The sequence below is a fragment of the Falco biarmicus genome, chromosome 7 (assembly GCF_023638135.1).
Source record: "Falco biarmicus isolate bFalBia1 chromosome 7, bFalBia1.pri, whole genome shotgun sequence".
Taxonomy (NCBI): domain Eukaryota; kingdom Metazoa; phylum Chordata; class Aves; order Falconiformes; family Falconidae; genus Falco; species Falco biarmicus.
Genome location: NC_079294.1, coordinates 49474429 through 49546517, shown reverse-complemented (window position 1 = coordinate 49546517; position 72089 = coordinate 49474429). Strand labels below are relative to the sequence as shown.

Here is a 72089-nt window from a genome sequence, read left to right as displayed (position 1 = left end):
AAAATGGGATCCTGATATATATTGACTATGCAATTAAGCCAAATACAACTGAAACGATACTTTCCTGGGTTTGTCTCAGGGGCTGCAACTGCTTTCCCTCTGCTGCTCCAGCACTGAAGTAGGCAACACTACTATAAATTAAAAGATAAATGTTCTCTGGTTCATGCTACTGCACGTTTGCCTTTGATACGCATTGATATCTTGTAAAGGTTTATGAGATAAATTACTTGTTACTATGGGATCTTCTAGGATTTGTGTTTTTCATTTCACCCATAAAATCATGAAAAATTAATAAGACTTCAGAAACCTAGCTATGTTAATTGAATGTGGCAACATAAAGCAAAGCAGCAAAGAGGTCTCAAAACCAGGGCTTTTTTTCCTGATGTCATAATAATGACTCCTAGCCAGCAAAGGCGGTTGAAACACATGAACCTGACATTGCACTTGAGACAAAGATGCTGTGACTCAGCATCAGCCCTAAGGCAGGAGAGTGTATTCAGGAATTTTTCCAGCATTTGCAACTTTTTAAAGTTCGTTGTGAAGTTTTGCATAGTTTAGTATTTTGCAGAGTACAAGTTTAAAGCATCCTGTCTCACACTCTTTTGGTGCTGATTCTGCTTCAAGTGTGAGGTCTTTCTTGTTATTTGTTTTCCTCAGTTTTTCATGAGGTGCTGTAGGCAGTTTTCCTGCATGTTAAGAATGAGCAGGGGTTTGGGTGTACACCTGACCAGAGAGCTTCCTTTATCTGGGCTGCAGCTATTAAACCATTTACTTCATTGGCTTCACCAGTTTTGGCTGCCCATGCTGGAGGCCATCCCTGGCCTGGTGCAGCTGCAACTGAGATCACACTGTTGTTCCACAGGCACATTTGTTGCCTGGTGCATAACACCAATTCACACGTTGAGTCGAGGTATTCCTTATTTCTTTATTCTAGTTTGTGAAAAGTAGGGAACTAGGTGGTAACCCACAAATGCCTAGCTCCCCAATTGTCAAAACTGTATTTAAACATTTCTATACATTTCAACAAACAAAAGCATCAGCCTTCATTGGTTACAAGATACACAACTCTTTCATTTTTTAGTATTCAGTTTCCTATTTGTTAAGTAATCCTCTTGCTTCCTATGTTAATTAGTGCTCATGCTCAATCTCCATTTCTTTTTGGGTTGCTGAGTTTCTTGAGTTGGTAGTTGTGATCTTCCCCTGCACAAAATCACCTTTCCTCTATTTTTGTTGAGCCCACTGCCTGTGACGAGCTTCCTGTCAGCTCATCTATCTTGTGGAAGTGCTTCCTCTGTGAAGTTCCTTTTCTAAACAAAAATATTTGCCCGTACTTAACAAAGGTTTGGCAGGACTTACAAAGTGTTTGTAGCCTGAATTAACCCTTAACAACTCATTCTAATTGTCTTAAAGTCAAACTGCTAATAATACATTCAGTTTTATCGATCATTCGATATCAACATTGTTGGGAAAGAGCTGTGTGAAAGGCAATGTCTTGCTGAGGCTCCCCCTCACGCAGTACCAGGCTCAGACTTTCACCCTGGCTCCTGGTCTTGGCTGCATCACAGCTTTGACCCTGCCTAGCTGTGTACTTTGTGGACATTGGCCTCAGTTTGCTTGGCCGTGGACTACCTTGTTCCTGTGGACCTGTCTGGCAACTAGGGCTGGGGCTGACCTCTCTCAACCTCCTTTGCTGGCCACATGCAGGTCCTTGGGGCTGTTGCGTACCATCCTGACACTACGCTCCATCCTGTCTGGAGCAGCCTCCCCTTGCTGACAAAAACAGTCAGGAAAAACCTGTGATTCGAGCCTAATGCTAATTAAATTAATTCCTACCATTTACTTCCTTTGTACAAAGCACTATGACCAATGGCATCTCTAATGTGTTATGAATAAATTTCCAGGGTTCTTCACAATGCATATCAGTATTTTACTTGTGAACATTTGATTTGTTAGGTGCAGGAATGCTTAGCACCAGTGCCCACTCAGGCCTGGGCACAGGCAGATCTGGTCCTTCTTCCCTTGCATGCAAATTTACTGTTTCTTTGAGCCCTGTCCTCAAACTTGGTAGCCTTCCACGTTTCGGTGGGAGCTCTGGGGAACACGGATATGTCAGTATTTGCTTTGCTGTGAGGTAGCTCGGCTTATAAATATTTTCAGTCCACTATGACTTATAAGGCTGTGCAACTCTGAGAAACAAGACATGGGGAAAACAATCCAAGGTGGGAAAATAGTGCGAGGTTGTGGCACAACATGGCCTGGTGCCATCTGTAACCTGTCTCCAGCATGGTCCAGCTTCCCCAGTAAGCAGAAGACCGGCAGGTTTTTGCTGAGACAGGTACCTCAGATATGCAGTGCATCTGTGTGCTGCAAGATCAAGCAGGCTCCAGTCTATGCAGATTTCATGCTCAGATCTTCCAAAAAATAGGCTCTGGAAAAAGAAGAGAAGCATTTGCATAGTTTTTGGGGAGTTTGCCTTTGCTCTGACAGGAGCTGACAGAAAATGAATGGGCCTGGCAACTCACTGAAGTAGAACGCTTTGGGCCTTCCAGTTTATGGCACTCTGCCTGTCCCATTCACCTAATCTTTGGCATGATTAATAACTGTCTTGAAGACCTGTGCTCAGCTTCCTTGTTCTGCTTTTATTCTACTTCAGTTGCCTCTTTTGAGGAGTATTTCCCCTTTTATGGTATGCCCTAGGTACTCAGCAGATGAATGACATGACAAACAGCTGCTGCTCGCCTATGCTGGCAGTAGGCAGTTCCCACTGTCCCTCTCTGCAGGCTCTTCAGGCGTCAGCCTGCCAGCTTTGACTGTAATTACACAGGGGTGGGCCACAGGGAACTGACCACAACTGGCTATTTCACATGGAAAAAATGTGGGGGTAAAGATGGAGAAATAAATTATATGGTTGAACTAGGGCCACGTGTTGGGGGGAGTAATTTACCCATAATGGCAGAAATTACCTGCCTGTGGGACATGGGCAAAATGCTAGACAGCTACGGTACCTTCTGACAGTAACACTGTGTAAATCTGGACTTTCTACATGTAATAGACATGTGTGCGGTATAGATCAATCATAAGTCCAGCGCCTTAGTACTGGCAAATCTAAAGCAAAAAAAAGGAAGTTCATATGCTGAGAGGTGCAAGGTAAAATCACTGCCAGTGCCTGCTACTTTCTCCCAGTTTTTAATGGGTATGTTTCTCCCTAAGAATACTTAATTTCCTCCCAAGTAATAATGTTCCTGAATTTGGTATTGGTTTGTTTACCTTATGTTGGTGTGTCTTTTCTTCTTGTGGAATGCTGACTTCTGTGTGAATACAGCATACCATATCCATGTTCATTTTCCACCACTCTTCAAGTGTAGTTATTGCTCCCTTAATTTCTGTCCTCCATTCCAGCACTTCTTGGTTTTCTCTTTATTTTTTCATGGAGTTGTTTCTACTGTCCATCTTCCCTTTGCATCATTCAGAAATTCTGGCCACATTTCTCTCATCTCTCTTCACATTGCAGGTGCCAATAAACAGGAAATGTAAAATAAAGTTAGAAACCCACTGTTGCCGTGTTCTTTTTCTTGTTGACTTCATCAGAGAGGAACTGGAATGCCACTGTGGAGTTTCATGTTGCCTAGTGACAGGTTTTTCACCAGTGTGGGTCTGTGATGCTGGGCTTACTAACGCAAGTGTGTTTAATGGAAAGGACCGAATAGCAAAACTGGGCCAGCCAGGCTTCCTCTAGCAGCATCCTGCAAGGTGGGGAGGGTGTCAGACAGCAAGGGGCTTATGTCTCTTCCACTGCAAATTTCCACTCAGAGAGGAAGGCTGTGGCAGCTTTCAGGAGCTCAGCCTCTGTAGGGACACTATCCTCCAGCATTCTGAGCAACATGTTGCCCTATTGGTAATGCTCAGTGTTTAAGGCTCTAAACACATGTTTATCTTGGGGATAGTAAACATAATCCCTGGAGGCAGAATAAGAGCTGTTTACACACAGTTTGAAAGAACACATTTTGAATGAAGAAGAGTTTTTCAGGACACCTGCACTGAGGGATGTGCATCACCACTCTGCTTGTATTGTTGGGAAAGGTCAGACTGTCAAAGAATAATTCAGGTGGGACTTCCAAAGCTGAACATGCCTCAGGCCTTAATTTGGCACCTTGGATGCAAGGGTATTGTGGGAGATGGTGTTCAAAGCCTTGTAAAGTAAATGTAATTGATATCCACAGCTCTCCTCTTGTTCATGAATCCAGTCATTTTATCCCAGAAATTCGTCAAGTGTGAGTTACCCTTGGTAAATCCCTGCTGGCTGTTGCCAGTCACATTCTCATTTATGTACCCAGAAATGTGCACTAGGAGGACTCCCTCCATGATTTTCCCAGGCACCAAAGGAGAACCAACTCACCTGTAGTTCCCCAGACCTTTGGCCTTTTTTGAAGATGGATGATATTTTCTTCTCCCCTGTCATAGAAGACCTCCCTGCTCTCCCCAGACTTTCAAAGATCACAGCATCCTGCAAAGATGCCAGCAGCTCCCTCAAACCCACAGATGCAATTCATTCAAAATGCTGCTGAGCACTGAGCAACACTTATATCCTCCTCATCTGTCACAGTCAATGGAATCACAGCAGATGTGCTTCCCTGAGGACTACCACTTCTGCTGGCCTTCACCAGGTTCCTTACAAAGCAAAAACAAAGTGTGTGGACTGGAGATGGCAAGAAGAGGCCTTTTGCAGTGGCAAATGTCAAACATCCTTATGCTTTTGAACACTCACTGTACTGCTGCACTTTTTTACTCTACCTTGTTCACTGTTTGCATTCTTAATGCAACAGACTTTCCTGTATGTTGTGGTTCAACGCCAGTCTTGCCATTTTATTCCTAAAAACTGGATATCCTGCTCATGTCCCTTGACCTTACCAAAACTGGCTTTCAGAAGGACTGTCTTCTACCTTTTCTCAGAACTTCTGCTGCTGTATTGCCCCACATGAATCTACATCATCAATGCATTGCAGGTGTTCCAGAGCTTCACCCTGTTCCAGTGCAGCCTAGATCAGTCCATGGCAAATGGTAGGGCTGTGTTTCCACCCCTGGGACAGTCGATTCCAGGTGTACTGGATGCCTCTCCAAATGAAAGTGCACTGTGGGCTGCACTCTGGTGCCAAAGGGATCAAGAAAAATGTGCTAATGATTTCAGTTGTGGCATACCACTCGGGTGTCTGACTCCATGTTGAAGTTCTAGCATGCCTGGTAAGGCTGCACTCAATGGCAGTGTGACTTTGTTCAGGCCATGATAACCTACTGTTAGTCTCCATTCGCTACTACTTTTGCACCGGCCATATGGGCCTATTAAAGGGTGAGCATGCCCTGCTGATCACTCCTTGGCTCTCCAGTCAATCAATCAGCTTACGGATGGGAATCGAGGAGGCTCGATTGATGCGGTACTGCTGCCGGTGAACCTTTGTAGTAGCAATTGGCACCTGTCATTCTTCAACCCTCAATAGCCCCACACTAGAAGGGTCATCCAAGAGACTGGGCAATGTAGACAGCTGTTTAATTTCCTCTGTTTCCAAGACAGCTGTACTGAAAGACCACCAGTACCCTTTCAGGTCCTTGAAATACCCTCTCCTGAGATAGTCTGTGCCAAGCATTCATGGAGCCTCTGACCTAATCACAATGGGGTGCTTTTGCCACTCATTCACAGTCAGGCTTATTTCAACCTCCCATGCAGCTAGCTGTTGGGATCCCCCTGTCACTCCAGAAATACAGATGGGTTCTGTTTCCTTATAGCTTGATGGCATTAGGGTACACTGTGCAACAGTATCTACTAGAGCCTTATTACTCCTGTGGGTCTGACATGGCAGGCCATCAGATCCACACAGTCCAGTAAAGCTGGTTGTCCCTCTCCTCCATCCAGCTGGAGGCAGGGCCCTTCTAGTACTGGTCATAGGATTCTCCACTTACTTCTTATAAAAATGGATTAGAATTCCTTTCCATACAATCAGACGTAAGATCTGCACTTCCACTCTGTCTGGGGAACTGCCCTTTGGAGACTGGAGCAGCAACATTCTTGGAAGACTCCCCATCTGTGATTGGTTTTCCTTGCAAATCACATACCTGTGCCTCCAGGGTGGAGGTAGATTTTCCATCCCACTTCCTTTTGTCCTATCTGTGGTCCTGCACATATAACCACAGAGTACCCTATGGTGTGTACCCTCTGTATCCTCTCTCGAGCAAAAGAACAGTTACTGTTAATAGCTGAGATACGGGTCTGTGCAGGTGTGTAGCAAGACCTATCCTCTTTTGTTGCTGGAACTCCTGGAACAGTTTTCCCCACTTTTCAGACAGTATTTCTACAGCCAAGATGCAAGTATGTAGGGAGGAAGAGAAATTTTCTTTGTATTGCCAGCATTGGTGAGCCACTTCATCCACCAGTGGTGCGACTTCATCTCTCCAGCTCATTACTGCCAATGAGTTGACATACAGCAATGGTGCACTCAATACACATTTCGGACATATAGATCATGTACATTGGACTTCACCTGGATCTGTGGGTGACTGCACATTCTTTGGGCCATAATAAATCATCTTTAGCATGGCTAATTCCCTCAACTACTGGATACCTCTGTCTATGGTGGTCCACTTGCCTGGGTGACATACAACATCTTCCTTGAAGGGATACCTTTCCTTCATGCCTGACAGAAGTTGCCTTTAGAGTCTGAAGGCTTTTGCCACTTTTCCAATCACATTGTCAATGCCCCCTTCTCTAGAAAGTGATCCCAGCTGCTTGGCTTCCCTGGCTTCTAATTCCAGGCTATTATCCCCATTATCCCCATTTTCCCAGCATCAGAGCAGCCAGGTGATGATGTGCTTACTTGGATGATGGCTGAAATATTTTTGCATATCCCACAGCTCACTCAGGGATAGGAATTGAGTGGTTACCTCTTGTTCTATCTCTTCCTCCTTGTGACGTCCCTATTTCATCCTCCTTTACAAAATGAACTTTCTTTTGTGTGCATTTCTTCTTGTGTATAGAGGTGATTGATACTGGCATGGGCTGGTCCTCTGGTTCAGCTGCATCGCCCAGAGTCTGACTAGCTGCAGTGCCTGTTGCCAGGGTTTGAGTAGCCACAATGCCTTGTCACAGGGGTCAGAGTAGCCACAAATAGTTGCTTAATCCTAAACAAGACCATATTCACAGTTCCTAACAACAGGATCATGCTGTTTTCAACATCCAAAGGATATTAAAAAAAGATTAAATTCTCAAATGCTGCTGTAATTAGTCTGGAGGAGAAAGGGAAGATATGGTAAGATGTCTACTCCATAGGTTGGCTCTCAGATAAGGAAAGGTTAAAGGTGTAATTACCAACAGTTTCCAGTAGATGGCTCCCCAAGTACAGTGAAGACAGTGCCTCATGCACAGACCGGATCCGTTTCAACCAGCAATTCCATCATATCATAACCCAGTGTTGCAAAGTACAAAAAAATGATAACCATAGCTCAGCCCCCAGAGATGATTAACACCACAACAGGGAACATACAGAGAGTAAGGTGTGACATGATGCAGCTGTGAGGAGGAGTGCAACAACTCTGAGAGCAAATAAACCAATACTGTGGCCAGCAACTATTAATGTAACAACTGCGTATAACAAATTTGTTTAAACATGTTCTTGTCAAATTTATCATTATCTCACCCCTTTGTGCCCCAATTGGGTGCCAAAAAGGACTGTTGTGTTTCAACCCCAGCATGCAATTAAGTACCACACAGCTGCTTGCTCACATCCACACTTTCTCTCCAGCAGGATGGGGAGGAGAATATGAAAAAAAGGTAAACCCCATGGGTTTAGATAATAACAGCTTAATAAGTGAAATTAATATAATGTAATGTAATGTAATATAATATAAAATAATATAAATTATTATTATTATTATGGTAATGGAAGGGAGACAACAAGGAAAGAGAAAGAAAATCCAAGAAAGAAGTGATGCACAATACCATTGTGTACCACCTGCTGACTGATGCCCAGCCTGTCCCCAAGCAGAGATCAGCAGCCCCCAGACAACTCCTCCCAGTTTATATACTGGACATGATGTTCTGTAGTATGGAATATCCCTTTGGCTAGTTCCCACAGCTGTCCCAGCTGTGCTCCCTCCCAGGTTCTTGTGCATCTCCTCACTGGCAAAGCATGAGAAACTGAAAAGTCCTTACCTTAGGGTAAGCACCACTTAGCAACAACTAAAACATCACTGTGTTACCAACATTCTTATACTAAATTCAAAACCACAGCATTGTACCAGCTACTGGGAAGAAAGTTAACGCCATCCCAGCCAAAACCAGGACACTGTAGGAGGTATTTTGTCTTCCTTGCTGTTCTTTACAAACCTGCTCAGTTTGTCTCTTTGATTAACAGGTTTGTATACACAATATCTGATTGACAAAAGAGAAGAAGGAGAGGGCATGGTACTAGAGAGATCTTGTTCTGCTCACTGTCATTTCCCTATGTAAAGAGTTGGTTTTGCTGCCATCCTGCCAGATAGAAAAAGAGTTCCATTCTGTCCTCACAGGAGAGTACAGTTTTCTTGGATCTGCAAGGCTTAGGGCTGGCACGGCTGTTTTCTACAAACACTCCTAGCTCAGCTATGAGCTAATAGAATTACCTCACTTACATATTTTTCCACACTTTATTTTGACAGGTTGTAAGATTCATGTCTGCTGATAACGGTATCCTCATAACACCCTCGTAATCTACAGATGTCCTCTGTCTCCATGTCAGAAAGAAAGACTGGCCCCAGGTTGCACCAAAAATTCAAAATCAGTGCTAGGAACTTAACTAGGAGTTTGCTCTTAGCTGCTACGAGTCACAGAATCACACAATGGTTGGGGTTGGAAGGGACCTTTCGAGACTGTTTAGTCCAAGACCCCTGCTCAAGCAGGTGTCAGCTAGAGCAGACTACCCAGCACTGTGTGCAGCCAGGTTTTGGATATCTCCAAGGATGGAGACTCTACCACCTGTCTGGGCAACCTGTTCCAGTGTTCAATTACTAAATATTTTTAAACGGAATTTTCTACACTTCAATTTGTGCTCCTTGCTCCTTGTCCTGTCACTGGGCAACATCTATAAAAGTCTGGCTTCATTTTGCTTGGTCCCTGTGATAGATATATAACACTCCCCCCTTAAGATATTTTTACAAATTGTTAAGTTCCTCCCTAAGTCTTCTTCAGGATGAACAGTCTGCTTCTGTCCTCAGGGACTCCAAGGTCCTTTGCACAGCTGCTTTTCAGCTGGTGTAGTGGTGCACAGGGTTATTCCTGCCCTGATGGAGGACTTCGCATTCCTTCTTGTTGAGCTTCATGAGGTTCCCCACTACCCATTTCTCTGGCCTATTCAAGTCCCTGTGAACAGCAGCACAACCCTCTAGTGTATCGGTCACCCCTCCTGGAAGACAGAACTTCTCCCCTTCCTTGTTGAAGGGAAATTTCTATTAACTATTATTGTAAGTCAGACCTTACATGGCGACAGAGGGACTTAGAAGTCTGGAGATGCAGTATGGACTCTGCTCTGCAGGATTATTTTACCTGTCACTCTAAGCCTCTGATACACTGGCTGAATAAGATCCAGCAAAAAATCACAAAGTACTGGTATTTCCAGTGATTTAAAACATACCATCCTTCACAATGAATCACAGTATTATCAGCAGAAATGAATTCCTCAAAGAATCTCATTTGCCCAGACTGAGAATCTGCCAAACCAAGAGTACTCATCATACCATGCAGTACCAAAACCGTGAAGAGTGGTCCCACTTTGTGACACTTTCCAGAACTAGTTTAAAACTACTCCCTTGGGCTGCTGACACCAGGGCTGTGCCAGGAATCAAAAGCAGAGCTCCCAATAGAGCTTGACCAGCTTTGTAATGAGCTGCTGGGTAAAGGCTGTTCCTCCCAGGACTCCGTGCCAGGCTGGCATGGAAACATGCATCACTGAACTCTGACAATCAGGCACCACAGACAGCATCTTCCTTTGGTGATCATGGATGGAAAAGGTTTCTCAACAGTATCAGGGCATTAAAACTTCACTCATTGAGTCTAACTCAAATGTAGAGGGGCCTTACAGAGAGATCTGGATAGACTAGAGAGCTGGGCAATCATCAACGGCATGAAATTTAACAAAAGCCAGTGCTGAATTAGTGACTTGGGATGGGGTAATCCTGGCTACATCTACAAACTGGGGGATGAGAGGCTGTAGAGCAGCCCTGCAGAAAGAGATCTGGGGGTCTGAGTTGATGGCAAGTTGAATATGAGTCAACAGGGTGCCCTGGCAGCCCAAAGGGCCAGCCGTGTCTTGGAATGCATCAAGCACAACATAACTAGCTGGTCCAGGGAGGTGATTTTCCCGCCCTACACTACACTGGTGTGCTGTTTTGGGTGCCTTAATATGAGAAGGTGATCAAAGTATTCAAGTGTGTCCACAGCAGGGTGACTAAGAAGGTGAAAGGTCTCGAGGTCAAGACTTACAAGGAGCATTCGTTCAATCTGGAGAGAAGGGGTGCCCTCATCATAGTCTACAGTTTCCTCAGGGTGGGCAGCAGAGCGGGTGGTGCTGATCTCCTGTGGTGGTCAGCAACAGGACAAGAGGAAATGGAATGAAGTTGCATCAGGGAAAGTTCAGATTGGACATTAGGAAAAGGTTCTTCACTAAGAGAGTGGTTGGTCACTGGAACAGGCTTCACAGGGAAGTGGTCAGGGCGCCAAACCTGTCAGAGTTCAAGGAGCACCTGGACAATGCTCTTAGTCATATGGGTTAATTTTAGGTAGTCCTGTGAAGAGCAGCGCGTTGGACTTGATGATCCTTATGGATCCCTTCTAACTCGAGATAATCTATGATTCTCTAAACCATCACAGGAAAGAAGGAAGGACTATAGAAGACCTACTGAATATGATTCTGTAAATTGCATTATAAATTTCTGAGTGAACTGTAATCCTTAGTTCTTCTAAGCCTAAGCAACTTTTGAGTGAAATTCACTTTCTTCACCAGTAAAAGCTATGAACTTGAAAAAAAGGTCAAATTGACAAGAACTTGTTCTGGCCCGTGGAAAAATGGTATTGTGATTTTTAGATTGGATTTTTGAGATTTTTGAAAGTTTTTGTTTTGGTACAAGTATCAGTTATTAATTGAGTTGGGGGTACAATACTCCTCAGATATAACGTTATCCAGCTTGAAAAATTTTGTTGAGAATTTCATGGACTGGTTTTGACTAGGATAGTTAATTCTCTTCATAGTAGCCAGTATGGAGGCTATGTTTGGATTTGTGCTGAAAACAAAGTGATCACACAGGGCTGTTCCAGTCGCTGCTGAGCGGGGCTTGCCCAGAGCCAAGGGCTTTGCTGCGCCTCAGCCCACCCCACCAGCGAGCAGGCTGGGGGGCACCAGGAGCTGGCAGGGGACACGGCCGGGACAGCTGACCCCAGCTGGCCCCAGGGACGGCCCCGACCATACGGCGTCACGCTCAGCATGTAAAGCTGGGGAAGCAGAAGGAAGGGGGGGCGCTGGCAGGGGTGGCGTTTGTCTGCCCAAGCCCCCGTCACCCTGATGGAGCCCGGCTGCCCTGGGGATGGCTGAGCACCTGCCTGCCCTGGGCAGCGGTGGGGGAACTCCTGGGTTTGCTTTGCTGCTGTGCGCGGCTTCTGCTTTGCCTCTTCAAGTGTCTTTGTCTCAGCCTGGGAGTTTTCTCACTTTGACCCTTCCAAATCTCCCCATCCTGTCATGGGGTGTGTGAGGGGGAAGCAAGTGGCTGTGTGGGGCTGAGCTGCCAGCTGGGGTTAAACCACAAATTCTCAGAGCTTCACTGAACATCATTCTCTTACCCTCTCTTTTGATATCATTATGCTTCATGAAAGAGCTTTTTGATTCCAGGCAGGGAACAAACATTTTACCTAATGTCCAGCTTCAGTCTTTGATGTGCCAGCCACTAAAGCCCAGTGGACAAATGCAAAGTATTCAGGAGAGTCACCTTACCTAAAAATGGCAAAAAATAGAAACAGTCATTGTCCCTCAGCATGTGACTATATGGAAAACACTAATCTGCTCTGAGGAAATAGGGCCACAGGCATTTGTTGTTTGTCATTCAAGTAATTACCAGCACATTGTACTTTCCTCCCCTACAAAGGCCTTTCAGTGCCTAGGAAACTGTTCAACATGCATCTTCTGGCTACAGACTTCTTTGTGTCTTTATGTGCACCAGCCATCAGACGTGTTTTTGGAAGTGGCTTGACAGAGATCAAGGTCTCCCACGATCATGATCCTTGTGGCTTGCTGGGCACTAAAGCCTCCATTAGAGAATAACCTACAGATTAGTATCACAGCAAAAATAGATAGAAGATAGACCAAAGTCACTGTAAGATTGGTAAATTTCCTAGTCTTCCTAATGCTGTCACCCTTGATTCTCGTTGCAGCCAAACGCCCCTCTCAGTTTCTCACCAGGTCCTGGCATTACGCACTCCAGAAGGCCTTTGGCGTTTCAGTCTCCTGGCCCACCATGGGAAATCATTTGACAGCTCTGTGTGCCTGGTCAGCTGGGTGCCCTCACACGCAGTACCATGTCTGAGCTTGGGAACCGCCAGTAATGTTTCTCTGTGTCTCTGTTCTGTGTTTGGAGGGACACTGGTACATATCCACTACACCTGCTCCCCAATGCAGTCCTCTCCTGGTTCCTTCAGAGAACTGTGGCTTTGCGTTCTCCCTTGTCATCCACATCCACAGCCTTCAGATGCTGTAGCGCCATTCCTCCCGCAATGCAACAAACCAGTTGGCCATCTAAAGCACCTGGACCTGCTAAAACCTGCTAAGGTGGCACTTTTGTGGTCTCTTTCTGAGCCTTGGGTCCTCATGTCTGACCAGAGTCCCTCTGGAGAGCAAGCAGCAATTCCCCAGTACCCTCCAGGAACAATGTGTGCTACTTGGATTTGTTTAGCTGTTCACCTTCAAAAATTATTTTTAATCCTGTGGTCCCTCTCCTCACTTCATAGCTATGGCTCTGTGGCTGCCTGCTTGTCTCCTTAACTCATCTCTTGAGCTGGAGAGGCCTTTGCTCAGTACAAGTTCAGGACAACACACCCCAAGAATAAAAGAAACAGGAGCAGATGCTTGGGGAGATAATGTAAAGTAATGTACATAAAAGTAATGTACAGGATTCAGCTGCCGCCTAGAATCCCAGCCTCTCAAATCTGGCAGCTGAAGGGTTTCCTGAAGTGAAAATTATGCCCAGATCACCACTCACAGCCCTAGAGGCTTATCCTCTATGTGTCTGCCTTATCTAACTCATATTAAATAAATTTTCAGTTCTGGCTTCTACCTTACCCTCTGGAAACATACTTTACAGTGTAATTATACCTATATGAAAATGTACATCCTTTGGCATGTTTTGAAGCTGCTTCCTGATTATCTTGATCTAATTTTTCTTCAGTGAGAACCACAGATCTTCAGGTCACTCATGATTTTACAGATTCCTCTGCATTAAGTCCATCTTTTCCTAATGCATCCCCAGGTTTTTTTGCATACTTACATGCATTTTCAGATGAAACAAGGCTGTGCACTTAAGTAGTTGTTACTGAAGTTTTAAAAAATTAAAAACCTATTTTCAGTGCTAGATATGCTAGTAGTGTAATGTAAATCTATGGCTATAAGCTGTATGTGTGTTCCTGCACGTGCATTCCCAAAATGCACTTGATCAATTCCACAGATGATGAATTGTTGTTGACCATGGGTAGTTTTGTGTTATATGGGAGCTTGCAAAGTCTCTGTACCACAGAGGCGTGCATTAGCATGTTATGCTGTACCTGGTGCTTTACCACCAAGTACTCCATCTGTTCACCATAACATCTAGCACTGGAGGTGTAAACTGATCCTTCAAATCCTTCCTGTGGTACTGATTTATGCTTTCAATGGGGGTGTGGCTCTACTGATTTATGGGGCATTAATAGCAATTTTGACAGCAAAATACACAGAAATACATAGTTCACCCCTTTATTGTCAGCTGTGGCAGAGCTATAGAACCATAGGAAGACCTGTATCAGAAACTCTAGGAAAGCAAGGACCACAATTACAGCTCAAATATGGTTAATGTGATACCACATTGATATCTGAACAACTTCCCTGCACATAACTCATTTCCTTCTGCCAAAACCAGACTGAGGAAAAGGCACTGCTCACTGTCTGGCAATGCAAGAAGCAGTGGTGTGTGTCACGTTTCATTACAGCAGGGTTACAGTGCAACACTACTAGGCAAAGGAGAAACTTGTGATAATGTATGGCTCACGATATGGATCATTTCACACATAGGAGTTTGCAAGTGGTCTTGCCCATTTCTACAAAAGTTCTTATGTACTGACAGCTTCGGGATAGCTGAGATTATTTTACATCATGTTACCACAAATATCCGTAGAAAGAGCTGGGCAGAATAAGAGCAGCAAAAGGCTGTAATCTTCCTGTCAAGGGTTAGTGAGGCATTAACACTTCAGCTATTGTAGAGTCACTGATTTCAGCCGGGATTATTCTGATGGTGTGCAAACTGGTATAGAGTTAAGAAGGATCGCTCTCTCATAGTGTAACAAATTTTGTTTTATATTTTCTTTTTCGTGCTAGGATCTCTTTTTCCAGTATATTTGCTTGAGGTTGGTCTTGAGGTGGTTATTGAAATATTTGTGTCTGTAAGGTTAGGACCAACTAATGAGATGGGACTAGTCATGTAAATAAATCAGGATGATTATTTCATAGAAACATATATGGGGGAGCTGCCCTCCTGTGTAACAGCCATGTGTAGCTATCCTGCCACTATACAATTGTTCAGATACTCATTAGTTTGTGCAAGACTAACAGCAAAGCGCTGTGGAGGACAGTGGCTATTGGTATACAATCAGGGTAAAGTTGTGAAGACAGCTCTGTGTTTCTCAGTGGTTTTGACAAGTTGTAGTTCTGATAGCTATTGTTAACTTAGACACAAGTACCATGGCTTGATGACACCAAGCTGGGTGGTGTAGCTGTGTTGTGGTTTAACCTCAGTGGTAATGAAGTGGTAAAGTACTATGCAGCTCACTCCTCACCCAGAGGGGTGGGGAGAAGAATCAGAAAGGAATGTAAAACTAGAAGGTTGAGATAAGAACATTTAATAATTAAAATAAAATAAAAACAAAATAACAATAGCAATGATAACAATAACAGTTATAATGAGAAAAGAGGAATGAAATGCAAAGGGAAGGGAGAAAAGAAAACTAGTGATGCACAGTACAACTGCTCACTACACACTGAGGGATGCCCAGCCAGCCCCCAGGCAACGATTGGCAGTCCCAGCCACCACCACCCCCTTCTCCACCCCCCAGCTTATAAACCGAGCATGACATGCCATGGTATGACATACCTCTTTGGTTAGTTAGACCTGGCTGTGTCCTCTCCCAATTTCCTGTGCCCCTCCAGCTCTCCTGCCAGCAATGCCTGAGAAACCAAAAAGTCCCTGACCACACAGTTCCCACACCAAATCCAAACACAACACTGTACTAGCCACCAAGAAGAAACCAAGCTGAACCAAGCTGAAACCAAGGCAGGCTGATACTCTAGAGGAGGGATCCTCAAACTACGGCCTGCAGGCAGGATATGGCCCCCCAGGGTCCTCAATCCAGCCCCCAGTATTTACAGAACCCCCCCGCCCCGCCCCCGCCGGGGGTTGGGGAGGAAAACCAAGCAGCCGCAGATGACTGCCTGCCACTTCATCCGCGCGCCGGCCCCCTGTTCAAAAAGTTTGAGGACCCCTGTTCTAGAGGGACTGGATGCTGTCCGGAGGGAACCTGACAGGCTAGAGATGGGGGGCTTGGGCAAACCTCATGGAGTTCAACAAGGCAAAGTATAATGTCCTGCCCTGCACCTGGGCTGGGGCAGTCCCAAACATGGATACAGGCTGAGTGATGAGTGGATTGCAAGCAGCCCTGCAGAGAAGAACTTGGGAGTATTGGTGGATGAAAAACTGAATATGAGTCAGCAATGTGGGCTAGCAGCCCGGAAAGCCAATTGCATCCTAGGCTGCATCAAAAGAAGTGTGGCCAGCAGGTCAGGGGAGGTTGTCCCCCCTCCACTTGGCTCTGGTGAGACCACAGCTGCAGTACTGCATCTAGCTCTCAAATTCCCAGTGTAAGAAGGACATGGACCTTCTTGGGAGGATCTAGAGGATGGCTGTGGAGATGATCAGAGGGCTGGTGCACCTTCCCTGTGAGGGCAGGCTGAAAGAGTTGGGGTTGTTTAGCCTGGAGAAGAGAAGGCTCCAGGGAGACCTTATAGTGGCCTGCCAGTACGTAATGAGAGCCCACATGAAAGACGGAGAGGGTTATTTTTTCAATGAGTATAGTGAGAGGATGGATGAGTTCAGTTTTAAACTGAAAGAGATTGGATATAAGGAAGGAATTCTTTATGATGAGAGTGGTGAGACACTGGAACGGATTGCTCAGAGAAGTTGTGGATGTCGTGGATGTTGTGGATGTCCTATCATTGATAGTGTTCAAGGTCAGGTTGGATGGGGCTATAAGCAACCTGGTCTGGTGGAAGGAGGACAGGGGTTGGAGCTAGATCATCTTTAAAGGTCTCTTCTAACCCTGATCATTCCATGATTCTATGATTCTATGTCACTGCTTTATTCACTTACAGGTCCAGGGCAGTGGGAGACCACAAGCATTTTTATAGGTTCAGTACAGATGCAAAGACTAGGAATCCCTCCAGGCATTTAAACACCTAGACCTTGCAGTGCAAGGGCAAGAGAAAAATAAGACTGGTTCTGGTGCTGCAAATGGGGAACATGGAGGTGACTTGTCCAAAATAATACTGGGTCTGTGGAGGAGACAGAAGAAGAACGTAAGCCTGATGCAACCCTGTCCTGTCCTTATGGACCAGACTGTCCCCTTCTCTTTTCTGCTGTGACAAGTGGACATTTGTTACCAGAGCATAGATTGATGTGCAAGTACTTCCCCACTGACAAGCATACCTGCAAAGAAAACAGGCTGCATGTGCCACTGCAGTGACTTCGGCATAAATACAGGATGGAGTGATGTGACTCCTGTAATGGAAAGGAGAGGTTAGCTATCCTGCTGGTGACCTCCTGAGCTTGTTCATCTCCTTTCTGCATCTTCGGCAACATATTCATAAACTATGCAAGGTAGTACAGTGGGTAGGACCATGTTTAGGAAACCTGTAACAGCAATTTCTGTGTCAAGCTGGCTGCAAATTCTGTGTCTCTGTGGAGCGACAGGGGTTTTTTTTTGGTGCAGGTGCACTTTCGATACATGCATTTTTTTCAGAACAGCCTCTGTCCTGGCAGCGGCAGTGCTCTCCTTTCCTCCGGTTCTGAAGGACATATATGGGGACCATGTACCAACCAGCTTCCGAGGAGCCGGGTGCCAGGCTGCCCTGCAGATGGCGATCCTGCACTGTCACAGCCTGGCGAGCCAGTGCTCCAGAGCTCTGCCTTCACGGCGTAAGGCACATTTGGCTTTTACCTTAGGTTTGCTGTGAAGCAGATTGTGTTGCAACATTTTATGGCTTCAGTAAAACATGCTCCAGAGAAGGAGATTCATAGCTGTTATTTACTTTTGTAAAACAAATGCGCAGATTTACTGCGCTGCAAGGTCCTTAGTTTCAAAGGTGTGTTGAGCACATCATGAACTATGCACTGCTACAGTTGCCCAGGGCACATTTCAGCCCCTGCTGACTAAAAGACTTTGTCTACTGGCTACTACACCCATGCTTTCACTTTAGTCCAGGTGTAAAGAGCAAGAAAATCAGTGTTATAAAAAACATCACAGCTTTCCCTCCAACATACTCATCAGAACATTTTCCAACAACTTCCCCTCAAAAAATACCATACTGGGGAGAAGCAGCTGGACTGAGAAGGGTGGAGGAAGAAAGGAAACTTCACGCCAGTCTGTCTGTCATACTACAAGCATGTATCCCTGTAACACGGCATTGCCGTTACTAATAACAGGGCATGAGCTCTGTACCAAGTTTGCCAGTCCTCAGCACCAAAGCTTATCACACCTGCTCTGTCCAAATTGGGGTGACCTGCCGGTAGCTCCCTCTTTCACTCAGCTGAGTTATGACAGCAGTTTTTCTAATTCACCAGGTATCTGTACCTAATTTGCTTTACTTTTGCTAATCGTTCTGTGGTACAAACATAGTTTTATATAGACCTGGAACCCTTGGTGGACATCAGCCACATCCTGGGCTGCTCTTGCAAGAGTACAGACAGCAGGTCCAGGGCAGTAAGCACTCCCTTCTGTTCAGTACTGCATCTGGTATGCTGTCTACAGTTTTGGGGCCCCCATTATAAGCAAGCTATCAAGAAACTGGAGAGACTGTAATAATGGGGTTCTAAGGTGTGGCTAAGCATATGACATATTGGGGGTGGGGGTGGGGGGTGGGCAGCTGGGCTTGATTCATTGTTGACAAGACTGCTAATGGAAAAACTAATAGCTGCCTAAAGGTACTTGCAAGGGAGATAAGATTCTGTGATCTAGATGGCCAGCCAACACAATATTGAAAAGATATAAACTCTCCTTTTTCTTGCCCCCGTGTTTACTTGTTTTCCTTTGTCTGTCTGTCTGTTCCATTTATCTTATTCTCATATTCAACGCCTATGCTGGTGTTTTTGAGCAGAGTCCTTTCTGGTCTGTACTTATGCAGCAAGTAGCAGAACAAGGCTACAGTTCATGCTTGAATTTCCTGGATATCACACTATTAGAGTTGGCACCAATAATAATAGACTGTTCTGCATATAGGTAACTGTGTATAAATAACCACAGAGATGTAAAGAGAATGGGAAGGATGGGAAATTTCATGTTACCTGGAGATAAGACATGAACAGCTGTCTCATGTATTCAGCTCATTAACTGCAGCTGTCTGAGAGGCAAAAATGTGCATGAATGAGCCATGATGTATAAGTTACGTTCTGACCAATGCTGGGCCTAGGAACTTCTGCAATGATTTCTTTTTCCATGTCAATTAACAGGACAATTTCTTTCACACAAATTTACAGAGACAGAAAATCACCTGAACTGATGTGCAAGTGCTCTATTCAACCTTGATAAGAGGTTTTCAGATTAAGCACACAAAAATGAATGAATCCTAGTTGAGTCTTTCATTCACTCTCTGAATACACCTGGTCCTGGGAACATGGGCACTACTCAACCCATTAATGCAGTCTGCCTGGAAACAGGATTCTTACATTTTCAAGGATCAAGTCACCAACAGGTTATGGGAAGGAGTTGCTACTAGAATGTCAGAATGGGGCCCAACCCTGTAATGAGTTTCTCTGACAAAAGAGCTTAAATGATGTAAAAAACGGCCCCTTTGCTTGCATTGATTAGGAGGAGAAAATGGTACTGTTATGTGTTTCTTTGCAATCTAGACACTACTGAACAGGTAGCCATGAAAAGCTTGGGCACTGACTCCAAATACCAGCAAATATTGTTAGAGCATAACAAAATGAAGGGAAGTGTTATTTTCTTTCCTTCTAATCAATTAAAGCAAAAAATTATCACCCTTTTCTGACAAATATGTTATTCCAGGTTCTAGAAAGAATCTTCAAACATGGTCTTAACATTTCAAGCCAGTTTGCATGTACTAACGTGAGTCGATCTGAAACGCCAGTTCCAAAAACAACCATGAGGAAGAGTAAAAGCACTTAACTGTAAATGCACTACCTTAACTGTAGAGGAATCCTCTAATAAATCCCATTGCTTTTTTTCTGAAAACTCTCCTGCACTTGAAAAAAAACAATTAGCAAGTTACAAAAAATATTAAAATATTCATCTACGATAGGTCTTGGGAGTCTGGGGAGGTCCCTGCTGTCTGGGAGTTAGCCACTGTTATTCCAATATACAAGAAGGGTGTGAAGGAAGACCACAGAAGCTGCAGGATTGTTAGTCTAGCCTCAGTTCCTAGAAAAAATACGGAGAAGATTATACTGAGTACTACTGAAAGGCATTTAAAAAATAATCCAAAATACACATCAAAAACCCCCACAGACATGGAGTCCTTTGAAATGCTTTGGACCCAAAAATACACATGGGCCTTCAGGGGCTTTATTAACAGGAGAACTGATGGCAAGAGAGGCTTTTCTCTGCCCAGTATCTCTTCTTCCATAAAAATTAGATTCCCTGCAGAAGTGGTATTCTCATAGCATTTTAGGCAGTTCACTTGTGAACTTTCACAGTGAAAGCTGAGATGATTAAAGTTCAGGCTAACTGAAACTGCTGGTCTATGAGCAGTGCTTTCCAGTGTAGCGCACAGACAAAAATAATGGTTTTCATTCTTTTATGCATCCTCTGATTCTAACAGGTTCAGCTGTCTCTCTTGAAAGAGAAAGGGAGGAAGAACATTTGGTTGGTGTACAGAGGAAGAAAATAGGGCAAAAGTAGAGCTAGAACTAGAAATTCATACTGGTGGCATCTTCCTCCTCCAGAAATCTGTTGGTGGCGCATGGCCTGTGCCAACTTTGATCATGGGCACTATTGCTACAAGGAGAGAAATAGAAGAAGAAATGTCAGGTATATGTAAAATATAGAGTCATATGGAGGAGATAATTAGGAAATATATATTCTCCCCATCTCCTAACAGAAAAATAAAGGACAGTTAATGAATAAAGTCAAGAGTTTGAAATTAATACAAGGAACTACATTATGCAATATAAGATTAGACTGAGGAAATTATTGCCTTAGGAAGTTCTTGAGGTCAAGATACTAACAGAATTCAAAATATGATTGGTTATTATAAAGAATATTTAAAGGTACGACCAAACATCAATAAGAATGTTGAAAAGTGTATTCTTTTTTCTGTCAGGCCATAACATTTTTCAGAGACAAAGATGAGTGAAAGCAGTTAACATAGCCCGTAAATGAATGACAGATGAGAATATTAGATTATTTTCTTTGTCCTCATATATTAGAGCACACAAAATTCTCAAGTAAGTACCTTGTAACAGAATTCCAGAAACCTTTTTCTGGTCTGAAGCATTTCAGACTTTGGGTTACTACAGTTTAAGCCACTGAAATCAGGAAAGGCTTCTGTTCTAGCAGTGTCTGAAGCCTTTGAAAATGGCAGGGAGTGAAGCAGGCTTGAGTATTTCCAGCTGATGAACCTGATTAATGAGCAAGTGACAATCCCAAACCTGCCAGTCAAACTGACTTGCATTGGGGGTGGGGTTTTGTAGAGGTTTCCTTCCTTTCCAGCTCCAAATGCACAGCATAGAGCTAAAGAAGAAAGAGGGATCTTCATGCCAGTCAGGACAATTACTCATGTCATTAGCACCTCATCACTCACTGCAGCCAGATGCTGAAAATCCCTACACTGCAGAAGGAAATACATTCCTTCTCTTCCTACCTTAATGTGTTTGGTTAATTGTACACTGAAAGAAAGTGGCCACCAGAGCATTATAGTTGTCCATCTGAAGTGAAAAATGTGAAATAAGGCTGCAGCCATTGACTTAATGTAGAGCTTTGAAACTGTTACACTTGTATCAAGGTAAGTGCTTCTGTGCTCTTCAAGGCCCAGACGCTGGTGAAAAAAGGGACTCAGATGCATGGAGTCCAAGACCGGTGTCTACCACTGCAAACACCTAACCAGGTAGTGGATGAAGGCTGATGCTTGCATTGTCTGAAGAAGCATTCAGGTCCAGCCATTATCAGAGATGTGGCACTGGGGAAGTAGACCACCAGGCTGTTTCTACTAGTTTGGGTTTTTTTGTTGTTGTTATCATGAAGAGCAGAATAGGGGGCCTTTTCCATTTCTGTGAGATGCTCTCCTGAAACACAGGGCTCTGAGTCTGACCCTCTGGGTGTGTTCAGGCATACTGGGAATGATCTAAGTCACTAGTGAATAAACAGAAACAGAAAACCTCACTGCTTTGCCATTAGCTCTACTCTGAGCAGTGATCAGCATCTGGGGAAGAGGAAATATGCTATTACATGATGTTCTGGAGTCAGTAGATGCTCCCAAAAACTGGCTGGAAAGCCTTCCACATGTGGGCAAAAAAAGCCATTCAGCTTCACACTAAACGGTTAGCTGCTTTGTGCTTAAATCTGACACTCAAATATCTGTACTATTTTGTTGTTAATGGATACTATTTTGTCTACAAGTGACATAAGTAAAAGAGAATTTAATAATTTATTGGTATCAAAAGAAATCATATTTTAATGAATAAGAGGTTTTCTTCTGCTAATTGTTCCCTTCTTATGAAGTTAGAAGGAAGAATCTTTCAAATACAGAAGAATGGGTACATAACCCATAGGCCTCGCTTCCTGGTTCTGCTTGTGCAAACAATCTCAGCAAGCAGGGGAGCTTAGCAAAAGGGCAGGTTAGGTTTCAGCATAGTTCAAGTGCTCATGACTATTCACAACGGTAGTGAATCATATAGTGGCATGATCCAGCTCTTATCTCCCGTTTGAACCTGATACAAGAATGTCCCCATGAACTGGGCACAATACCCAGCTAGCCTAGGGTCTATCTCATGTGAGCAAGCAGTAGATGCTCACAGAAGGAGCATGTGACCACATAGGTACCTACATTCACATGGACATACAGATGACCACAGCTGCCAGCCATGCAGTGGATGGGAGTTCCTGAACTAAAAGAAACATTTGCATCACTATATTTAATCTGTCTCGTTGGGCTTCTTTCTCTTCTTTGACTTTGTCTAATCTTTTCTTGAACACATACAATTGATAGGCACAGGTCCCTCTAGTGACGTCTACTGTTTAACTGTGGTCTGTGTGACACTGTGGTGTCAGTGCCCTAATAGCCCTAATCTGCCTCACCTGGAGCCTCCACACACACCCATGGACCCCAAAACTCTATTCCCACTCAGCTCTTGGCCTTAGTCTGTCTGAACTATGCTGGAGGCACTCTTCAGCTTAACTACTGCCATGTCTGTACCTAGCTTTAGAGCCCCTTTGGTCTGGATGTCAACTTGTGAGCTGACTTCTTGGCTTGACCTCAGCCCTGCCTTGCCCGTTCATCACTGGACCTGATCCTAACCCTGACCTGCACGTTTGCTTTCTAGCTTGACCTTGTCACCATGCTTGCTTTGTGCCCTGGACTCTTGGTTAGATCTATCCCGCTCCTTTGCTTGTGGATTGTGGAATTGTCCCTGGCTGACGAGGGTCCTGACCTGCTGGTTGTGGTATCCCTGGTGGCTCCAGGCTCACCATCCCTTAGGGAGCCATCCCACTGTTGCTGCACCTTAACTACAGCACAGATCTAGCTCGCATTCTCCATGATCTCTTCTTAATTGCTATAGATCATTTCAAAGGCTTTTGTTGTCTACTCAGATGACGGACTATTTCTTTTTTTTTCTTATATGCTTTGTTCTATATGAGCTTTTACTTATATTGCCATTTAGTACCATGAGGTTTTTCTACAACTTTCTGCAGTAATTTTTTTTTTCTTTTTACTACCCTGAATAGTTTTGGGTAACCAAAAAATCATGTCACTTTGCTCTCTTTTTCTATCCCACTTAATCATATTTGAATACCAAAATTTAAGATCCCTGCGGGCTTCTCTAGTTATTCCTTTTCATTTAAATCTGAGCGCTTACTCTGATTTTCAGTAAGGAATAAATAAAAATGCTTTGTTCGCAATGTGATGATTGTTGATGAGAGACTTGATTGTATTTTGAAGGGAAGAGTAAGTATCTTAAGTGATCAGCATACTTTTCTATCCTTATTCATACCTTCATTTATCTAATTAGTAGTTTCTGAGGAATGTCTCTAATCTATCGGGGCTAGGTTGATTTTCTCCAGTATATCATATTTATCTATATGCCATTCAAGTTCCGTTATTGATTGCTGTTTCTACAGGTTTGCCTGGTATAAATAGGAAACCTATGGACCTGTACTGCCTTGCATTCCTCCATTTTCATCTCCTTCTATTCCTTCCATACTGAGGTTGATTTGTGTAACCTATTACTCAACACTTCAGCAAATTCACAGTGGAGTTCTGTTAGTTTCTGGGTGGGTACAGCTGGTTCTTGTGATTTGTGATCTTGTGATATCTTGTGATACTATTCAACTTAGCTGTTTCAACACATTCTACTGATGCTTCTTTCTGAAGCAGTTCCTCCTCTTTCTCTGGGGAGAAATGCTCTGGTGTGGGAGCTACTACACAAGGAACACTAATGTAGAGAATTAATTTAATTTTTCTTCTACAGACTTACTTTCTGTGAGTGCTCGAGGAATGTGTTGAACATCTGTCAGTATTAAGACTTCCTGGTAAGTTTCTTACTCACACAGTGCTTGAAAGAGTATTTACTATTTGTAATTCTTTAGCAAAGATTACTGAGGAATAACTTTTTGACCTTATTAATTTTTTCCAGTTAACAGAGCTTGTGATCTTTTCTGTACTCCCTGCCCAGACAGACCTTCCACTTGTTCAGACATTTTATTCTCTTCATAGTCTCCTTTATTCCACTGTTAAATGACTTCACCTTTTTTGCTGCTGTAGTTTTACAGTAAGAAGGGGTTTTTTTTTTAATCTGTTTACTTTGGTCTGCTTATATTGTATTTTATAGCTACCTACACTCTACCTCCCAGTACTTTATCTTTTTAACGGCCCTTCTTAACAGACAGCTTCATCCCTATGTTCCCTGCTTTGAAGAACACGTATCTGTTGTGGATCTATGAAGGGTTTTGAAGTTGAACATATTGTGGTTGTTAATGGAGAATGTCAATTTGAAAATTGCATTTTAAACCAGAATATAGTGGTTTAAATCTCCTAGCATTGTCAAAGACACCTGAAAATTTGGAGTAAGACATTTACGGTTTTACCAGATTTTAACAGTTTTGTCTTTCTCTCTCAGCACTTACAATAGCAGACTTGGCTAAAATCCTGAGGAAGAGGCCCTACCCATGTTTTTGTATGTAATGTGTATTAGCATAAAATGATGAGAATGACTACCATTAAATCATAGTAAACAAGACCCTGAAATAACACACTGTAAACAAAGCAAGGTTTCAAGAACCTTGAGGGAGATTTCAGCAACACAGATGTGTTTAATTTTTGTACACCTTTCTTCACTTAGTATCACACCTAAGTGATGGGGGATTGGAAAAAAGGTAACTAATAGATTCTAAAGGCTAATGCAAACCAATCAATCTTTAGTAAATAAAAACTTCTATGATTATTTAATGCATTAAACCAACATATATGAAACCAAAAGCATGTTATAAAGGGTAACTGTTGAATCTGTTGAATTTCTAGCTGTGTTTCCCTTTCTCTCTCTTTTTTTTTTTTTTTTTAACATTGGGGGGGGGTTGACCCTGATCGTTGAAAGACACTGGATCTATCAGGCTTTACAGGACTGTCATGGTTTCACCCCAGTAGGCAGCTCAGCCCCACACAGCCACTTGCTCATTCCCGACACCTGGGCTGAGACAAAGACACTTGAAGAGGCAAAGCAGAAGCCGCGCACAGCAGCAAAGCAAACCCAGGAGTTCCCCCACCGCTGCCCAGGGCAGGCAGGTGCTCAGCCATCCCCAGGGCAGCCGGGCTCCATCAGGGTGACGGGGGCTTGGGCAGACAAACGCCATCCCTGCCAGCGCCCCCCCTTCCTTCTGCTTCCCCAGCTTTACATGCTGAGCGTGACGCCGTATGGTCGGGGCCGTCCCTGGGGCCAGCTGGGGTCAGCTGTCCCGGCCGTGTCCCCTGCCAGCTCCTGGTGCCCCCCAGCCTGCTCGCTGGTGGGGTGGGCTGAGGCGCAGCAAAGCCCTTGGCTCTGGGCAAGCCCCGCTCAGCAGCGACTGGAACAGCCCTGTGTGCTCAGCGCTGTTCCCAGCACAGACCCCAGCCAGCCCCACGCGGGCTGCTGGGATGAACAGTCACTCTGCCCCAGCCAAACCCAGTACAACGTTCTGGATAAATAACTAGATCAGAAATACTTTGTTAGAAGTGGAATTTCCCATGTAGGATGGAAAGCTGCACATAAAAGATGCAGTGTGACTCACATGAAGGACACAACCCCAGCATCCTGATTCTCTATCCAACCACTGTGTCACACGCTGAATGAACTCTGCTGTAGGTTGCTGTGGACTACATCCATTTTTAACCTGATATTAACCCTAGCAATAATTCCTGACCTCATTGAGCTCTCTTTGAATGCGTGTTTTAGCAATACTTAATGATTGCTAGCAAAGGATTCATTCAGTTGTTTAGAGAACTAAACATCGATCTCATTAACATTTATTTTCATAATATCTTGTCTCTTCAGTGTGTTACGCTGCTTGAGTCTAATACTACTTGTTATTTACTGTAGGCTTAATACCACACAGATTTGACAGAGCTTTGCCCTCTAGTGTATGTTCTTTTCTATCAGTTTTTACAGAATGCAAAAAGCTATTTCTCAAACAATTTACCAAAAAGTCTGGACCCAAAACAAGGACAAACACCAAAGTACACCAGTTTGGTCCTAGAGTGAGATAGTTTTCAGCTGTGTAGATCACCTCTGGGCAGGAACTCACAGTTGGTAAATGGAGAATAAGCATAGTCCTTGACTTCTTTTTGATGGACCTCTGCGAGCTGTTATAATGAAAACATGCCTTAATTCTGAATTCAAAAATAAACAAACAAAAAGCACAACAAAAAAAAACCCAGATCAAGCACAGAAGAGATTCTTTGCTTTGTTGATCACCCCGTCCTCTCAAGAATCAGCCTAGTATTTTGGTCGCTTCTCCTACTTAGCAGAAGTAATTTGCATATTCACCTTGGATGACAGACGTCATTCCACATTTTCAGTGCAAGTTCACAGATGAACCCCAACTATCTTTCTCTATGCATCATCAAATTGTTCATATGCTTATCTTTAACAACTAATGTCACAGTAAGTGGATGTAGCAGTCAAGCAATAATGTTTAAACACACACACAAAATAATGCACGGTTTAGTGGTAGTGCTTAAGCTGTTAACAGCATACTGCACAGCTATCCTGATCAGGCTGTTAGTAGCTGAAACAGAACAAATGGACCTTTAAATACGTCTAATCAGTAATGGAAATAGAAGGAAGGAAAGGTGACCTGTCAGATAGCTGTTGATGCAGAGCTGAAGAGATACTGATACCACACAGGGAACAAGGCACTGAAGAGAACCTGAGTAGCGCAGGAATGAGTGCAGCAAAAAGGAGAGGGATGCTGTCATAGGGCCAGCCTAGGAGCAGGTGAGCTAGCAGGCGATAACAGAGGATTAAATATTCTTCCTTCTGCCCCTGTAAGGAAGAAACCAGACAAGGAACTTCTTACAGATTCTTCATGAAACTTTCTCACTGAAACAGAATTTCATCACGTATGTGTCACACAGTATGTAGGGGTATGTGGCTACTCTTCTGGGATCCTTTTCACCTCTGACATCTGACCTGTTTGCCTCATCAAAACTCTTTGGGCTCAATTCAGGAGTAATCCAGTTTTACATTATTTTCATAAGTAGGACTGGAGAAGGCATGGTGAATTACAAGTTACGCTTTTTATGATGAGTTGGTTGGTTGTTTTGTTCAGATTTCTTTGAACCTCAGAATTAAAAGATATGCAGTTGTTTTCTGAACCTGACAAACACACTTCAAAATTAAGAAGGTTTTAATATTATTCTCTGATGAAACGATTAATTGTATCTGATAATACAATTAATAATAATATTAAAATGAGGGGAATAGGAAAAGGCATACTGTAAAGAAAACTGGATTTTGATGATAAGGACATGGTTTCTGTTTTCTAAGTGAATTAAAAGGTGGAAGAGAAAGGGAAAGACTGGGATAAGAAACCACTGGTGAGAGAAAAATCACTGTGGGAAAGATACCACAGTACAAGACATACAACAGCATGTTGTGTTAAGCTTTAAACAACAAAAGCTACAAGTTTAGAATATGTTACAGAAACTCTCTTGACGTTGGTTTTTTGAAGGCTCGCTAACTCACACCAGCTCCTCACAGCCAAAACTGCAGGGTTATTTTTCACCCTATGTCTCCAGTATTTGGCAACTATTCCAGTAGTTGAAGCAACTGCACTGGAATGCAGCTGCTTCCCCCTCCCCACAACAGCAGCTGAATGTTCATCCAACACATGACACTGCTGCAGTTCTTGGATCCTTGGATCCAAGCACTCCCCTGTATGATACTGAGGAGAAACAGCCACTGATTCAGTCTTTGAACTTGATCCTAATCTAAGCTTGGACCTTAAGCTCAGCAGTGCAAAGTCCTGTGTCTGAGATGCAACAACCCCACGCATGAAGGTAGGCTGGGGCTGGGGCTGGCTGCTGAGGTGGCAGCTTTGCAGGAAAGGATCTGGGGGTTGTGGTGGACAAGGCAAACAGGAGACATCACCATGCCTTGCATAAATAGCCAGATGTGCCTTGGGCTGTACCAGTGAGAGCACAGGCAGCCAGGTGAGGAGGTGATGCTTCCCTCTTCCTGGCACTGGCGAGGCTCTGTACGGACACTAGGTCCAGTTTGGGGTTTCCCAGTACAAGACAGACGCAGTTGCACTGGAGTGAGCCCTGTGGATGCCATTGAGCTGGCTGTGGGAGAAAAGAGGTTGATAAGGGGGTTGTGCCGTGGCGCTTTAATGTTACAGTGTCACATTCTCATCCCTGCCTTTGTTTTGTTCTCCTTTGTGAGACCGTAACATGTTGGGTAATTTCCCAGTCACGTGGCGGTAAGTGTTCAGTGCACTGTGGTGGTTCTTGAATGTTGGACCATACCTAAATTTAAGTTGAAGAGTGTGAATTAGTTCTTTCTGCTTAGTCCTCTTGTTTTATAATTAAGGTAGGACATTGCTACTTAGTCTTGAATTAAGGACCCTACTGACCAGATCAGTCAGCACAAGGACACAACAGCATACCAGACAAAGAAATAAACTGAAGAAGAAAATATATTATTGATTGCTTCAGTCAGCCAAAAGATGAAACAGCCTTTGCACTGAGCCTAGTTGTTTTTGTGTCTAAGTCAGATTTCCCATTGGTACCATATATAACTGTGCCTTTTGTTCACTGACAAGTACTAGAGTAATCCCAGACTTGCAGTTGTCTAAGAGAGATAGACAGGTATAGAGACAGACTGTAGAGAGATATACAGGTATTTTCTGGGTATTAACATGTCAAACTTCCTGAAAATAAACATACTGAAGATTTTATCTTTGAGATAGTAGAGCTGAGATGTCAGGAAACTGCAATGTCTTATTTCTGAATTTTATGTTTAAATGTTTTATCAACTTTGGTGTAAATGAACAGCAAAAATTCAAACTTGTGATCACAAAACAATTACCTATGAAAACTAATTGAGGAAATAGGAAAGTAGCTTTGCTTGGCTGAGGTGGTTTAGAAGTATTGTGATCATCTACACTGCAACCATATTAAGGAATGCTGGAAGAAAAGGCAAACCATGGGAAAAACACTACGCAATTGTACAGCAAAGTTCAGAAAAGAACGTCCCCATTAAATCTTTATCTCAAGGCAACATCACTTTCAAGAACTGGTTTTGCTTCAAAAGCCACTGTGAAAATGATTTTTTTTCCTCTTGTTGTATTGAGAAAAGCAATAACCAAAGAAAGGAAAATAAGCAGATCTGTAAGTTTTCTACTAGTGTGCAGTTCACCTAGTCTTGTTTGCTACAGTTGCAAGCCTCCTGTGCCAAGGCAAAAATCCTGGTCCCTGTCTAAAAGGTTATGGCTCCTTCAGTGACTCCTTGTTAGCACAGGGAAAGGAGCCGCAGTTACCTGCAGTGCTCTCAGGTATCCCTAGAGATCCAGCCCGAAGTAGAATGCATGGGCCAAGGAAGAGATTTAGACCAAGATGAAGAACTGCTTAATAGTTATGAAGCACACCAACAGGAAAAGCAAGGCCGTGTGCTGAACATTTAACTTGTTCTCAGGAGTCATCACAGTGCCTGCAGGCTCACTCCCACTGCCCAGGCAAACACCTCTGCGTCAACACAGCAGAGCCACAGAAACCTCAGCTGCCTGTAGTACTAAATTAAACATGACTGTCACTATTCGCAGCTGGGGTGGCTCAGAACTACCTCTTCCATGGTACTGAATTCACCCATCTCCAGGATGGCTGCTGCCAGTGAGGCTCCTGTTCCAGCGCTAACTCCTGAACCATGCCCAGGAATTATTTGGAATGCTGCTAAATCTCACAGCTGTGCAAAAAAGGGCTGTGGCACTATAAATGTGATAAAGGCTGTATAGATGACCGAGCTCCTGGGTATGCTCCCTAGCACTCTTTACTTGACTTATACAGATGAAGCCTTTGTGGTTTCACTCTAACCTACTGAAGTGGGTGCATAAGAACATAGTACCCTGGCTATTGCAGAGGAATAGGACCAGAAAACTGTACACCTTTACATCAACAGTATAACTTGCTAATACCAGGACAGACAGAAATGTTAAAATTTCGGTTTAGTGCTGCTTTGTCCCTTGCTTGTTCTGAGAATGTACTTCTTAAACATATCTATGAACAACACAGAGGTATTTTAAACTCCTGTTCCTGATAACATTTTTGCTGAGAAATACTTTACAGAGAAGCACTGCAACCTAATTCTACAATCTGAGCTGCAGAAGCAGCAGCCCAGTGATTATTCATACAAATGAATTACAGAATCACTGTCATTTATGTTTTATGCTTTATGTTTTAGTTGAAAGGATTCCCTAATAGAATAAGCAGCTTCTTTTGGAGAAATAAAATTTACAGTATAGCTCTCTCTGCGTGGGCACTTCAAATTTCCTTGAGTATAGTCTATGACTTTACAGACACAGGGTAATTGCTTTCATAATGATTAATATATTTTGCAATATAATCATTATCAAACCTTCATGAAAACTGATATTGAGAGCTCCATTTCAGATAATGGATTTTTATAATAGCTTAAAAAATGTAAGGTCTTGAGTTTTGTTTTAAAAAATGAATGCATCCCACTACTATTGTTGTGGAAAGTTACTGATCATTTTCTGGTAATCAAAATCTTTCAATTATCAAATGCATAGCTTCATTAAAGAAAAGTCAAACACATTAAGCAGGGATATTACAAGTTCTTGGTGACAGCCATTTAGTCATAAAACTGTTCTGAATTTATTTTAAAATTAGTTAGAAAATACAAGTTTTAGGTGACAACAAGGAGTTACAAAAAACCTAGGAAATATGTAACCAGAAAGATGAGCATGTACACTTTGTTTCATTGTTTCGTTATGAGATCACTTATAATTAAGCCCATACCAAATTTACAGGCTTGTCCTTTGAAACTTCAAGTCATTAAGCAGATTATTCATGTGGCATGTCTTTCTTGGTCATCTATTCATTGCATCCCTTCCAGTGCTGAAAATACTGTCATTGTACTGATACACTGCAAGTATGTCACACTAAAACCAGCTATACCAGCCCTATTTCTCTCACAGAAAATTACTTCTCACTGAATTTCTACAGCATCACTATATAATTTTCCAGAGTAGCAATTTTGACATGTTGCTTCATTGGCTACTTCAACATGTTCTTTGGAAGTTAGCTATGACAAGCGAGTCTTTTGTCCTCAAGTTAAATGCGCTATACAGAAGCTCACCCCTTCACTGTAAAGTGCATTGTGTTGATCCATAAATCTAAAATGATGACAGAGAACCCAAATGGGGCTCTTATCCTTCCTTTTCCTCAGTCTTCCGTGTGACATCCATGCTTGCTTTTTCAGGGTCTGTCCAAAGTATCTACAAATTGTACTCAGTTCTTTGCTCCGTTGACATTTCCAACAAGTGCTGTTTCTACTACAGGATTCTGACTAAGTGCCCACCTAGCAGCTCAAACATCACAGGCCTTTCTAAAATAGACCAATAATTTACAATTAAGCATGTCAGTTTAGGATTCAAAGTGGCTTCTTGCAGCTGCGTGAAAAGGCTGGAGCTTGAAGCATGCAAAACAATCAGTTTGTCCATCAGCTCAATAATCTAAAATTGCTTCAAATAACAGCAAAGAGTGTGGTTCTCTGTGAACAGAACAAATTATCTTTCCAAACACAAGGTCAACACATATATAGCTACCCATGTCACGTATTCATACTGCATGCTTTTCTTTGCAAATATATTTAAAATTATCTCAGGTCATTACAAATATATGTTTTAAGAAGACCTCTAATCACTAGTCAGTTCTGAACAGGAGAATAAAGAGTGGTGAGACTGGACTCTGATTTAAAATGATTTCAAGATCTTAAACAAATGTAGCTGAGAAAGTCTGTAAAAGTCAGGGAACTACAATTTGAAATTTTGATCTGGTAGTAATGCATTAAAACTATTATGGTCTAAAAGTTAATATGATCTGCTTCTCCAACACTTGCAAAATAACAGAATTAGAGCTTTAAATGTGTTTCTTGGCTATTCTGCTAGGCTCAAGGAGCAGGAAAGTGGATAAACTTTCTCACATGAATGCAGCTTCCTGCTAGTGCCAGGCAATGCTTACACCGCTTGGACTATGACAGTGATTAAAGTAGATATCCATGCCAGCCACATAAGTGAATACACTAATAGCTCATGGTAAGTGGTTTTGATTTCTACACGTTGAATATGAATGTTTGAAAAGGGTTTGCACTGATTGGTAACACCCTAGTCTCAGGCATGCTCCTTTTTTATGGTTTGTGGGAATGTAGAGGAAATAAAAGGAGGAAAGGGTTTGCATGATCGTTCCCTAATAAATTGCTTATTCACCATAGACTTTTCTCACTTTTCCTTATGATAAAACAGTTGTTAGGGCACATAAACTTAGCCAGTGTAATAATTCTTTATTATTCCTAAATGTCTTCAGTATCTTTGCTTCATCATGAATTTGTTGAGTGTACTCAAACTTCCAAACTTAAGCAATCTAAACCAGCAATGTTAGGAAAATGCTGTTATTATGCCTTGTCTGAAGGACATTCACAACATACATGGCTTTCAATGTACATGAATGCTGGTGATATAGGCCTAAAATTCCACACAAAAAAACCCCCACCCTGTAGATGACAAGTAGCAAGGAATTTGCTTCCTCCTTTTGGGACATCCTGCTGGGACAAGTAATGCTGACAGTGTGGGATACCAGTAAGGTTGACAAGCCAACAGAAGGTGGCCTATAATTCACTTAACCTAAAGTGGGCTTCCAAACAGCTGTGCCACACACAAATGGTGATACAGCAGGTAGAGAAACTCTAAAAAGGGACATATGCCAAAACTGTGATCCAGATACTGACTCCCATGTGTTTCAAGAATGTTTATGCCTTGTATCCAATTAGCAAACATTTAATGTCCTCTAGGAGGGTTTGTGATAAACACAGAGGAAATCAGTTAATAACTCTGGATTCTAGTTAGAAGTAAATCTGAGATTCTAGCATGGGTTATATTTTGTCCAGAAACATATCAGTGGTGTGCACCTTTATTGCTTGACAAACTGCTTGAGTAAAGGAAATCAGAATGATGGTACAGGTGTGGAGTCAAGCGTATGGCTAAGAAGATTAAGCAATTTTTGCTGGAGAAGCAGATCTTGAAGGAAATTTATTGGCAGCAGCATGCTTTTTTAGGCACTTCATGAAGATAACAAAACCCCAAATTCAGAGTTCAGCACTTAATCATACCCTATATGGTTTAGTATAGGGCCTGAAAACTGGCATGGGATGGGAGTCATCGACCAGAGTAAGACAGAAAGCAACGGTTATTCCTCCTTTTGTGATTCTTCATTGCCTCTTACGTTGGCAAAAGGAGAGTCAGAATGTCTGCAAATCACTTTTGAGCTGCCCACTGACGTGCTGTAAATTTGTTGATTGGTAACTTATATGCAGGAAATTGGTTTTATGAAAGGTGGCATTTAGACCTTTCAAGTGGAGGTCGGCATAAGCTTTCATAACATTTAGACAGATGTCATATCTCATCCAGAATCCTTTGGCTTTTTTGTACAATACTTTCAATTAATGAGCTCCTGGTACTACAACAAGAACTGTTCTTCTCCCTGTACAGGAGTATGAGTCTTACAAGTGTTGCATGCTCAGTGTGACATGGGAATATTTGCACAGCAATTGTCTAGTACCAATGGTGATGATCCTAAAACGTATGTTCTTCAGACTAATCTTCAATTCTGCAACAATTTGTGTCACTTTCTGAAAAATCATTTTTGACACTTTTGATTTTGATTCTCTTAAAGCAAAAGGCAGATAACGCTAATCACATTTTTAAACAGAAATGACAGCAAGAGGTGCTTGATGCCTGTAAAATCTACTAATTCAAAGCAAAAATGACCTCAGGAAGATCTTTAGTGTTTAGTCAACAATTATTCTAGCAAAATACTACCTGGAAGTTAATGGGAGATTCAGTCCGCATGTAATATGCATAACATATCAAATTTATATGCACTAGACACCAAAAGCTACAACAAAGATAGTAACACTAATGTATTTTGTATGATAAATATATCTTTTCTAACAGGCACGATAGAATTAAATTAATTAATTCAGAACCTAGATTAGGGGAAGGTTCCCCATGTAATGGATCTCGGTTTCTGCACTATTCTGGCTATAGCTTGTATTGGTCAAAGTGACTCAAAGTTATCCAGGGCTGATTTAATTCTGAGATAACTTTATTCAAAAATACTATGAATATAAATATTTTCAATGTTATTGATAAATGGAGAATTTTCCAAGTGAAAACATTTTGAGGTTATATGTTCTAATGCTTTGTAAACTTTTAGGGTCAAGTTTAGGCCTGGTATAAATGTCAAACCAGCACTGATTTAAAAAAGAAAATACTTTTTACTTCTACTTATGTATGAAAAAAATGAAGTTATGAATGGTAAAAAGTTTATTAATGGCTCTTGGGAATATGCTTTTATTTTATAGACACTGTGAATACAGCAGTTTTCTTCTTTACGGATACATGCAGAGATTTCCTACAATGCTTTTGGATTGAAATACTGCATAAAGATCATGACACCTTTTTATAGTGCAAGTGCATGGTTGCACTCAGTTCTGCAGAGACACTGTGGAAGGGCTAGTCTATGGGGGAAACAGGAGACATGATTTACACAACTCAGCCGTTTAAGGAGAGTGGAGGAACTGCATAAGGTAGCAAGTGGTTTGTCTCAGTCTATGTCTTTAAAGCCACAGTAACAATGATGAGTAGTTCACAGTAAATTTCTGCACTGCGCCTGTGAAACGAAAGATTCCAACAACCTTAGAAGACTCATTTCTGTATTCTGTTCACTGGGGAAATGGGAGAAAACTAGTAAGGAGTTGTACTCTAAATGTATTGCAAATACAAATTTACAATTGGCAGAAATGAACAGACATCTTCAAGGACAAGTTATTCAGGCCAATATAAATCTTTGTCGCTTGCCAGATAAAATACAAACCTGGAACCTACATGTGGCAGAAGCATGTGATGTGCTCCAGCATCTAACACAAGGGTTATTACATGCAGCAGGTCACAGTGATCTAGTGGGTCAAATGAGATATGATCTCTGTGCCACTGTGCCACAGAAGAAGTCTACCTGCCATACCAGGCATTGTGGAAGGGGAAGGTCCATTTAAGAATTCCAAGTGAGAACTCTTGCTGGACCCCACTGCAAAGCTCACTGTGAGAATACTGGAATTCCAAATCACACAGAGGATGAGTGTTTCCTGGGCTGTGTCAGCTCTTAAATGGATTTATGAGCCATAGTGGCCTGGCAGCTCAACACAACAGTGATTGTATGAAGATGCAAAGCTGCTCACTCTGCAACACTTGAGACAGCCCCAAAAGTTATTCTCTGTGCCTCCTTGCCGGCTTCATAACTGTCCTGGTTTCAGCTGGGATGGAGTTAATTTTGCTCTGAGCAGCTGGAGCAGCGCTGTGGTGTGGATGTGGTGTGAGAGCAATGCTGACAGCACACGGAGGGTTTGGTTGTTGCTGGTGATGTCTGTACTAAGTCAAGGGGGTTTGGTTTCTCAGGCCCTGATGGTGAAAGGGCTGGAGGGGCACGGGGTGTTGGGATGGGGCACAGCCGGGACAGGTGACCTGAACTAGCCAAAGAGGTTCTGTACCATATGTTGTCATGCTGAGTATATAAATGGAGGAAGGGGCAGGGATGGCGTTTGTCTTCCCAAGCCCCTGTCACACGTGATGGAGCCCAGCTCCCCTGAGGATGGCTGAGCACCTGCCTGCCCATGGGAAGTGGTGGATGAATTCCTTGCTTTGCTTTGCTTTCATGTGTGGCTTTTGCTTTACCTGTTAAATTGTTCTTATTTCAACCCCGAGTTTTACATTCCTTTCCAATTCTCCTCCCCCTCCCTTTGGATGAGGGGGAGTGAGTGAGTGGCTGCGTGGGGCTGGGTTGCTGGCCGGGGTTAAACCATGACAGTAACCAACATGTTCACAAACCAGCAGGGCCATGCCCAGGGGTGTGCAATCAGTCAGGAAGGGGACAGGGATAGCCCAGGTCCCTGCAGAGAGCACACCTGGAGGGAGGTCATCTCCTGGCTGCACTGCTGCTGTGTCACCCAGGCAGAGTGCAGTGTCACCACTGCAGATACGCTTACGTGTGCTGCTGCCCCACATTGACATGGTCTTGTGTCAGGACCTTCAGTGTCCATAAAGGTTGCTTTTACAGGGAGGGTCATACAATCAGCTAAAGTCTCACACTGCAGGAGCAGGCTGGAAATCAGGACCACGGGCGGCAATCAGTTAGCTGAGGGGAATGTGCTCGAGCTTGTAGGTCACGAACCCTGGGAGGACAAGGAATGTGAACAGACAACAATCAACAGGATGAGTCCTGCCGAGAGAGGACAGGGGAGTGGGGGAAGGATGGTGCCAAGGACGGTAGCAAGGAGAGGTAACACCTTGCTGTTAATTGATGACTGTAAACACTTATTAAAGTGTCCTTTGTTTTAGTTAACCACCAATCAAGGATTGCCTGGTATGTATTGCTTAGCTAAAGAACCAAGCTGTTTAAAGCGGGCAGCTTCTGAAAATATATATAAACTCGTGATTGTGTACAATAAATTGACATTTGCTTGCATCAAGCAGCGTCCCGTCTCTCCATCGCGGCATCACACCTCACTTGCATTAGAAGCATCATTTCCAGAAAGTACGCTCCATGAGTGCTCACTTCTCAGAGCTGTTTCTTGCTAGTAGAGTCTGTGGGGCAAACGGGACTGTTTTTTGTAGTAGTCTTCTACTGCTGCTGGCTTTACACAAAGCTGAGTTGGTGCAGTTTCTACCACAAAAACTTGTTATGAGTTGCAGAGAATTAATCCCTTCCTAGAGATAGACTTAATCTTGTTAGAATTAGGTAGGTAGAATATTTTATGTCGGTTACAGCTGGCCACATGCTTTCTGCATGCTTGGGGGACCTATGCGCACTGTTTAAAAAGTGGGTTTGGGGATTAAGACACAAGTAGCAAGACTGAAAAAAAACCTTGGTATATTAAGGAGACATTGTTTTGTTTTCTCAAAGGCATCAGCCTGTGAGGTTTTTGATACATCTAACATGCTAATGTGGATATGAAATGCTAGGGCTGACATTGCTTGCCTTGGAAAAATGGGACTGAAAATATAACTTTATCTGAAGCACCTCCACATTCTAACCACCAACATGTAGAACCTTATTATTATAGTTAGTTCAGAAATTCACTGCTCTGTTGTAGAGCAGAAAGGAATTCAAGACTTCTTGTCCTAGAAAAGAAGCATCAAGAGACTGTCAGTGTCTTTTTTTCACATTCAGGATGCTACCTGAGGCAGAGGAGCCCTGTCCAGACTCCTAAGGTTGTTTAGTAATTTACATGTTGTTACTGAAGTGTTGTTATAAATAATATAAATATATATGCTATAAATTATACAGGTGTATTACAATTAAACCATATATGTATATTTAAATTGCATATATAAAATCTGTTTTTAAACATATACTTTTAAGTTTTCTATTAATGTACATATGCTGTTTTGGGGAACAGGCTGGTGTCTGATTAACAAAGGATGAAAACTGAATTTATTGTGCCTCTTTCAGTATGTATTTTCTTTACATTTTTGAAATTAGTTTCTCCAGGAATATAAAAGGCATCTCAGGATCTGAGTAATAGGCAGTTTGGGATTTGAGGCTAGAGTAAAAAGAAGGATCTGATCCATGGTTTCTTTTCGAAGGATGGTTGCAGAAACCTGGTCTCTGCAGTGTGTCCAGACACACTTTGCAGAACCTGCCACTTGGAAAACGCTGAAGAAAGGATTCTGAACTTTGCAAAGAGTGACTGTAAGGGGACAGGTTCCCTCTCTGTGCTTGTGTTAATTATTCATAGGCCACTGGCAAAGACAAAACCAAACTTGTCAATACAGATAGGGGGTGGAGGCTGCTTTCAAAGACATAAAAACATTTTAAGTACTTGCTAAAACAAACAAAACGTCTTTCAGATGCTAAGTCTGAAGGGACCTCTCTGCCCACGTGGAGTTTTATACATCCTTCAGTTAACTTGTAGGTCTACACGTAAGATTCAACACCTAGGGACATGGCAGTGTTTATGAAGCCCTGAAGTATATGAAGTTCAGGTACTTATACAACTTGTAAGAGAAAGCAAAGGCTCTTAAAAATGGCTTCAGTAAAATTCATTCCCATTCACAAATTTATTCCTATTGTGGTAAAGACATAACCTTTTTTTAAAGTTAGTTTTTAAAATGTAGTCTTAGCACTAAGTAGCAGTACATTCTTCTAAAAAGTAGTTGTGCCTGCTTCCTAAGCGAAAGGCAGAACTGATGGTACAGATAACACTTTGGAAAGGAAATTCCTAGACTGAGCTTTTCTAGAGCTAATGAAGCCTATGTTTTGGAACAAAACCCACTTTACAATGGTCCTATATAAGAATCTGTAGAGCAATTTTAGTTTTTCCTGTAGCGGACTAGATCCTCACTGTCCCAAGTGGTGTCCAAACAGAAGAAAATAAGGTAAGTTTAGGTTTGTGAGGTGCACTACCCAAATGTAAAACAAGGGATGGACACAGGCAAATCAGTAGGAGATCAAAGAACCAGCAAAGCCATAGTCAATAGGAAATACAGCTGTTTCAGCAGAGCAGTTGAGCAATCTTTGTCCTGTTCTTTGTATGTGTTAGGGCAACAAGAGTTTGGAGCAACTTTGAGATAACTTTGCTGAAGAGTTGACCTGTACACCGTACAATAGAGGCAAGGACAGTATGGGTTCTTTTCTTAACAAGTCACACAGAGGTATAGTTGAATGCATATTATTTTTATCTGTGTTTGTTATTAGTTTTACACTGCAGGTGACCCATGATTCTTCAAAATCTTTAAAAACCACAAGTAATTTTGGGAAGACAGAGAAGGAATCAAAAATTAAGCTTGTTTTTCTTGTACTGTGCATAAGAATAACTACTTACTGCAGTGATATTTTTTTCTTTAAACCAATACAGCAAAGACCAAGAAACTAGGAGATTTCTCCTTGGAACTTACGAATATTATGAACATTTACTAATAACTTGGAAAAAAAAAAAGAAAAGAAAAAGACATGATTAAGACAGGATTATAAAAGCAGTCGATTATATTCTTTTATAGCAAAGTACACATTGCAAAAATGTGTAATAAATTAAACCAGATGGCATTAGACAAACAGGCAGAGCAGTACTATCTAAGAATTGTTAGCATAGCTGCAAAATTCTTATTTTTCACTCTAAGTGAAGGCAAATAAATTATTTGCTTATTTAGCATAAGCAATTAATCTGTTCCTTGTAGAACATTTCAAAATTAAGTTTGAAACTTTAAAGCTAGACAAGAGTTCCCAGTAGCATACCCCAGAATGATAGAATCAGGGAATGTCTCATATTGGAAGGGACCCATAAGAATCATGAAGTCCAACTCCCTGCTCCTCAAAGGATTACCAAAAACTAACCCATATGACTAAAAGCATCATCCAGATGCTCCTTGAACTCTGACAGGTTTGGTGCCCTGACCACTTCCCTGTGAAACCTGTTCCAGTGACCAACCACTCTCTTAGTGAAGAACCTTTTCCTAATGTCCAATCTGAACTTTCCCTGATGCAACTTCATTCCATTTCCTCTTGTCCTGTTGCTGGTCACCAGAGAAGATCAGCACCACCCCCTCTGCTGCCTACCCTACCAGTCAATCCACCTGCATTTGAATGAACTTTCTGAAAGCAGCTTCACACTCTCCAGATAAAGAGGTGCAGTGAAATGCCAAATAACCCATGAACTTGTCTCAGCCTCTGTGGGGTAAAATAGTCTAATGGAAGCAAACTTTGAGCAGCTAAATGCTGATGCACAGGGACATACTGTCATGAAACTTCTACACTGACAGTCTTAATTTACAGAGAAGAATTAACAGGGACTACATGAACTTGCAAATTGGCACATTCGAGGGAACATTTCAACAGTCTGATAGAACTTTGAGAAGATTTAAATAATGAAAAATGTTATTGCATCTTTCATGAAAGTAAATGCTTTTAACAAAAGGAAAATTTATTAGAACGGCCAAAGGCAACTTCTTACAAGATGAGCTCTTACAGGAGATGCAGCAATGGCAATGGGCATTTCAAGCAGACATTTTAGAGGTGAATCTAGCCCCACTTGCAGGGTCAGTATGTTGCTGTAGAGGCTAAGCAGAGGTGCAAGGGCTGGGAGGCAAATGGGCACAAGGACAAGCAACTGTCTGTGTTTATGATGCTAAACACTGTGTTTCTGAGCCAGCAGACTAATTCTCTCAACTTCTTCACCACATTACAAGTTGCACGATATTCCAGGGAACTTCAAAAATTCAGATGGGCACATGAAGACTCTGTGGAAGGAACAATTTAATTCTAAATATTTGTGATGTGTGCCTATCAGACTCATCATAATTGCTAGATTCTTCACACTGTTTTGTACATAGCCTCATACACACCAGAACCTGCAGATGAATGTGAAGATGTATTTCACCTATATCTGGAGTTTGACTTTCAACTACCATTCTGTGAAGACTTCTTTTTATTACACTTACATTATCTTTGCAAACTTTTAGTGTTTTTAAAGTGTCTTTGACTAATGCTGGGATTTTGGCATTCCTATATGTTTAAACACTGAGCTGCATTATTTTGGATCAGTTTTAATGGGCCAGAAGTGCGGTCTGGAATAACAGACTAGGTCTGTATGTAGAGTGAGATGGATCACAGCAAGAGACAGTGCAGCACAGATCCTCTCTGCCAAAAACCCAGTGCATGGGCCAGCTCTCTGGGTCTTTTAACTACAGACAGGTTGCCATGAACTGCTGTGACGGGGACAGGCAAGCACTGAATGACTCTTCAGTGGAAAAAGATGTGAGTAGAAGAATGACTCCGCAGCAGCAGCAAGCCAGATCATGAGCTAAGAGGAGTTAGTTTTTTGTGGCATGGGCAGTAAGCAGTTGCAGGCCTGCATGGCTATCAATGGCCACCATAACTAAGTTATGAGCCCTCATTATGACTGATTACCTTGACTGATGGACTCATAATGGTGCTGATGTATTTTATTTTTTGCGGGCTACTTTTTGCAACACTTTAGTCCTCACAGAAAAGCTGTTTATCAGTATATCAGCAAAATCTGCCAGAAGATCAAGTCTGGAGACTAACACATGATGGTGTAATCTTTGTGATCATGAGTGTGGGACTTCCCACCAAACCCAGAAATGTATATTTCACCTAATACTATTCTTTTTCATGGATTTTGACAAAATGAGCACTTCCCAGTAGAATCCTGATATGTGAAATATGCCATATGTTCTACCCATAAACTTAGCAGAGCTGTTGCATAATTCATGTGTATTATAACATTTAATGTGAACTATTTAAAAATAGAGAGAAGGATCTTTGCAATGTGTGCTTCTTTCTGAGGAGGGAGGTGCTATAGGAAAGAGCAACTGAATATTTAAAAATTCCTTCTTCATAGCAGTCAATCACCTGTGGCAGCGAGTGGTACTGAAAGCTAAGCTGGACAACAACTGGAAAGCCTGGCTTAAACAGAGGAAGAGGAGGAGAAGATGTAATAGTCTGCCTGAAGAAAGATGGATGGGAACAGTGAGTACCACAGACCCTGCAAACAAAACTTGATTGCATTTTGTTATATATACACAGAGGAACCATTCCTGGGACAAAGCAGCTCACAGACTTCACAGCTGCCCTCCCTCCTCCATGGATGCTAAAATAAGCAATTTACCCTTCTGAGCAGACTCTGCTTTGAGACGCCAGCACTCATATGCATGGCCATTTGCAGACACTAGGTTATGACAAACAGTGCTTGTTAGTTCAACCACATCACACCACAACTATGTGATTATTATGCTTTGGAACTCACCCATATGTGGATAGGTTACTGCTGGACAGAGAAGCCTCCCAAAACAATGTGCAAACTAACCCTGGGGGTAGGAGTTCAAACTGTTTCACCTAAGGGAGAGAGCAACAACTTTTTGTGGTTTGCGCGGTACCTGATGCACTCTTTGGAATGATCTGCAGTACCAGTCTTGTCCATGCCGAATGAAACAACTTGAGAGACAGCAACCGAACCATAGTGTTGTCTCTAAAATGCGAGTCTGTTCCCGGTGTGCAACAAGCTGATCTTACACATTGAGACAAGATACTGTTTTATTACAGAGCTGCGCAAGTCTGGATGCTAGCAAACAAATCTAGCCTATCGAGGTACAAAGTTACAAACATTATACACAAAATCTTACCCGGAGGGCAGGTCAGTATAGATCATTGGCTACACATTGGCATATCCATTACCTAACTTATCTTGCTACCATGCATGTTCTCTGAGGAAGGGTCTTTCAGTGGGCCTGGTCTTTCCCTTAGGGGGTGTCATTTTTAGTATTATAATGAGGGTGGTTCACTCCTAGGGCAAGGCTGAAGACCATAAGAGCTAACTTAATCAGAATCTAACATAAACAAGGTAGTTTAAGTGCGCATGGCTTACATCATGAAGATAAGATGTTCTTTGTTGTGTCTCTCCAAAATCTGACTCTCTTGATTAGAAGTCCCTTCATTTGTCATTCTTGACAACTGTAGAGGGTCAACTTGACCTAAATTCTGTGCACATATAGTTAAGCACTAAATCTGAGTTCAAGAATTTGGGAGTTTTAGACAACAACAGTGTATGAAACACACATTTTGTTGTTTGTGTATCATACATCTTTATTTCCACTAGTTTTTCTGTGATCCTTTATTGAAAATATGTATTAAAATACCAAGGTTTAAATATGTCCTAACATGTTAAATATGGAAACATTGCTCTAGGAAGAGGATTTCCTTGGATTATTATAAAGAATCCTCATTGGTTTCAAAGCAGGGGGGAGTGGAAGTTGGGGAAAAAAGTGATTGGAATTCCACAGTGTGATGCCATTGTAACAGTGACAGGAGAGGACAATGAAATGTCTTTTAAACGTCTGATGAAGTCATATTCCTACTGGACAAGTGATGAATTTTGCTCAGAATTTGAAACAGGTCACCTTCTGACCTACAGTTTTGATAGTATTGATGTTTTAAGGGGAGAAAGGCACTTTCCTTCTTTGTTTGGTTCCCCCCCTGGAAAAACAGCTTCTGTGTTGTTCCTGATGGCTGCATTGTCCCCCATACTGACTTTAAAGTTTAGAGAATTAATGTTGTCACTCATTTTAAAGCTCTGATAGCACTATCATTGTTAAGAGACTGCAAATGACCTTGCTGGTTTTACTTCTTTTTATTTTTCCCCCAGATAAATGAGTCTGGACCTCATTAAGGGAGAAATGCACTTCTCAAGTGACAGCCCAGTTGTGCAGACTGAAGGATGCGATGAATATGCACTAAGCAATGTACATGGAACAAAGCAATACACAGCTCTTGAACACTGGAACTTCTTTATATTAGTACTTGTGTAAGGGAATCAGTAGTAGAAAGGGTGGGGGGTGCTGAATAGTGAATTCTGTACCACTTATCTAAAGGATGACGCACCTATGTTTAGTTAAAGTTGGGAAATGTCCAGGGACCCTTCTTGCAACATGACGGATGCACAGACTGCTAGGTCCTTGGGTTGGTTATCTTTAAAAAGGGACATTTTGTCTTACATTCCTGTTGTACATGCAGCGTGGTGAAGATGGAGGCTTTAAACATGACCGCTAAGGAATAGAGTCTGCATAGAGACAACTCCTCAAGGACATTGTCCAGGCACAAGATATGTTAATGTTGTTAACTTGAAGATGTGCTGGGTCCTTGAATGGAATGTGCTGATTGTCCAGGTGTGAGATATGTTAATGAGTTCCCGGAAAGTTGATGAATAGACATGAGTGACTTGTATAAGGAGGGGGCTGAGGGGTTCCCTCGGTGTGCATGACTTTGGTGGAGCGATCCCCCATGCACCCAGTGCTGCCAATAAAGGATACTTAGTCACTCAGAAATTTTGACTTCGTTCTTTAAATCAATGCTCAGGTAAGATGGAATTGGGAGGAACAGGAACTGTTGCCACTTGTCTATAATGTAACTTGCTCAACCGGCAAGGAAAATGCAAGTGTTGGAGCACTGCAAGCTGTAAGAAACTGCACTGCAAGCCATAAGAAACTTTAGAGTGTCTTGAGCAGAGTAATAATATGCAAGACAGATCCTGATCTTGTCATTTTAATGTTTCAACATTGGCAAACGATCATTAAAAAAGTTGGAAAAAAAAATCTTTACAAAGGCAAATGACTTTTATGCAAGAGAAGACTTGTGTTGCCTTGTATTTATTCACAGTTTTTATTGCCAGGTGGAAGATTGTGATAATCAGTGTAATATATTAAGATTAATATTCCCCAGATTCATTCACATTCCCCAGGCACAGGCTTTTTTGCCTACCTCAAAAGATATCCCTAGTGTGTGACATGACTGTAGTAGAAGCAATATTTTAAAATAGTAACATTCTTTGCTGTGCAGTTTCTTGGAAAGTTCTCATAGAAGCATCTCTTTACTCAGAAGTAATATTCAGAAGAAATACTTCATGCAGAAACTGTATTGCTGTTCATGGAATAACAGGCAGCAAGTCTGCTCTGTCTTTGTGAGGATATTTGCCCTCAGCCAGTGCATGTGTACAGTCTGAGATGCGAAGCTTTACCGTGGCACAGGCCCATGTCAGCTCTACATTCTGAAGAACAGTTTGTTGAGAGTGGGGTGGCCAAGTGCAGAGGAAGGTCCATGCCTGAGAGCAAAAGCCTGAAGGAGCCTTGAACTGCCTGTAGCTGCCTGAGAAAGAAGAGGCAATGCAGCCAGGTGCTATCTTGGGGGTGACTAGCATGTCTCCAGAAACACAGCATGCTCTGTGCCCTTTGGGGAATGCTAGTAGTGTGCTCTGGGCTTGCTTGGCCACCCAAGGTACAGCTGCAGGTGACTCCAGGATTCCCTGGATGGTTGCAGTCAGGCCAAAGGATGAGTCACTGATGTTGCCTTCCAGTTTTGGCCTCTGCTTTAAGCAGCCATGCAACAAATAAGCATAATTTGCATGCACTATACCAGGACTGTGCAGCTTGGGTAGTTGTTCTCTGATAGTCTATAGGAGCTCACAGCAAAAGGTATATGACAAAGTCTATCCCTGGGATGCTGCACGCCATTTCAGCTACTCCAAACAAATACTGCTCTTGTTACCGAAATCTCGGAATGAAGAACTTATCGACACCAATGTGATGTAGATAAGCAGACACTTCTTTATTAACGGCCGGGTGCGTGAGCGAGTCCTCTCATGATCAACGCACACCAGGTCTCAAAATTAGACACCATATATAGAACTTATTCATGCATATTCATTAAGTATTCATGCATAACCATGATATTTCCTGTAAATCATTAACATATTCTCCTCCTATATCCGATTCTGCGCAGTAGAGCTTAGAAAGGTCTAGAAATGGGTCTGGGGTACGATTTGGGTAGGTGGTACGTGAGTCGGTGGTCGCGATCTCCCCCTGCCAGAATTACCTTTTACTAAAGTTCACAATTTCTTGGCAGGTAACTACAAGCTGTTCCAGTCAACTCTCCCCGGTTCCCATTAATCCTATATTCTGACATTTCAATACACCTTCTACATACAGAAGACTGGTCAAATACAAAGAAACCTTTCAAACCCTAAAGTTATTACCTAAGTCTTAACAATGGTTCTAGCCCATTCTTCTAGCCTTGATACAGGATGTACAGAAGATCTCATAGCAGCTTTTACTGTGCAACTATAAGTTTCATTAAAATATATTACTTATCCTTCTATTTTTCAATTTTATAAAATAATTTTATAAAATCAATAAATCAATCAAATAAAGTCAATCAGTCTTAACTTATTAACAAATCGATAACACTCTCCTGTCTACATTTTGGCAGTAAATGTATTTCATAGATCCCAAATCATTGCAAGTGCTGTAGGCTCACAGTCATCATTACTGAAAGCAATCTACTTCTTCCACCCTTCACCCTTCACTGCTCCTCACTCTGCTGCTATACAGAGCATTGTGTATGTCTGCCACAAGGCTCTGTCACCTGAAGTAAATCTGAGTGAAAATGCAAACTGTATTTTTGGAAGGTGTCAGATTAAGTATCTGCTAACTCATACTGAGTTCTCAGTTCATACTATGAACTCACAGTTTATACTGAGATACTTTTATGGTACATTAAATGTTAGAAATAAACTGTTACCTCATTTCTGTGTTTAAATTGGGAAAAACTTGTCTATGAAAGGGCAAATATTTTCCCCTGAAGGTCACTAGTCTCACTTAGAATTTTATTTGTACTGAATAAAAAACTGGTGATTCTATTTAGCCACATTGTACAGAGAAACTAAAAATGCATTATAAAACATTTTCAAAAGGTCAAAAGCTTTAGGAGAAAAATTTAACTTTGAAACAGTCAGTGAAACAGTTAAACAGGAAACCACAAAGAAGACAGAACCAGAAAGCTAAACCAGATAATGCTATTGAGAGAACCGAACTCTACAACTCAAGGAGTTACAAAGCAGGTGTGTTTATTGTGGAGCCGGGTGCAAGGGGGGTCGCTCCTCCTAACTTGCACACCGTTTCACTAGCAGACGGATATTTATTATACAAAGTCATGGATATTTATTATACAAAGTCATGCATACACATAAGGTTTCTGAACACTCAGAATATCCCTCTGGCACCTCTTCAAGATGTACTTTTCACCTTCTTGAGCAGTTACCTGAAGTTCTTGTTTATCTTTGCATACATTAGCCGTCTTTTTTATTTAGTTTCTGTTATCTTAAAACATCTGCTGGCTAACATGAGCCCTTCCTTACTGCCCACTCTAAACATGCCCAGGTGATACATGCCCACTGGGCTGGTTTTAATCTATATCAGGGTGATCCCAGGTGGGGGATCCACCCTCTTCCACCCTCTTCGGGGTGGGGACCATTGGAGTAGGAGGTCACTGATCTACTATCACAATTATTTCACCCTAGTTTGTTTTCTTTTAGCAGTTGGCACGTCTTTGTTAGAAGGCTCCTTATTTACATTCTTATTGAGCTCATCTATATCGGTACTAACTGTCCCTTCTCAATGTGCTGAGTGCTAAGCTCCGGCCCTTTGCTCTTTCTCCGGTGTTAATGTTTCTGTTATTTATGTAGTTTCTGTCTGCAGCAGAGTTTTAGGGTTTTTTTTCCGCTATATCACTATTTCATCTACTTTGTAGTATAATCCACCATGGTGAAGAAGTAAAAAGTCACTGATGTTGCCTTCCAACATACCTTCTGGCATGAATCCAGATAGAAGTAAATGATACGATATTGAGAAAAACAGAAATAAAATCTTGATATTTACACAGTTTGTAGCACAGAGCTATGACGTCTCATGGAAAATCCAGTTCTTGCTATGTTATGTGGAGTCATTGTCTTCCCTGGATTCAAACCAATGCAGGAAGGCTTGTTACCACTGCCTGCAGCACCAGCGCAACAGCTGTTAATCTGGAGGTTCTTTCCCTCTGGTAGCCTCTTGAATTGTAGTCTCCATTACCGAGGTCAAGCTAATGATCAAGCCATGACAGTCCTCTCTAAAGAAGAAATGAACCAAGATTTGTCTTATGTGCTGAGACCACAGTTTGGTTTCTGAAACCAGTTAATACTCTCACTCCCTAGACTCTGGACAAGGACTCCGGACTCAGGTCCATTCTCTCAAGTATACCTCTAGCTCTGTATTCTCTGAGAGTCTTTTTCCTTCAGAATTCGAACCTGTTCCCTCCTAACTACCACCTCTTCCCATTTTTTTAAGTTACCAAATTTATGGACAAAGTTTTCAGCTGTCACAAGAAAGTTTCAAGTCATCTTTTTGCACCTTCAAACAGTGACAGAGAAATAAAAGATAATGCAGCTATAAAGAGAGGTTATTTGCAAAGAAGAAATTGCTAAGAATTACAGAAATCAGATATGACTTGGGAAGAGTAGAGAATGGGAGTAATAAGCCATTATTATTATATGTCCAGAACTCAGTGGTTTCTCCAGCTCTTGCAGTTTTAGGAAGTTTGGGATGTCTCATCTAAAAGTTGCACTATTGATTAATGCAAAGTTATAGTTTTATGCAGGAATCAAAGATCTTTAGCCTGGGTTAACAGAAGCCTAACTACTTGGCAAGGGTTTCCTCAGGTTATAAAAATCTACAAATAAACAGCTCCTTTGGAGAAGGTTAATTACTAGTACGTATGTTTAAAGGCATTTTAACTTGCTGAGCTGTAGTTAATATATGATTTAGTTTCTTATTTGCCAGAATGTATGTTATATCAAAACATTTAATTTGAAAAAAAGTCAATAGGTACAGAAAAATCCACCCTTGTATCCATGGATGTCAGTAAGCCCCTTTCTGTTTTAGCTCTGCTACAGGCGCAAGAATTATTTCCTGAAATCAGCTTTGGCTTTTGGTATTCCTAAAGATCAGACTAAGACAGAGCCCTGCTCACTGTATCTCAGCTTAATCATAGAATCATGTAGACTGGAAAAGAACCTTCAGATCATTGAGTCCAACCATAAACCTAACACTGTCAAGTCCACCACTAAACCATGTCCCTGAGTAAATGTTACATCTACACATATTTTAAGTACCTCCAGGGATGGTGACTTAACCACTTCCCTGAGAAGCCTGTTCTAATGCCTGATAACCCTTTCAGTGAAGAATTTTTTGCTAATATCAAATGTAAACATTCCCTGGCACAACTTGAGGCTGTTTCCTCTCATTCTTTCACTTGTTACTTGGGAAAAGAGACTGACCCCCACCTGGCTACAACCTCCTCTCAGGCAGCTGTAGAGAGTGATAAGGTCCCCCCTGAGCCTCCTCCTCTCCAGGATAAACCCCCCCAGCTCCCTCAGCAGCTCCTCGTAGGACTTGTGCTCCAGACTCTTCCCCAGCTTCATTGCTCTTCTAAGTCAATCCCTAGTCTGTCCTTTTTGTGCTTCAGTCTTCATCCTTATGTCTTTATGTTGCTGATATTGTGCTAGACATTTGAATGAAATGGCTAACATTTTTCATGCAGAATAAACCCCCCTCCGCCCCCCCCCCCCCCCCCCAAAAAAAATAATTTATGGACTTTGCCAGAATAAAGCAGTTTTGCCACAGAATAATTATGAATCACTGTAAAGTACTAAGTAAATCAACAGACTCCCACCCCAAACAGCTTTGAAATCTGAGCTTTTAAAAATACATGGAGAATCACCCCAAGCTGGCAAAGTTCCCATTTTTATACAACAGTTTGAGAACATGTACAAGCAGGTGTCTCCTGAGACTGAGCTACTACAAAACTTGCCAAGGAACTTCCAGGTCATCTATGTCTTCTTCAGAAGTAAGTATCTATGTATGCCTTTTCAAGGGTTTGAGAACACGTTCTTGAATCACCTACTCCTGAACTTCTCTGGTCAGAACTTTTTCCTTGTATATATCTCCCAGAGATTCCAAAAGTCGCAAATTAACAGTATTTGCTTGTTTGATGATGAATGCAGAAAGAGAAAATGAGAGAAGATTACAATACTATGCAGATTTCCACAGGCAAAGAGGGAAAAAAAAGAAACATGCAGCTGAAGGACTCAGAAAGATTGACTTACCTCGGTACAAAAGCACAAGTGAATGTGAGTCTAGAAGCATCCCCGGGGCAATCTCTGCAAGCTACTTTAAGCAATTTAAGTTCTATGTAAAGTTTAAGTGCAAGAAAACATTTGTCACAGCTCCATAATAAAAAATGCATTAATGCAATCTGTAATCAAAAAGGCAATGCGAGAGCAGGGATAAAAATCAGAATTAAATTGGTTCAGCAGTGTTGGGGAATTCATACTGTTCCAGACTGTTCTGCATTATGGGAATGTAAGACACATCCATAGCATTAGCACTAACATAGCAATGGACATGTAAGATGAGGGAAGAAGTGCACTGAAGAAAGCACTTAAGCTAATTATTATTTAACACATTTATATTATGAAAATGTAATGGTGGTTTTGTTCATTACACTTCCTAAGGGCTTCTTTTATGGGCAGGGGGCACTTGGTCACTGTTGTTCCTGGCCCTGCATGACCTGTGACATCCCAGCAGTTTTTTTGGCTCCCTTGAGGCTCCCCTGGTTCAAGAAACCCCCTGTGCACCGCACTGGAGTGCTGTGCTGCCAATTGTGCCAGCACCAGGGCTGCTTGCCTCAGCGACATGTGATGCATAGAGTTGCTATGAAGACCTGGAGGCAAGTCAGAGATTACGTTTCAGTGTGTATATAGAGATAATACTTTTTATGATATGAATTATGCAGTGTTGTGACAGGCTGGGTATGAAGATTTAGAGAAGGCACTAATTAAACAGCTCAATGGCAATGCAAACTCAGCAGACACCCAGTTGTAGCTAAACCCTCAACTTTCTGCACTGCACACAGTGCCCTGGGTGTCAGTCTCTGGGTGTGCTGATTCTTCACAGTGAGCTATCATAACAAATCCAGAGGAGTCAACTTTTGATAAACGTTCACAAAAGGCAGCTTAGGTAAAGCAAGGAGTATTTTATGGAAAGGCACTAAAAAGTCTCCGAAGAGAAAACAACTCTTTGTGGGAAGGGTAGGTGCCACCATAGCAAAAACATGAGAACAGTAGATCATTACCACAGATTTACAGAATAATTCTGTGGGATGGGATCTTAGCGGGTAGGCATGCCTCTGCTCCAACCTCCTGCTGAAGTCAGCATTGGCTTCTAATCAGTTCATTCAGGGTTTTACTCTGCTGGCTCTTGAAAACCTCTAAGGATAGGTTTCCCAAACCTTGCTGGACCTCTCTACTCTGCTGTGTAGCCCATAAGTAGCAGCATCCCAGGACTATGCCAGATACCCATTAACACATCTGAAGGAGTAAGGTAGGAGTCTCCCTGACACTGTGGAAGCCAAACGCTTACTGCAATTTCTATTTTATATTACGGAATATATTGCTCCAGATACAATGGCAAATTTACTTTTGCAACTTGATGAGACTAATTTGTTCAGAAAAGTCTCATGGCACTGCATAATGCAACTTGAGTTTGCTATTCTCATTTTGATTATTGCAACTAAAGCAATAGCTAAATGTGGCTTAATCTCTTATTAATGTCATGTTTTAGAGAGCAATATTCACAAGCATAGGACACACACACATGCACACACAGAAGATAGAGAATTTGAGAATTATTAGATGTTAATTTATCTTAGTTTGAGTGGCCAGTGGATGGAAAAATAATGAATGTTGGACAGATTCTCCATCTTGTCCAATTCCTCTGCTCAAGCATGGTCACCTTGTAATTATATGTGAGTCTTATGTAAATAACTCTCTGTTATGAAAACTCTTACTAAACAAAATCCTGGTTGTAGCTGGAATCTGGAGTCTTAGAACTGCTTTTTATCTAGTTTAACAGGATCACTTCCCGGAGTTTATCATATAACAGCACTGTTTTCAATGATAATAAATTCTCAGCTAAAGATTAACACAGAGATATACTGTCAAGAAGCACAAAGAAATAGAACAGAACCCCAGAAAAACTTAAAACTGTGTAAATCATTCTTCGCCGTTTCACCAAGTACAAATCGAAGCATTAGTAAGTCCTTGAGGCTTAAAAGCAAAGCCACTTGTCACCACAGGCTCAGCCATCCTTTCTTACATGGCTGTTTTATCAGAAGATCCTTCACTGTCTCATCAACGTTACGGCACTCCAAGTACAGCAATATTGTCTGGGGTGACTTCACCTGAGTTCTCTGCCAAGCACTGGTGCTGGCGCCTGTGTTTCAAGTGTCTGTGCTACTGTGCTGTGCAGGGTCTGCTCCAAAAAGCAGCCCATGATTATTAACCACTAAGCAAAGCAGAGTAATCAGTAGAGAACATTCCCCCCATAATCCAAGGGGAAATGGCCAGTGACCAGCTACACCACTTAGACACACACACTTCTGTGGGAAGGGCAGACACCTTTGAAGGCCTGTGAGAAAGGGGACATACCTGCACATCGACATGCACAAGGTGGACCAGACAAAATGGGATGACCCTGGGTGTGACCACCAGAGCTGTCCAGACAAGGGCAGACAGTCTGGGTTCAGCAGGAATTTGAGATGCCATTTGCAGCACTCCTGCGATCACAGTGAGGCCGGTGCTGCTTCCAGCCTGGATCAGCCCAGGGGCTCATGTTGAGCTGGGGAAAGGTCTCATTAGCAGTGGGTTTCACAGGTCTCATTAGTTAGTCCAACCTCGCAATCACTACTGAGGGGTGGAGGCAGCAGGAATGCTGAATTATTTTACTTAGAAGGTGTCACACGCTGGTCCAAGACCAGAGTGAGGTTCTGCTTGTATTCTCAGGAACAGAATTAAGACTCAAAACAGAGTCAAGGAACTTTATATGCCTGACAACAGTTTTGCAAATGCAAAGGACAAAGCAAGAGATAAAGAGAGAAAGGAAGGAAAGAAAGAAGGAAAGAATGAAAGAGTTCACGGCAATAGCTACCACCCCAGAGCTGTGGCATCCAGACAATCCAATTTATTTCCAAGTCCGATGGGGGAACATTCGATCTGATGTTGGTTGATTCTGCTCTTTTATAGGGTTGTTATGAGCTGTTCTGCTTAACCACACCTTCCACTTGGCAGTGGTGTGCGCGCCCGATACCATCAGGTGATGCTCAGGGGTCTCCAAGCTCCTCAGTCCCCCTGACCCCAGGTCTGGGCACATGCACAGGGGTTTGGTTAAGTTTCTCAGCATTAGCTCCCCCCATTGCTTCACGGTGTCAGCCAGTGGGTTTCCTGCCTTGACTATGTTGAGATAAACCTCTACTGTGGCAGTGGTGTTGGCTTCCTGGCATAACAACATTGAGATAAAACTCTGCTACAGCAATGGTGTGAGTTTCCTGCCATAGCAATGTTGAGACCAGTATCTTCTGTGGTGATGGTGGGTCTCACCAATGCAGTCTTTTATAGAAGGTTGCCACATTCCTGCAGCACTGCTGCAACGTTTCTGCTGCAATGTGATGACTTCTCATTGCATGTCCACAGCACCCTCACTCCAGGTCAAGAAATTTGGGGCTGGTTTCTCCTCTATCTCCAGTCAGATATTCCAGATGTTAAATGTCTGGGTGACAGGCACAGTATGGTGACTGCTGGGCTAGGCCTGACTTGAGCAGGCAGGGAAAGGTGTCACCTGGCAGGAGTGGGAAGGGAAAAAGGAGATTCAGACTCAGCAGCTGGGGGAGAAAGGAAAGGACACCTGGGGAAAGGGAAAAAATGTGAGGAGGAAAGTAATTAATTCTCTCTGTGGTTACCCACTGTTTACTGTTTTGTACCATTTTTCTTTGTTGAAATACCAATTCTTATTTAAAGCCAAAATTAGGCAGCCCTTCCAGACAAGCTTGCAAACAAATAGTCCAGTGATGCTGAAAGGACACCAAAGTTGGACTAAACAAGGAGAGGGGAAAGAACCCCAAATACCCAGTCAAGATCCTCATAGCAATAAAAGCTGGGGAAGAAGGAAGAAGAGGGGCCTTTGCAGGGATGGCGTTTGTCTGCCCAAGCCCTGTCATGCGTGATGGAATTCGGCTGCCCTGGGGATGGCTGAGCACCTGCCTGCCCTGGGCAGCGGTGGGGGAACTCCTGGGTTTGCTTTGCTGCTGTGCACGGCTTCTGCTTTGCCTCTTCAAGTGTCTTTGTCTCAGCCTGGGAGTTTTCTAAATTTTACTCTTCCGATTCTCTCCCCCATCCCAGCGGGGGGTGGGGGGATGGGGGGTGGGGTGAGCAAGTGGCTGAGTGGGGTTTGCTTTGGGGCTTCGTTGCCGGCTGGGGTTAAACCACGTTAGAAAGGCTCTTATTGTCATTGTTATTTAGCATGGCATTCGAAGATCTTAACAGCATTACAAAGGAATTAACTCCTTTTAAACAGAAGACACTGAAACCTAATTAAGTTGTTCAGCTTTCCCAACCCTGACTGCTCAGAGCAGCCTGTAATAAATTGTGGCCGGTGGACCTCAGGATCAAGCTTTGTGCTGCTGTCAAAGCTAGGACTTGGATGCCTAGACAAGACGTATTCAGTTTGGAGAGCTGTATCTCTAAGAGTATGTTAAGTATTCTTTCTGTCAGTTGGTAAGATGGAAGAGGAGAAAATAATTACTGTAGCTGAGTGAGGGAAAAAGGGACATATAATACGAAGAGAAACTTTACTGCTTAATAATTTATTTTAGGAAGAGATTTGGATTATGCAGATTCAATTTAGTACACCTGAGCTATCATCAAATAATTTTTAATCAAATTCAATTGGTACTGCATAATTTCTAAGACTATAGAGTTCTTTTCCTCCAATAATTTTTGTTTGTACAGATGAATAATCAAGAAACTCTTGTATGAGACAGTACACTGAAGTACAAGATCGGTGTAATGGATGGACACACTACCTGTGGAGCAGTAAAAATATAACTTGTGGGGAAAACCCCCTATATTATGTACATAGATTTACTGTTTGTTCAGAATGGGGATTTTGTTTTGTACTGTAATAAGGATAGACTTTGTGATTAATAGAAGAAAAGAATGGTTTTAAACTTCTGGGCCAGGAACTGTTTTCTTATAGCATTATAATTCAGGACCCTCAGCTGCCTACTAGTCCCCTTCAAAGATCAGCATCCATTTAGAAATAATGACAGTTATGTGACTGTGACCACTTGACCACTGAGAACGTATGCCCTGCAGAGGTGAATAAAGATTTTTTTTCTTTTACAACTCTGTTCAGGTTTACACCACAGAGGTATAATGTGTACTCCTTTAAAGTAAAACTCTCTCACGATATTGTCATTCTTATTAAATTCTACAAGACTTTTCCATAAGAAACATATCTTTTTTTTCTTTCCTTTTTTCCCTGCACCCCACTTCCATGCAGATGCTGCCCAGTTTTTGATTTGTTTGGGTTTCTTTTTGGCAAAAGAATTTTGGTGAAGATTTAAACTTGAAAGCTACAATAGGTGTGGAGACAAAGATGGTAAGGAATGTCTTCTCTACACAGACAATTTTTCTTTTTATGAAATATGCAGCATAGCAATGATGAGGCAACTATTGTTTTTTTCCCCCAAGAGTTCACCTACAGTTTTTCAAAGGCAATTAAATTGGCTGGTTTTGTATCACTTTCTTGAGCAACACTGGAGAAAAGTGAGCAAACTCTTTATGCTCACAACACAGTAAAGGCTTGCATTTTATCTGTGAGGAAAGCGAGTCCTGACAGCAGGTCTTTCAGACCCTCTGAAACGTCCTTAGAGGCCATTCACAGAAAGCATCAGTCAGGGAAACAAGTACAGGCTGATTTACTGTTGCGGACAAACTATTCAGCATCCCTGAAGCTGTTCAACATTTCATTCAGTTACAGTAGTGCTAAGAAAGGGAGGAAAATCAGAGGTATGGAAAGATCATTCTACAGGGAGCCACAAGTGTTTTGGAATGTGGGGTCAGGTGCATGCTCCAAGCAGTCCACAGGAAGGGGTCTGTGCCCACCACAGCCTGGGCTAGGCAGCCAGTGGTGGAGGTGCAGTCTGCAGCTGAAAATGCATCTTTGAGATGGATGCTGTGCTGGTCTTGCCCAGCTGGGAATCCTCTTTGGTGTTGGTCTCAGGAGAACGAGCTCACCTTTGAGCCTCTGTGTATCAGCAGGAGGCACATTCACACTGACCAAGACGTTGTGCTTTTTTCACAGATTCGGAGCTCTTAATTAGCAATTAGCTTTTGACACCACCATCTAATTAGATAAGAAGTTATCTTCCCACATTCCAGGAGACTAATTCAGAGTATTTCTGTTGTGCCTGATTGCTTGTTTAAATGGGTTTTGCTTTAATCTATGGCTAGAGAATCCTGTCCCAGATTTCTGTGCTAGATTAGAAACCAGCGTCCTCTGCCAAGCAAGATTTTTGTACTAACTGACTTTGATGCCCATCTTCTATTTATTTTGTTTCAAATTAAACTAAGTTAACCGACCTTATCAAATTACCTAGGTCAAGGCATTTTCTGTAGATCTTAAATATTTATTTGTGACCTTTTTCATTTTTCTAATATCATTTTAATAAGTGTAGAGGTCAGATTTGAACCAAGTAATTTAATGTCAGTATTTTGAGGTCCTGAGATTTGTCATCCTACAATCTGGGTTTTGTTGGGGTTTTTTTTGTGTGGTGGGGTTTTTTTTTTTGTTTGTTTGTGTTTTTTTTATTGTGAAGAGAATGATGTGAAGAGATAAGGAGAAAACTAACTGTATAGCAGCTCAACATATGGCAGAGAAGCCAAGTTGCCTATGGAGCAGACCTCTACATCAAGTCAGAGCAGCCGCAGTGTGACTGAAAACAGTTGTGCCTCTTCGACACCCATCTGGGCTTTCACATGGTTGTGGGAGCCTGTCTTAGCTCTGGCAGTTTAGGAGTTAGGAAAATAGGGACCTTGCCAAAGCCCAGGTTCTCAGACACTGACTTGGCATAGTGTCAGGAATAACCAGAGCATCCAAAGTGCCTGGAGAGTTTGCACGACACCTATACGTTTCTGAAACTACAAGAAGTGTTCGAGTATGTACTTGTGTGACTTTGGAAAGTGGCTCCAGTAACAACCAGGGACTTCCCACATGTAGGGGTGCTGTGAACTCTCTGTCCTCTGCGGTACCAAAGAACTTCACTGTAACTCTAATTGTGGACCTGCTTTGTCTTTGAAATGCAGACCTTTTTTTAGGAAATAGCTGGAGTTGTTTTGTAAACTGTCAGAAATTACAATAATCTGAATAATATTGTGTTAGTGAGGCACAAGGTAATCCAGAAAAAAAATGATCAACTCAAACTTCCTGTTATATTTCATTATTACTGTGTCTTTTTGTTCCTCTGCTTCTTGAGTGCTAGGGATTCTGTGACCAACAGTTCATAGTAAGAAAGGAGAAGTTAAGTGCTGAACTAAATGTCAGAATCTTCAGTTCCCAGCAGCTAATGCTGAAGCTGGGATAGCAGGGACACCTGGACTGAGGAGAGGGGCCAAGCTTCCCACTCAGCTGAGTAAGCTCTGGCCCAGCATGAGGACATCCCCTCCTATCTGGTCCTCTCTTTGTGGCCTAGAGAATCAAAAGGCTAAGTGAACACAAGCTTGGGTTCCCACTAGTAACCTGGGATGCTGCTGGAGGCAGCCATTGCTTGGTGCTACTTTCAGAGAGCTCCAAAGAAACAGATCTGTTTTCATACCCACAACAGCATTAGTATGCTAATGTTGTGACAGTCATGCTAATACAGTGCTCCATTCCCATCCCAGCGCCTGCCTCAAGCCGTATCTGATGCTCCAGTTATCCCACAGACTTCCAAAGCCTCTGAGTGAAACAGCACGCAGGGGATCAGGGTGCTGATGCCACATCCCAGAGCTTCATACAAGTGCATGGAATCACCCACAGAAACTGCACACAGCATGACTTATCAAGGCATGGCATGGGGACCCTCCCTGCCCAGCACTGCAGTTTGTAGTACCTCAGTCTTTTTTGCCTTTATCCCAGTGTTCAGAGCCAGGTTAACCATGATGGCATGCTCAGGAGGGAGCTGCTAATGAAGTCAAGCCCTAAATTCTTCAGTCCCATCTGTGCAGTGTAAGGACATGGCTCCCAAGAGGAGTATCCTCTGCTTTCTGAGGGCCTGGTCTCAGGCCATGAGCTGACTGGGGTGCTGGCTTAACCCTTCTGGACTGGAGCGTCTTGTGTCCCAACACCTTTTTTCAAACCTCCTGAAGAAAAATGCCCAGGAGCCACCCCTACAGTCAGTACTCCTCTGCACCATGCCAGGCTGTCCACCCTATCATGGTATCAATTCTCTGCTGTTTACCTGGTGTGGACAGTGCTCCAAATCAAGTTTGTTGCTGGAATATGTAGCCAAAATAATGGGAAGACTACTGTACTGTCCTGCAAAGGGAGCCTGTGGAAAGCTGTCTTCTTGACCTTGTACAAAGACGTACAGTCCTCCCCCTCCTACAACTGAAAATATTTATCCACATTTGGTAGATACACATTGCATGGCAGTATGAGCCTCCTGTCTCATGATAGACATAATGAACTGAGCCTTATTGCTCTAATTTAACTGGGGAAGCGGTATAAGAATTTCCAGCTACCGTAATGCCTGGTGAACTCTGCTTGTCTTATGTCCTTGGATTTTATCCTTCCTGCAAATCTCCTTCACTTCTTTATCTTCACCTTTTGAGAGTGACTCATCCATTGTTTCATTTTAAGTCAGTTCAGTGTCTAAACAGTCTTCTTTTTGTTTGTTCAACATCTAGGTTTTGAAAGTCAAACAGCACAGGACAGGCTTGCAATCACTGACTGTCAGATTCATATTCTTACATAAAACAGCTGCCTGTTACTGCTACAAACCCACTAGAATGCTACAAAAATGAACACAGGACCAGGGAGAAATCAGGGAGGTGAAGAAGAAAAAAAGGGTTTGAACAATAAGCAAACAAGTCTTTTTCTTTTGTCTGCTACAGTACTTCCGCCATGCTCATGTAGTACTTCCATACAATCGGGAAAAAGTCTGAAATTTGTACAGTATCTCAACAGAAATAAAGAGAAATAGCACTCAGAAAAAAACTTCCGCTATATTGCAAAATGCTGCTAAGACCATAAATATTATTAACCATCTTTTTCCAGAAAGGTCCACAATAATCTAGATATCAGCCAAACAAAACAAAATTGTGGTGCTGCCGCTGAAGAGAGCATAGACTGAATACTGTGGAAAGGCAGTAGGGCCATATAACAGGCATGAAGTACATGAAGACATTAATGAAAAACTTGTATGTGGTGATTTTAAACAAGGCACGTATCAGCTAGACAGGCTAGATGCAGCAGCTTTGCTTTTTTGTGTCCGAGTACAGATACGTAGACTTTAAGGTGTAGTGTTTGTTAAGAGGTAGTGTTCCAGTGTGTGACACTTGGAGCTCCCCCTGACACACGTGCACACAGCAGAGACCTCCTCACAGGGGAAAAGATCTAGAGGTGGAGTTTGATGAGACAACAGGACAGGCAGTGCTGGTCAGATGCAGGGCAAGACCAGACAAGTGCACTGACCAGCAACATGTTTATAGGCCACTGGCTCCACTGGTCTCCTTATCCCCTGTTTTGCCATGCTTGTTCCTCTCCAGACTGCTTGGGTCCATCCCTTTCCCTGCTGTTTGTTCCTGCTCTAAATATCCTGCAAACAGTCCTTAGGAATGCTTTTCCTCTGCATCCCAAGATGTGTCCTGTATCCCAGGCAGGGAGCCCTTTCAGCCTGTGAGATGAATTGGAGACACTCTCCAGTTGTCCCACCATGAAAGAGGCCATCCCCAGCCACTGGGCTGAGGCTTCTCTGGGAAGGGCCAAGCAGGACTCCCTGCCTCTGCTGGGTTATTGGGGTCCCCCTGCCTGCCACTGTGCCCCTGTGATCCTTCACATGTGTGCAGACAAGCATTTTATTGCATAACCTAGTAGTAATAAAGAGTGAAAAAACCGAAGAGTATCTTTGGGTGTCAACTCTGCACTCCCCAGGCATGCTCAGGGCACTAGCAGTCATGCTGGGCTACCTGCCACCTTCAGTCCAGGCAAACACAAATGTCTTGCAGCAGGGGACACCAATCCCCCCTTGCTGGCACCCACCATCCCCTGTGCCACAGGTGGACATTTACACCACATAGGGCTCACCAAGACTTGCCCTGAGGAAGATGTGATGCAGAAAGGAACATCCTTGGATCCTCAGTGAATTTTAATGTGTCCTCTGCCACAATGTCACTTGGGTCAGCACCTGCTCTCTGAGTTAGAAAGGCAGAGCTCACCTGAGAGGAGTGGTGGGCAGCACGCTGCCTGCTGTGAGCATCCCCTCCACCTGCAGGGCTCATCCTCTGTGAGCCTTGGCTGCTAAGTGCAAGCTGTTAAAGGTAGGAAACAGGTGGAGACTAAATATTTGGTAACAGAGAGTGAACAAATCAGTCAATTTTGACACCATTTTCAATCCATTACCCACCTCTAAGAACAACGCCATGTGTCATGCCATTAGACCACAAATGATTACATTAGCTCTGCAACATAAAAGATGAAAATGAACTGAGGAACTGTTGACTTGGAGACAGAAAAAGTAAAAATAGAACTATGCTACATGATAACATTTCCTTCACTTGAGAAAAAAAAATAAAATAAAAGAAGACTAAAAGAAAAAAATAGCATTTCCGAAAGAAATGCAATTTAAAGAAGTCAGGAAACTTCATAAAATATAATCAAAAAAAGCCTCCAAAGTGTCAAGAAAACAGAGAGAAATTAGAAAATCTACTCTTTGATGAAAAAACACATTCTACTTGCTCTTTGCTCTCATAGTGCAATGGCAGTTTACAATCAGAAGCACAGAGGTACAACATCCTAAAACCCAGAAAAATAAATAAAAATTTAGTCAGAAAACTAGCATATACTTAAAATCTCATTTATTCACAGTGCTATACAGTGATACAAAACTAAGACTGAAGAAGATAAAAAGACTCAAAGATGGAATAAATTTTACAAGCAGAATTTGGTCCATTCCAGACAGATTTTATATTTAACCTTTAAAACTTAATTTAAACTGTGTTAAACATTATTCAAACTGTACTAAAGCATTGAAGAACCTTGTGGTAGAGACTGTAAGGTCTCCCTCAACAGTCTGTCCCGCTGCTTAATCTGTCACCTACCTTTCACAACTCTTTTTGAAACTTTGGAAATTTGCTCAGTATTTGAAGTGTTGGGGTTTGTTTCCTGGATAATAATAGCATTATCGAAGCATTGCTGTAGAAAGAATGTTTTTCCTTTCAGATGTTTCAACTTGTATGATTAACATGTATTAACATGAAGCGAGTTACACATATTAAAATACTCCGTTTATTCTTTGAAAATTGTGGCAAAGCCCTGCTGCATTGGGTCAGGCCTGACAGTCTGATGACAACTGCTCTGGCAGGCTGTGGCCATTCCACATTCCTTCTGCAGGTTTCCAGCATCAGCACATCTCTGCACAGGCTGGTGGTGCTCCCACAGGAATTCTGCATGGAAATACATTTTAGGATTATAGTATTAATCCTTTTCTGTCTTCCTGCAGCAGTTTTTCCCAACTCTGTGCAAGCTCCTAGGCTATATCTGCGTGAAGAGGTTGTAAGTTATGGAATGGCCCAAGGAGCATCTGGACGATGCTTTTGGTCATATGGTTTAGCTTTAGGTAGTCCTGTAAGGAGCAGGGAGTTGGACTCAGTGACCCTTATGGGTCTCCTTCAGCTTCAGATATTCTATGATTCTTTGACCCATGTTCTCCAAAGAGGAGCAATTTATTAAAAAGCAGGCTTAGATTCCTAAGCTTGAGCATGAAGATTCATTAACATTCTTAAGACAACCATGCTGTGCTGCATCGACAATGGAAATGAAGAAGAAAGCACAAATACTTTTCAGACTCAGTGAAAAGCACAGTTAGGTTATCATCTGAAAGCAATGGTTATTATTAAGATTGGATATCTACATTAAAATAACTACAGGATTTGTAGCTTTGAAAATAAATGAAAGGCAGATAGAAGGCACTTTTTTTTTAGCTCAAGATGGAAGGAACACGAGAGAACACACTTATCAACAATGAAAAGTCAGGTCTACATTTTTTTTGATGGGACAGTCACTCACTACATATGATGCACTACACTGATATTTTATGTAAAACCATATACAGTAGGTTTTCACTAAGTAGGTTGCTCTTTTGTACTATGTATCAAACCATAAATGCACCTCCTGCATAAATGCACCCTGGTTCAAGATGGTAAACTGCCAAAGGTTAGGTTTCAGGTTTATTAGCCTCTAAATTAGTCTGTCTGAGAAGCAAATAATTTCCCATTGGTCTCTATGCTGTGCAGGTTGTTGCCTCTCTGACCAATGCAGAATGCATCTCTCATATCTGTATTTTAGTTTCTTTCAGCTTCCAGAGCATGCTGATTGAACCTTGTCTCAAAACCAGGCTGAAATGCAATAGCCACATGGCAATGCAAAGCAGAGCAGGCGCTGGCGAGGCCAATGGTGGCTGACAGCCCAGCTGCCACAGAGGGGGCTCAGGGGCACGCTCAGCTAAGGGCAGCCTTGCCTGTCTGGAAGGATGCGTGGCCCTGAGGGGCTGAGGCTGGACCCCTGCAGGAGCGGGCTGGAAATTAGGACCATGGGTGGCGGCAATCAGTTAGCTGAGGGGAATGTGCTGGAGCTTGTAGGTCAGGAACCCTGGGAGAACAAGGAGTGTGAATAGACACAATTAACATGATGAGTCATGCTGAGAGAGCATAGGGGAGTGGGGGACGGATGGCGCCAAGGAAAGGTAACACCTTGCTGTTAATGGATGGTAGTTAACCACCAATCGGGGATGGCCTGGGATGCAATGTTTAGCTTCAAGAACCAATCTGTTTAAAACACGCAGCTTCTGAAAACATATATAAACTCGTGCTTCTGTACAATAAATTGACATTTGCTTGCATCAAGCTGCGTCCCGTCTCTCCATCGCAGCAGACCCCTGCTCGGGTACCTCAGCTGCCCAATGCTGCAGCTCCTGGCTCAGGTCCGAGGCAGCAGTGAGGCTGCCTGGGACACACTGAGGGACTCCAAGAGCAGCCAGGGCCATGCACTTCTTGCCATGTGCCCTGTGCAGGTTGCAGTCCAGGTAAGTTTGTATCACATCAGTGTAGCAAGAAGCAATGACTGGGGAGTGTGAGCAAGGCACGGCTGTTGCAGCATAGACGCAGGTCTGGCCATGACCAGTTCAGTCAGCTCTGGCCAGTGTCACAGCTGGCGAGGGCAGAAGGGTCAGCAAGGTCCCCACCAACTCCAGAGGCTCCGCACTGCATTAAACCTTAGATGCAAATACGGAAGCAGTCAGTGCAGTGGTGCTGCTGGAGAGGGGAGAAAGAGGAAGGGGCACCAGGGTCGTGCCGGGGCCTGGGGCAGCAGGTGAGAGGTGTGCACCCTTCATTGTCCATGGCTGCCCTGCCAGAAGGATGAGAGCAGTGGTCCACAGTGCCTCCTCTCAGCTTCATGGGAGCTCCGGGCAGAGAGCTGACAGCTCTGCTCTCCTTGTGCATGGCCCTGTCCTTGGTGGGCTGCAGATGAGGAGAGAGCAGCTGTCCTGTCACCTCCTGCCTGCTGTGCCCTGAGCTTGGCTCCTGCAGCGCTAAGAGCTGGGAGACCTCAGGCAGCACGCAACACACGGCATGTGCAGAGGCCAGCTCTCTTGAATACAGACTTTTTTTCTCCAGTCCATACCAAAACGTAGCTGTTGACATCCCACAGTGCTCATTTTGAATTTCAAAACCCAGTGGCTTGTCTGAATATTTCTCTAGCCAGAGAAGTATTTCAGGTTCTCACATAAACATGTTCCCTCAGTTTTTTATCCATGCTTCTGCCTAGCATCAGATTTCTAGTTTCTGTATTTATTTATTGTATTCATTATTACAGTAACCGTTGGCCATTTGCTTAAAAGTAAAATGTAATCTTGAACAAGACTTGAAAACAGAGTGGCGATAGATTTATAACTCTATAAACATGCCAGCACAATAATCTCACATTGCTGCAGCTCAGGAACAAAACCCGACTTCACCATGCCTCCTTCTAGAGTGCAAGAGCTTTCATCAGTACTGCAAATAAAATCACTGATAAATTCCATCATGTCTTGCAGCCACAGTGCAAATTCAGACAGTTTAGTGACATGAAATCGCACAAGGGAGAAGCAGCAGCAACTGAATGCAGAGTCACAGGACTCCTCCTAGTCACAGACTTCAAAGCAAATTTCTTGAGCACACTTGTGTTTAGGGGAGTCTGCAGTTACGCCTTAGCAAAATTATTTGGAGAAAACAGTAAAGGCTCAGAACTCAAAAGGGAACAAGGTATTCACAATAAACCACAACAATTTTCAAAAATAAAAAAATCAAACCAACCAACCAACCAAAAAACCCCACTGAAAACAAAACTCCCACAATCCAGAAGCCAACAAGAAAACATAAATCAGCCTTTATGCTGAACATCTGACCTAAATTCTGTCTGGTGTATATACTTCATCCTGGACAATCCTTTTATTTCAGCAAATACAGCAGTGAGATTCTTAAATGAATGAGAACAAACATTTCAATTTCTCATCTAAATGAATTTTGACTGTTACTGAAACTTTCACTCTCTGTTTTCTATAGTAATGAGTTGTTTGCATTTTTCCTTCTATCTTTTGAGTGGAAAGAAAGAATGACAACAAATACACTTTACATCTAACAAAAAAGAATCCTTCTGGGCTCTTGTTGAGAAACCTTCAAGTGTCTGAAAAATTTTAAATGCAACCAGCTTTCAGTGTGTCACAGTCCCCTGCTTTGTTCCCAAGAGAGATGACTTCTGTTTTACTGAGCCAGAGGTCCTTTACTGCATAAATCACCTTTCATTCTCACAGGAACCGCAGCCTGATAAGGAAGCATCTTATCTCTGTTTACATAGCTACTGCTGAATTGTAGCAGCAAAATTCTGGCACTGAGGCTTCAAAAGACCCAGTCCATCTGATGCCTTTAACAAAGGGTTTGCTATCACATTATTCTTTGCAGAATGTTGGAAAGGCACAGTCTTGTCCTTCACTTTAGAAATACGGTCTCACTTTTGAGCTATTATTACATACAAATTTCCTTACATCTAAAGTTGGGATCTTGTGGCAGTATTCTGACTCATGTCTTCATTAAAAAAACCAGAATATACTATGACAAACATGGTTGTTAGTTTTATAGTATTAATATCATAACAATAACAATAACACCACCAACTATTATTAGTAATAATATTATTAATATTATTATTATTTACTGGTATTATTAGTATTACTATTTAATCAGACCGGAAGCAGATTGTACAAGTTGGTTCATGCAAAAAATAGTCCTAGTGAGGTCAGTTAAGAAAACCATATTGAATCAGGGTGGCTACTTGAATAACTAATTACACAAACAAATTAACATTACAGTCATGAGTGCTTAATATAGAAAGACAATACGGAAAAGAGCACTTGACCTGCTAAGTTTCGAAGCATTACCTGACTCGGACTGATTTTCAACCTCTTTGCATATTTTAAATATTTATTTTGGGGTAAGTTTTAAAATAACCTGTTTGGTTCCTCAAACAAGAGAAAAAAATAATCTGTATTTGATAAAAACAGATCTTCACCTCAGTTTTATTAATTAGGAAAATTATGAACCATGATTTTTTTTTAATAATTTCTTCTGACATTGACAATATAGGGATTGACAAAAAGGGATATATTCAAGCATTATGGTTTTTTTTCTGTACCTTCAAGACTTCATGTCCATGTAGTAAGAGTCACTTGGATGTAAACCTTAGTCAGGGCATCTAAGCAACCAATTATATAAGGAACAATTTACAAAATTACATCCTTGGGAAGGATTGCCTGGCTCAAAAATCTTTACAGCTTTATTGACTGTGTGCAAGTACACTCCAGCTGATCTCCTAAGGGACTGGTGAAAGAAGTGTTTAACGGTTGTTCAAAAAACAGGAGAGGCAAATAAACTTGAAGTTTCAAACAGGTGTAAAAGAGCTTATTCTTACCTTGCTGCTCTTGACTAAAGTGCACAGAAACCTTGCCATGCAACTCTGAAGCCTCACAAAGAAGCTGCTTTTTGAAGCACAAAGGCAGCCAGAGCTTTAAGGGAGCAGGAAGCAGTGTTAAATAAGGACACACCCTGAAACTTTCAGTCTGAACTATTTACAGCCCATCCTTATGGCTTGATTTTATTTTTACTGTCTGCCTTGTTCTTCTGCATCCCGAAGAAGATGACAGAGCCCTACTTCGCTACTTGGATAGTGCAGCCAGACAGGGAAGGCAAAGCAGTGTTTGCTTCTGTGTGGTTGCTCAAAGGATGTGGGTGTCTGACACCCAGTCACGGGACCCCCACCCAGCACAGGCATACCCCAGCATAACCCCCTTGCTGCAAGTGGTCCTTGTCGCTGGTTAAGAGTGCCAGCCCAGCAAAGGACTGTCACTCCAGGAGTAGTTGTGATGTATCACTAGTTTGGAGAGGAGTCCTGCCTTAGGTTTTGGACGTGGGACTTCAGGGCTTGCATTGTTTTGCACAGAGGACTGTATTGTCCCATGAAGCTGTGGGTTTTCACCATAAAAAGAGAATGTGTGAATTCACCAAGCAGATGTGTTTTGTAGGAATGATTTTAGAAACAAATAATAGACAGGCCAGGCAATTTGGATGCAGTGTCTTTCCATATTTCTTTACCCAGCATCTTTCCACTGAATAAACCTGCTTATTTATTTGGTAAGCTCCCTGGTGACTTTGGGGCATAAAAATTCATAGCCACAAGAAACAAATGCATCAAAACAAATGTGAAGAATGATAAGAAACAAATACTACCTCCCTGCCCCCACACAGTGATCCCCCCACTCCAAACACATTTGTGACAGCAGCACATATTATGGTGGTCTGTAGCTGCTGAACCCATGGCCCATGGTGGCTGGTCTCAACCCCACTGTCCCAAAACATCAACAGCTCCCCAGGGGGGTTTGTTGTGCCCCCCCCAGCCATCTCCCAGCAGGTGCATAGAGGGGAGCAGCCCCTGGGTTCTCAGGGCAGAGGTTCTCAGGAGGCACAGGGAAGCCTGTTAGATCTCTGAGCCAAGAGAATTGGGTCTGGCTGTGGACTGCTGTGGGGGGACACTGTGTACATAGAATCATGCAGTCATTTAGGTTGGAAAATACCTTTGAGATCATCAAATAACATGACCCCCCCTTGATGTTTGTGCCACTCTGATGCCAACCAGACCACCCTGGGGAAGCTGCAGGCAGCACTTTCCGGCTTGTTGCTTGGGAGCTCTGGGGGTCCTGAGGAATAAACCTTGACAATTTTCCTAGTTAGGGGATTTCTCATCCACTTTATCTTCATCTGCTTTCTGGGCACTTACTTACCAGGCCTGTCACACAGCCTGTGGGGCACAGGAATACGTATCGAATAGCTCAGGGGACTTTGTGTCCCTGCTGCATGTTGGCTTTGTTGACTTTGAACACTGCACTCCTATTTCACTGCCTGTTTGACAGGAATGGAGGTTCCTGTTCCTTGGAAATAACTAGGGTTAGAACTGATGGCTACATGGGATTGTTTTTCTGACAAAGGCACCTTTTTGTTGCTAGGTTGTTCATATTACAGAATTTTTAAGTGTGCACATTCTTTTATCACATGAGTGTTTCAAAGTGTTAAATACATGAATCTCCAGGCAAAGGTAGATCTCTACGGCTGGGAAGTGTGTCCTACACTATAAGCTGAAAAAGTGAATACTAACTCTCCTGGTTTCAGCTGGGATAGAGTTAATTTTCTTCTTAGTAGCTGGAGCAGTGCTGTGTTTTGGATTTGGTGTGAGAACAATGGTGATAGGACACTGATGTTTTTAGTTGTTGCTGGGTGATGTTTATACTAAGTCAAGGACTTTTCGGTTCCTTGGGCCCAAAAGTCTAACTGGGGAAAACACTGGGGAGGAAAATATAAACAAGTGTGAGTGCAAGTAAGAAAGGATCAAACACCTAGAGAGCAGACTTCTCTGGAGCTCTATGATGGCCAGAGAGTAACAGTGGAAGTGCTTTGAACATACCTTTTTTCCAGACCCCACTGAATTCAGTAATACCACATAACTCTTTGTCATAGGACAAAATAATTGCTGTGGTAGAGCAACTTCATGTGGATTATTCTAATGTGGCAGAAATTAAAATGACTGTAAGAATTTAATATTGATCATCAGTGTTGTCCAGTTATATCTTTCACTGAATCACTGTCACATGTGGAGTCTTTAATTGTGCTATATAATTTCCCAATCACAAGTGACAAGAAAGAAAAACATATACTCCTTTATTACAAGATTTTTTGCAGTAAGGGTTAATTTGGTTTGCAGTTTCACCTTTTTTCAGTAGGAGGGCCCTTTATGCAGAATATTTCTTAAGCACCTTTGATTGCCAGCATGACCTACTTGTCAGCTGAAGAAGTGGCCTGCATTTCACAGACAGAACCACTTACCTTTATAAATTTTTATTGCTGTTTTGTGGTGGGGTTTCTGATGAATTTGTTTTGTTTTATTTTCATTTCTACATCTTTTCATTTTGCCCTTGCTCCTAAATCTCATTTATAAGCAGACTGCTTCCAGCTGAATTAATCATCAAACAGCCATGCTTTTCTTTTCGCAATAGAGAGCTGGGTCAGGCTCTGTCTAGCCCATATGGATATTAGAAAGAGAAGATGTCCAGCTCTTCCTTCCACCTTGAAACTCATTGGCAGAAGTCGCAAGCAAGTGTGGAAGGAGCTGAGAGCCATCAGTATAGAAAGTACACTCTTCCCCTTGCTTTGGGGATGGCTCTGCTCCTTGTTTTAGGGGCAATGCTGCCAGAACAAGATTTTCTTTCCTTTTGTGTTTTTGATGTCCTGGGCCTCAACAGGCTCCATTGTGTCCACTGTTTCACCTGGATCCTGTCCAATTGTGTCTGAAGCCACCAGATCCAGCAGTGTCCCACTGTTGAGGAGTGGCAGCTGAAAGGCTACAGCTCAGGATGTGCTGAAGATGCTGTTGGTGTAGCCGTGCTCAGTACAGCAAGTGCTGAGGATCTGATGCAAAAAGGTGATAGACATGTCTGACGTGGGACTTACTCATAGCTTCCTCCCGCCAAAATCAGAGTCTGGGAAGCCCTTACTCAGTTGCTAATAAAACCTGGGATCTTAAAACACACAGGTGGGTTTTTTTGGTCTTTTTGCAATATGACAGTCCTTGGGTACCTAAACCCTTATGGATGGTACAGCAGCATCATTGACAGCCCCAGGGCACATCTGCAGCAAAGGTGACTGAAATGCCTCTGTGGGTTTAAGCTGTGGTATTTCTCCCTGAAGTCTTCAATTGTCAGCTTTAGAGTAGCTGAGAAGCACATTTCTGCACATGTGGTACTGGGCAGCTCAAGAAGGAACTTTGTCAGTTCCCACTGCCTATAGCTACAGACGTTTTTTCACACTGTGAAAGCTCCCTTCTTTTTGCTAAACAAGTTAACAATGTGGTATTGCCATGCCAATTGCATGCTAATGATGTGTGTATTGCACAATTACAGGACTCCTTTTAACGTTGGAGGCATATTCATAAATAACTCCACAAGTACTTCAAAAATAAAAGCTTTTGTAGTTCTGGTACCAAATGAATCTGAAATAATTATTTTCAAGTTAAAAAATTACGCTATTTGAAAAATGGAGAGTACTACCTTTATGATGTCCTTCACATAATTTTCTAACATAAACTTTAGAAGTATTCCAGTTAGTAAAGCACCAACATAGAGAGCACGTTTTGTTGCAAAGTATACTTTTTTAAAAATCATATTTTTATACTAACCATTTCACTATACCTAAACTCATGCATATTCAATTTATGTGTAGCAGATCTCTTATCTGAAAACACATATACTAAGCTGGAAAGCTTCATAGAATGGCAACAAATGGGATTAAACATCTGTAATGGCTTCTGCATAAAAAACCCAAAGCAATAGGCTGAGAATCATCAGTCTGTAAGGGGATTTCTTAGGAAGGATATTGTTTCATGGATGGAGAAATTTATATGACTGAACTATTCACTGTCTTCTACAGTACAAAACTGAGAACTACCACAGAAAGCTAGCTGGTGTCAGTTCGAAGCAAGCAAAGACAGTTCTTTGCAGTGTGTTGTACAGATGGGCACTCCCCCGCCCCCGCCCAAGCAAGGATATTTACCTGGGAGCAAAAGCTAGACTGCACAAATAATTGAAGATATCCATTGGGGCTCATAGACTCCTCTGAGCCCCCTCAGGTGGTGAGAAAACACAAGTGGGAGGCTTTGCCTCTGCCTGCACGGTTCCTCCTTTACATGATGTGTCCACATACGACTGCAGCTGCTGCCAGAAACACCCTGCCAGGAGAAGCAGGAGCAGGGTTGGCCAATTCAAGGGTATGAGCCACAGGTGACCCTAGTGCAGGAGTCGCCACCATCCCAGGTGCAGTCACACACATTTCAAGCACAGCAGGCAGAGCTGGGCGCTGGTGGCAGGAGTGATAGCCCCAGATACAGCAAGAAGCAAACCAGGTCCAGGGTCCATCCAAGGAGCTCAACCAAGGAGCAAATGGAATCCAGACTGCAGATACAACTGCACTGTGGTTCCAGAGTCCACCCAGGATGCAGGGCCAGAGGCAGGACTGAATTCAGACACACAGAGCAGACCTCAGGCAGGGCCTGGGTTCCCATGTCTTGGCTGAAATGGGGCTCTCATCACAGGCAGTGACTGTGCGTGGAGTCACAGCTGAGGCTTGTCAGGGCAAACAAGGTCTGTTGGTGACCTTAGACCCCTGACAAGCAGATTCTTTAAAGGCTTCACATCAAGCCTTTCCTTGTAGGAAGTCACTGCAGAGTGCATCCCATCTAAATGAATTGCACTGTCTTTTAGCCTCACCTGGCTCCTGAGGTTAAAAGCTGCTTCAGAGGAGGGGTCTTTAATGGCAGAAGCACAAAGCTTATGCTGAAGTGCAGGCTCCACTACAAAGCGATCTATACTTTTTGCCTAGCTTTAGTCATTACTTGCAGAAATAATCAGGTAACCTATTTACTGTTAGTTTTGACTTTGGTAATAACCATCATACAAAGAACCATTTTGAAATGGTGTTTTCCATCTTCCTAAAAGCTCTGCATTGCAGCACAGAAGAGCTGAGCTGATAGGAGTTTCCAGCTATTCTATATCCCTGCTTTTGCCTGTCCGTAACACAAAGAACTGCACTATAAAATGCTTTTATCTTTCTAACTTTTTTACAATTTAAGACTAAGGTTGTGGAGGAGGGAGTGTTCTTGTTTGTTTGTTTCTTAATTTTTTTTTTTTTTGGTTGATGTGTTTGTTAGTGTCTATTTGTTTTCAGTGAAAACAGTTAAGAAAGTAAAAGAATGTGCTGGGAAATCCCTGGGAAGAGTGAGGAGCCCTGTAAACACTATCTCAGGTATAGCAGGTGGAGAAAGCAATGCCATCATCCCTTTCTGCTAGTCTCTTCACGATTTCTTTCTAACTAGAAAAATGAAAGTATAGTCACATGTTGGGGAAACTGGTCAGCACTTAATCTTGGCATGGATGTTAGTAAAACTCCCTGCTTCTTCAAGCATCTTAATGCAGATGGCTTGTGAACCTGTGCATGCACAACCAAGACGTGGGAAATGGTGTTCCTCTTGTCAAAACCCTACCCAAAGCCATTACTCTGAAATTCAAAGTTTAGGGACTTTCAGGCTTTTCTGGGTATCTTCAGATGAAATTGCAGTATTTCTAACTGTATTAGACAACTCCACTTTTCAGCTTCAATTAACCAGCCTACTAGATGTTAATGAGAGCTCACATTTTTCTGCTTCATATTGCTCCTAATCAATTTGAATACCAGATCCATGGAAGCCTGAATTAAACTATATGTGACATAAAATAAAAATGGAATTAATGTTTAATGATATAAAGCTGCTAACTGCATTGTTGTTACTAGTTTTCAAGAAAGCAAAGCTGTTCCAAATTTCTTTAAAAAATGAATGAATGGGAGGGTATTTAGGGGGTTTCTTTCCTTGGGGG

General features: G+C 42.5%; 1 long non-coding RNA gene across 1 annotated transcript; it reads left to right on the top strand.

The window, feature by feature from the left end:
• Nucleotides 1-24137: 24137 nt before the first annotated feature.
• LOC130152893 (uncharacterized) lies at nucleotides 24138-44796 on the top strand. Its single transcript, XR_008823129.1, has 3 exons — nucleotides 24138-24283; nucleotides 41932-42059; nucleotides 43732-44796. It is a non-coding gene; the product is annotated as an uncharacterized LOC130152893 (long non-coding RNA).
• The last annotated feature ends 27293 nt before the right edge of the window (nucleotides 44797-72089 follow it).